This window comes from Malus domestica, chromosome 17 (genome assembly GCF_042453785.1).
Source record: "Malus domestica chromosome 17, GDT2T_hap1".
Classification (NCBI taxonomy): Eukaryota; Viridiplantae; Streptophyta; class Magnoliopsida; order Rosales; family Rosaceae; genus Malus; species Malus domestica.
Genome location: NC_091677.1, coordinates 32,058,556 through 32,111,481, shown reverse-complemented (window position 1 = coordinate 32,111,481; position 52,926 = coordinate 32,058,556). Strand labels below are relative to the sequence as shown.

Below are 52,926 nucleotides of genomic sequence, written 5' to 3'. Positions count from 1 at the left end.
AGTGACAGAAGCATAATTGATTAATTGAGTACCTTATGTCAATAATGCAACAAGAAGTTCTCTTCCCCATTAAGGCAGAAGCTTACCCGGAGAGATTTGCTATATCCTTTCACTCACATCTGTGCCTTCTATTAAATAACAGATTTACAATCACTGGCTAAGCAGACAACTGTGGTGGGGTCATCGAATACCAGTTTGGTAGATTGGTGCATAAGCAGACAACTGTGGTGGGGTCATCGAATACCAGTTTGGTACCATTGTGGGTGCATCCTCACTCCAGTGGTGAGTGCAGATAGCAGAATAACCCAAAATTTTGATCTTTTCCTTATCCAGAACCACAAGTATCAAAATTTTCCCGAAACATTAAAACCCACGAACTGCAAAAACAAAAAATTACCCAACACGTATCCTGTAATGATCTTATCCTAAGCCAATGTTTTCCTAGGACTAAACCAATGTATTGCTCCCCTGATCGTAATTTTTGAGTTAAAGATGATTTTTCGCTTACTAAAAGGACAACGTGCAGTATCAGCTTTTGAATTCTTAACTTCCGTGGCCGGAAGCGCATCTTATTGTATCAGTAGTTGAGTTATTTGCATGGATAAACATCACAAAGGTTTTTGGCACTGTGGAATGGTCCCAGAAAGGATGAGCAAAGGACTGTTGACGGACTAGGACTAGGGCTTGTTGCCCGATTATCGAAACAATTGTAGCGGCTCAAGCTTGTGAGATAAGAGAGCAGAAGAGAAGAGAGAAATTAATATTACTAAGGAAGACTTTTTACCTAAGTTTTTTTGTCAGAATTATAACAAGTTAAAAAAACTTGGCCCCCTAAAATTGACAATTTTTCAAAAAATTTCAATCCAATTAATGCATAAATGATAAAAACGTTACTCTCCCTCCTTTCATGAATCTTCGTTCTTGTATGTTTGTGTGTGGCAATTCCGGGGCCACATGAACTTGTTGTGGTTGCAGTTTCTCTTCTCAATTTGCACGCTACTCTGCCTTCACTGTAGACTGCCTATAAATTTGTACATTGTGGGTAAAGATTGTGAAGAAGAATATATAGTTGCAAGGAGTGAGGATGAAGCTCTTGGGAAAGCTCAAGAGAAGTATGGAAAAGATGCAAAAATATATCAGGAACCGGATGTTCTTGACACATGGTTTTCGAGGTTTGTTGCTTACGGGATTGCCAGTTAATAGTTTTTGTGAAATTTGTTTTCTAGAAACTCTGAAAAGTCCCGCTTTACTTTTACAATATGAAAGCTGCCTAAATTTTGGGTAGGTTATCCAAATATTACCATGTTCTGTGCTATGTAGAATATAAAAGGATGTTAGCTCAAGTGGTGAGTGGAGGTAGGAAAAAGAATTAGAACTAGGAGATGTCATTAAATAGACCTCGTCCAGTCACCAAAGGAAACAACAAAAGATTTTAAATATATCCATTAGAATGCTTATACTCAATCATGCTCCATGAAATCAAGAAGTTCTTGCGCAATAAGTTTCAAATTTGTGTATGTACTTGTGATGGCAATGGGACAATCTATTTTCATCCAGTGTGTCTTATATCATGAAATCCATGTTTAATTGATGCATTATTAATTGGTCTAGCATTTCCGAATTGTTCGTACAAAGTTTCATGCTTTAAAATTAATTTCCATGAAATTTACACACGGAGACTGACATTGTCATTCTTGGTAAGAGGGACTTTACTATTTTCTTTCATAGAATACCTAAAACTTTGAAGACTCTAGCCAACGCTTCCAGGATTTGAGATTTAACATGCCCTATTTTGCAATTTTGTCTTAACCCATGGATACAGTTTTAACGCAGTTGTTTGAAGGGATTATGAGACCAAGATGACTGTTTGTGTAGTTGTAATGGTACTTGTACATGATCTTTCAAACTAAAATACCGAACTAATTTGGTAACTTCTAAACCTAACTAATATCTGATTCATTATGTTTGGATTTGTAAGCAATGAAGCAGCATATTGGTGTATTTAACAAAAGAATGAGCATTGTTTTAGGTACGATAGTTTTTATTAAATTTCTAGTGTTTTCTTTCTGTTACATGTGGAAGCTTTTGATTTCACAATTAATGTATACTTGGTCTTTTTTTTTTTAAATCCACATCAAGGTTTCATATATTTGTGATGTTTTGTAGTTTGACTAAATATATCATATTTTCCTTTTCACAGTGCACTGTGGCCTTTCAGTACTCTTGGATGGCCAGATGAGTCAATTGAGGATTTTAAGCGGTTTTACCCTACAACAATGCTTGAAACTGGGTATGTGCATCCCAAGCTAAGCATTTGCCTGCCATCTGTCTTCGTTTTCCCATGTATGGCTGCATTTAATATTGATTTTTTGGCCTCCGTAAACCTCTCCGTCCATACCTAGCTCCTAGACACCTACTTCCCTCAGGTTCCTGTACTTTCCTCATCTCACAACCAATGGCATAGCCAGAAATTATTCGGTGGGTGGGCTAAGCTAAAATTGTTACTTCAAAATCAAATTTTTAATCCTATGTTGCCTACATAAAGTTATATAATAGTAAAAAATTGAATGTAAGAGCAATTCCACCCCAGTGGAAATTGCCCAGCACCAAGTCCAAAAAACAGCCCAGCCCCTTGTCAAGTTGCTCCAGCCCGCGAAAGAGCCTGGGACACAGCCCAAGCTGGGCAACGGGCCAGCCTATTTCGGACAGACCCAGAGACCGGCCTGTTTAGAAGGCGCGTGCAACACAAGCGCGCAGAAGCGCGAGTAGGGAATCGAGTTGCAAGCGGGGGGGGGCCCGCTTGTCAGCCCACTTGTGGAGAACCCGGAATAGGGCTACGTGGCCCTCCTCAGTGCCGTTGGATTTCCAACGGCTAGTTTTCTAGACCGTTGGATTTCCAACGGTAAAAAAAATTTAAATTTTACTTTTAACATGGACCGTCAGATCAAAAATCAACAGTCCACGTTCTTTTTACAAAAAAGTAAAAAAAAAAAAAAAAAAAAAAAGGCCCCAACGGTCAGAAATATGACCGTTGGCCACGTGGCAAGTCCCTGGCTCTTGGATTTGAATATTTTTCAAATCCAACGGTCCAGATTAATTAACTATATTAAAATTCATTAAAAAATATTAAAAAATACAGAAAAATTATTAAAAAATACAGAAAATTTTAAAAAAATTACAGAAATAATTGAAAAATGTTATTTTTTTTCCTATAAATACCTAACCCTCATCTTTCACCTTTACACCACATTTCAATTATCGAAATCTTGGCTAAATTATTGTACCACGGAAGTGACACGTGGCGTGTCGGGATTGGTTGAAAATAATATCGGAAATCTATTCACAAAATAGTACGTTCAGATAATGACACGTGGCGTGACGAGATTAAAACTATTTTATTTTTTTATTCTTTATTTTAAATGGGTTAAAAATCTTATCCGAAATAAACTTAAAAAAAAAACACACCAAATAAATGCGCTGGGTGCCAGCGCATTTTTTTAGGGGTGGAGATGCCTTGGCCTATTACTGTTCACTCCAGTCTATTACTGTTCATTTGAGTGGATAAATGCGCTGGGTGCTGACGCAAAGTCCACAGGGGTGGAATTGCTCTAATAATTTGAAGCAAGAATTTTATGCTATATTTTCTAGGTTTTTAGCCTTCAAAGCTTTCAAGTGAATAAAATAAGGAACCATTTGTGATATGGAAGTTTTAATTTATTAGTATTAAATATAATATTGGTTAAAGTGATGAGTTTATTTAACATCTATTAGCTGTTATTATTCTTAAAAACAACCTTACTACTAAAAAAAAATTATTTGTTAAGTGGAATATGACAATTAAAAATCACAAACTAACCCAAAAATTAATATTTTTAAGTTTGAAGAACCAAACTCTCCCTATGCTATAGCCTAGGGGAGCCTTGTTCTTGGCTCCGCCCTTACTCACAACAGCAGAAGCAGTTTTTTTTTTCAAAACACAACAATACCAAACCAGCCCTAACCATCTTCTCTTTTAGGGATGCTTCTCCTAGATCTCATAAATTTTAGTATGGCTCTTGGTTTCTTAATGGACATAATTGTTTCTAGATTTGTTCTTCAAGCCCAGTCCATTTCCAATATTTGGGACTGTTGTCCCCTTTGAGCAAGGGGGTGTAGATTTATCACTAATTGCGATAGGTTATTACTAAAATTTGGAAGGTTTGTAAACTTTTTTATTATGGTGATTGGTGATTCTGCTCTCTCTTTTCTTTCCTTTTAGTTTTCTTTTCAGTATGATTGTCTCTTTATTGAAAATATTATTAGCACGGTTATCGGATTGTCCTTCTTGGATTTTTTTAAATATTTTATATTACAGATTGCTTTCAACAAAATTTCTGATAAGATACCATTTGCATTTCACAATTCATGCATGGTTGATTCTTAAATAATTTGTGGGTGAGAATTAACACAAAATGGTGTGGCCTCTGCGTGCCTTGTAGCAGAAAATGGTCATTCGTATAATTGGGCACTTCATTAAGCAAAAGTCAAGAAAAGCGTACCCAACACAAAGGTGAAACGTAGCCGTTTGAATGGAATAATTTGTTGGTTCAAAATGGTCTAGCATAATTAAGCAAAAAGTCAGAAAAGCGTACACAACACAAATGTAAGTGGTGACTCGCACCAGATCTGACGAGAGAGAGAGAGAGAGAGAGAGAAAGAGAGAGGATGGCGTGTTGTCCTAAATGTGAAACGTAGCCGTTTGAATGGATTTCTGTTACTGGAACTCCCAAACGGACATTCTAGCTGAATTGAATGCACAGAAATCTTCTTGGGCCCACAAAAATTTAAAGAACCATTAAAATTAAACCGAAAATCCAATACTATTATTTTGATTATTACAGAAAAAAAAAAAAAAAAACTGAAAGGCTTACGCCTCACCTTGAGACCCTAAACTACTTATACATTCACCTCTGAAAACATTGCTATAAACTACTGTTTACTACATTCTCTAGTTGTACTCTACTCTTATGTGTCTGATATTCAGACATATGAAATAATGCAATGATTATTTCACGGTCGAAAGATGTCGAAAACATTGGGGAATGTAATAGATCCTTTAAATACAATCAAGGAATATGGCACCGATGCTTTTATACAAAATTATTGCTTTTAAAAACAAACATTATTTTACTTTATTGCATTTTCAGTTTGACAAAGCTAGACGCATGGACGGATGGAGCTAAGGCCTCGTGGGGGCACATGCCCCTTTTTATTTTCTTTTTTTCTATTATAAATTACTCAATTAATCATTCTTTTTTTTTTTGTGGGCCATTGGATACACTGAACGGCCCCCTTGTTTTCTGTTTGCGGGCCACGTGTCCTATTGGACAAAGGTGCTGGATCTCGCTTTATTTTTTCTAGGTTTCCTGTCCAAAATAAAAATTGACTGATTAGGAGTGATAATGTTAAATATATTTTTCTCTTATATAAAGTCAATCTCTTGTATATCTTAAAAGATTTTGAACCTCCCCAAAGAAACCTCTGAATCACAAAATACTTTCTGAAACTGGACTCATTTTGGTTTCTGTGGCTGATAACATGCAGATTGATATTATGATATGATTTAGGTATTTTCTAGTATGTTGATGTTTGGCCAATAAAATCTCTAATAGGTCAACTAACCAGCTGGACCAAACTTTATATGTATGCCACTGGAAGGAAATGGAGCTTCAGGATTAGTCTTACCAAAAGCTTTTATCAGAATTGCCAAAAGGAAAAATCCTGGGCAGGGTTTTTTGGTTAGGTTATTTTATTTGTGTCATGAAGTTCAAGCTCCTAATATTTGGAGGAACACGGGATGAGTTGGGTTGTTAGTGGAATGAGTTGGTTTTATGGCTTCCCCTTGGGCTTCAGTATCTTCAGAGTTTACTGTCCAGCTATATTTTATTATGGTTGGAGTGGCTGATGTATTTTGGTATTCATTTTCTTTGCTGCCATGTAATACTATGAGGTACAGCTCTGTTTTGTTTAGCCTAGCTGGACGACTGGAACTTTTCCCCTGTATTAGAGCAATTCCATCCCTAAGGACTTTGCGCCAGCACCCAGCGTATTTATCCACTCAAATGAACAGTAACAGACTCCAATGAACAGTAATAGGCCAAGGCATCTCCACCCCTAAAAAAATGCGCTGGCACAAACGATCTCCATCCTTACAAAATGCGCTGGCACCCAGCCCATTTAAGATATTTTTAAATTTTGTCTAAAAGAATAAAAAAATAAAATAGTTTTAATTTCGGATAGGATTTTTAACCAATCTCGTCACGCCACATGTCATTATCTGAACGTACTATTTTGTGAATAGATTTCCGCTAAGATTTTCAACCAATCTCAACACGCCACGTGTCACTTCCATTTTACAATAATTTAGCCAAGATTTCGATACGATTTTCAACCAATCACGTCATGCCACGTGTCATTATCTGAACGTACTATTTTGTGGATAGATTCCCGATAATATTTTCGACCAATCCCGACATGCCACGTGTCACTTCCGGTTTACAATAATTTAGCCAAGATTTCGATAAGATTTTCAACCAATCACGTAGTGCCACGTGGCATTGTCCAGAACCTCATCCTTTCTTTTTTTGTCCATATAAACCCTACATCCCTACATCCATCCTCACACCAAGCTCAATCATTCTTTTTAGCTCAGAATCCTTGTTCATCGTTTTCAAATCTTAAGTTCTTATTATCGTTTTCAAATCTTAAGTTCTTATTACAATGTCTTCTTCAAGAATGGTGTATAAACAGTTGCAGGAGCAACAACAAAGGTTGTTGGCACAACAGGCAGAATTGGCCAATCTCGAGGAAGGTGGAAGTGGAGGTGGAGATGAGGCTTTCTTCATGGAGGAGGATGAGGATGATCACCATAGAAGGCAGAAGGCCTCACATTCCCGCCTTGTCATGGAAGTCGTGGGTCAGATAGCCAAACCAAGACGTGTTGCAAACCTCGATAGAAAAAGGGAAAAACGAGGTAAAAATCTATTGGAAGATTATTTTATTCCCAATAGCATATTCCCTGATCATATTTTTAGACGGCGTTTTAGAATGCAACGAAATTTGTTCAACAAAATCATGAGTGATATTTGCAACCATGATTCATACTTTGTGCAAAAAGAGGATGCTTTTCATGTTCTAGGTCTTATTCCCGAGCAAAAAATTACGGCATCCTTGCGAATGCTTGCATATGGAGCATCTGCAGATCAAGTGGATGAGATCGCGAGGATGGGAAAAACAACTGTTTTGGAGTCCCTGATGCGTTTTTGCTCTGCAATTGAAGCCCTCTACACCAAAGAGTACCTCCGGACACCCACGCCAAGGGACATGCGAAGGCTTCTGAGGAAGGGTGAGATGCGAGGCTTCCCTGGCATGATTGGAAGCATGGACTGCATGCATTGGACTTGGAAAAACTGTCCAAGTGCGTGGCAAGGAGCATATGGCAACAGAAAAGGAGCCAAAAGCATCATTTTGGAAGCGGTGGCTTCATTTGATACATGGATTTGGCATGCTTTTTTTGGTGTTCCAGGAGCTCAGAATGACTTAAATGTCCTTGCCCAATCCCCATTGTTCGACGAACTGCTGCAAGGAAACTCGCCGAGATGCACATATACCATTAATGGTACCCAATACGAGGGATCATACTACCTTGCAGATGGCATTTACCCAAGGTGGTCAACATTTGTCAAAACAGTGCCACATCCACAGACTGAAAAGGAAAAACACTTTGCAAAATGTCAAGAAGGGTGTAGGAAGGATGTCGAGCGTTGTTTTGGTATCCTACAAGCTCGTTGGGCGATTATCAGGGCTGCAGCTAGAATGTTTGATGTCGAGGCTCTTCGATCCATCATGATGACGTGTATTATTCTCCACAACATGATTGTTGAAGATGAGTATGATTATGATGGCGTCGATGAATATGAGCCGGATCCGATGAACAACTCAAGAACACGTATTTATTGTGCTCATGATGGGACCGAAGATCCAGTGCAACACGAGCCGTTGGAACGCGATGGACGTTACAATGAATTGATCGTTCAACGTTACACTAATGTGCAAGAGCCATACTGGCACGTAACCCGCCAGAATGACTTGATTGAGCACCAGTGGGGATTGCATGAAGGCGAAGATAATTAGAATGAGGCTTGTGGTTGAAGAATAAATTGTATTTTTTTTAAGTTTATGTAATTCTATGTAGTGTGTTTTGTTTTTAAGTTTATTTAGTGAGTTTATGTAATTCTATGTATTTGGTGAGTTTATGTAATTCTATGTAGTGTGTTTTGTTTTTAAGTTTATTTGGTGAGTTTATGTAATTCTATTTATTTGGTGAGTTTGTGTAATTCTATGTAGTGTGTTTTGTTTTTAAATTTATTTGGTGAGTTTATGTAATCTTATTTCATGTGTTTAAATAAAGTACAAAAGAAATAAAGTTTTAAAAATAAATAAAGAATTACATTAAAATTGCATAATAAATTAAATAAAAATAAATAAAGTTTTTAAAATAAATAAGGAATAACATAAAAATTACATAAGAAATTAAATAAAGTTCAAACCTAAAAAAAGAAAAAAACATAAGAAATTAAATAAAGTTCAAAAGAAAAAAGAAAGAAAAAACATAAAAAAAAAATAAAAATTATACAAAGTCTCTCGAGTTAGGATATGTGGTGCGAGGATCTTGGTTGTCACAAAAGTTGCTAGAACCCCCTTGACTTGTTTCCGCATCTCTTGCACGCCTCCTTCGCATGACATCTCTTTTTTCCGAAGTCCAAAAATATTTAGAATTCGGAGACAGTCCTACTAGAGACTTGCTCATAGTGTCACGATCTGCTTGAGCCATCCTTTCTTCTCGAAGCAATTCATTTTCTCGATGAAGTGCTTCTCTAACCAGCTCGCTCTCTCGATTAACTACTTCTCTTTGTCTCTCAGCTGCCGCATCACGGGCCTCAGTAGCTACTAATATTGCTGCCATAGCAGCAACTTTTTCCTCATCTCTAACCTTTTCTCGTGCCATGTTCAGTTCACCTTGGCGAGTAAGTTCCTCCATATATTTAGTGTAGTCATTCTTGGAAGAACTACCTTTTTTCTTTGACGCCTTTTTACCTACGGGCCTGAGGGACTGACGAGTCGGTTGGGTCTCGGGCACTTGTTCAGGCATCCCTTCCGTGTCTTGAAATGTGTCGGCTTCTTGTTCGGCCATGTCTGGTTCTGGAGAACTATGTAGACCCATACCGTGCATGACAACTTCTGGACCAGTTGCCACAATTTTGTATTTAGGACAATCTTTGACAATTTGCCAACATTCCCATCTAGTGAATGATTTGTTCCCGTTCTTTGAATTGTAGAATGCTTGAGCTTGTAGTGTCTATAAAAATGTGGGATAACATAGTGTTAAAAAATGCGGGTGTAACACAAATAAATAAATTCAAAATATTAATACGGGTGGAATGCATATAAATTACATAAAAATGACATAAGAAATTAAATAAAAATGACATAAGAAATTAAATAAAAATTACATAAAAATTACATAAGAAATAAGATAAAAATTACATACGAAAGTAAGTAAATCAAAATATTAATGTGAGTGGAATGCATATAAATTACATAAAAATGACATAAGAAATTAAATAAAAATTACATAAAAATTACATAAGAAATAAGATAAAAATTACATACGAAAGTAAGTAAATCAAAATATTAATGTGAGTGGAATGCATATAAATTACATAAAAATGACATAAGAAATTAAATAAAAATTACATAAAAATTACATAAGAAATAAGATAAAAATTACATACGAAATTAAATAAATCAAAATATTAATGTGAGTGGAATGCATATAAATAAATAAAAATATTGTCACCTGATCCGCTAAACTTGTCCCACTACGGAGGTTACCGGAAGCATGAGAGATGGCGTTTTTCCAACAAGTAAATGATGCGTTGAGTTTTTTCCAACGACCTTGAAGACCTTGACTAGTTCTGGCGTTTTCTCCATGTACATCACAAAACGCTTTCGTAATTTTACTCCACATTTCTCGCTTATCCATCTCATTACCTGTAATCGGATCATGAGTAGTGTGAACCCAACATTCACACAACGTAACATCTTCAATGAGCTTCCATAAAGACATTTTTTTCTCTTAAAGTGTAGAAAATATTGAAATGTAGATAGTATAGAAAGTGTAGAAAATATTGGAATGTGGTGTAAAGGTAGAAGATGAGGGTTAGGTATTTATAGGAAAAAAATTAACATTTTTCAAAATTTTCTGTAATTTTTTTAAAATTTTCTGTATTTTTTAATAATTTTTCTGTATTTTTTAATAATTTTTAATGAATTTTAATATAGTTAATTAATCTGGACCGTTGGATTTGAAAAATATTCAAATCCAAGAGCTAGGGAGTTGCCACGTGGCCAACGGTCATATTTCTGACCGTTGGGCCCTTTTTTTATTTATTTATTTACTTTTTGTGAAAAAAACGTGGACCGTTGATCTTTGATCTGACGGCCTAGTTTAAAAGTAAAATTTAAAATTTTTTTACCGTTGGAAATCCAACGGTCTAGAAAACTAGCCGTTGGAAATCCAACGGCAGAGAGAGAGCCACGTCGCAAACTCGGGGGGTGGAACTGACAGCACCTGCACGCGGGCCCGAGCTCTGAAAGCTTGTTGGGCACTCGCGCCACGGCTGCGTGAAGCGCACGCGCCAGGCTTCCTCCCCGGTTTCTGTCTCAGTCTCTTTTGGGCTGGGCTCTTGCCCAGCTCGGGCTGGGTTCCAGTCAATTTGTTGGGGTGGACTTGATTGACTGAGGCCTGGCTTGGTTTTTGGACTGAAGGCTGGGACATTTGGTCCCCGCTGGAATTGCTCTTAGGTTTTTTATCATTGAAAGTGAGTGTTTCTTACTAAAATAACAGAAAATAAGAATGTTAACCGTTTTCTTTTTCTTTTTTGTTAATATCTTCTGCTGAGCTCAGATGCACTGATTTACACCTTTATCAATTGTCGACTTATTTCACTTATGTAGGTACATCGAGGCCAGTAAAGCTCATCTTTACCACTCTAGTGGTGATTCAGTTGCTTCTGTTACACAGGCAGTTCTATTGTATGTTTTTTAAAACATACTTAAATTACTACACCCCTTCATGCCATTTGTGACCGAGGAACTCTGGCAGGTAAAATTGATTCACTATATTCAGCATTTGAGTTGAATTCAACTTCTCTACTGATAAGGTATTTATTATTTTCTTATGGGGTAATTATTAAATGGAAAAGCTTTTGCTTAGGATTTAGGGTGGACTGCTTGTTCGCTTTCATTGTACTGTTGGCCCCGATAATGTTTCAATTAAAATGAATGATTGCTTTGATACAGGCGCTCCCCTACCGAAAAGAAGCTCTTATTGTATCTCCGTGGCCACTGACTTCACTTCCAAGGAAGAGCAATTCGATTAAAAATTTTGAAAATTTACAGGCTTTGGTGAGTGGATATTCCATCATCCTTCTTGTTTAGTGGTCCATACCCAAATCCAAATGGCACTTTTTGCTATCTTGTATATTTTTCTTGTAGTCAAAAGTGGCTGATTAAATTACTAAGTTTTCTTCTTTGTTATTCTTAGACTAGAGCTATCAGAAATGCTCGAGCAGAATATTCTGTTGAGCCTGTAAAGCGTATATCAGCATCTATAGTTGCAACTGAAGAAGTCACTGAATACATATGGGTACGTATTCATTCTCCAGCAATTATTTTTATTTGGACATAATTATCATTACCACTAACTCGCTTAAATATTTATTTATATTTTGATGCAGAAAGAAAAAGAAGTTTTAGCTCTTCTCTCCAGGCTAGATTTACAAAACATCAATTTCACCGATTCTCCCCCAGGCACGTTTCTTCATCGATTATTTTCCATTTGGCCAAGGCCCGGAAATGTTCATGTTTATTGTCATTTATTTTTATGGCTTTATATGACCTGATGCTGAGGCATATATTTGGCGGATGTCTTTTATTTCAGGGAATGCGGATCAATCTGTCCATCTTGTAGCTGGTGAAGGGCTAGAGGCATATCTCCCTCTTGCTGACATGATTGATATTACTGCCGAAATCCAACGCCTATCTAAGAGACTTTCCAAGATGCAGACAGAATATGATGGACTTAAAGCTCGGCTCAGCTCTCCTAAAGTATGAATATTTTTAACTCATGTTTAAGCGCTTGGCAGTTGGCATTGATCGGAGAAAGTATTTTACATGTATTGTTCCCTAAGGATCCATTGACTGAAATGATTGGATTTCGAACCAAAATTAAATAAAAACCTAAAACATTTGGTAAGATGAGCTTAGAAATTTTGGAAATTTTGCCAACATCAATTCTGCCCGCTTGATACATCCATCATCTGGAGTTTCGTTAAATTTTTTGCATCTCGTGTTAAATGAAAACAAATAAAAGTGAGTTATAGTAATTTCTTGTTATGATGCGTGCATGTTATGTTGAGTCCTTTCTTTCTTTAGCATAGTCGTTCGCATGCTGTGCATGTATGCACACGTATCATACCTCTGACGATATCAGTTTTGCGCATGCAGTTTGTGGAGAAAGCTCCTGAAGATATTGTCCGTGGAGTTCAAGAAAAGGCGGCAGAAACAGAAGAGAAGATTACTCTCACCAAAAACCGATTAGCATTGCTCGAATCAAGTGTTCTGGTCACATAATAAGACCCTCAGTCATCTATGCTCCATCAGCTTAATCGGAAATATCCCACTGCCAGATTGGTACTCACTCGTCCCTGGACTCGACCCCATGGGATTTGCATCTTCTGCATTGTATTTAGGCTATATTATACAAGCCTAATCCACACAACCATAAGGCCCAAGCCTTCAATCCATTTCCAAATGGCTCATATTCTAATTACTAGACTAAAGCACTAAATCTATATAAAGGCCCTTGTGAATCTTGTTTTCCCCAATGTGGGACAAGAGTCTCAAAACTTCCAACAGCTATGAACTCAACCATAGTCTTGGCATCTTGGAAGTCGAACCATGAAACCCGGACAGCTCCGAACCAGACCGCCACTTTCGAGGCAATTTCCGGCCAAACCACGGCGCGTTGGCCACTGTGAAAGGTATAAATCTCTTCGTCTCATCGAGTACTACAACTTTCCTTTTTGATTCACTCAATTTCGTTGAGTATTGAAGAAGTTATACTCATTTGAATCTTACCCAGTTTCCGGCGACCACCGAGGATTTCGAGGCATTTTCCGGCCAAACCACGGCGTTTTAGATGTCGTGTGAGGTATCCTTCTCTTCGTATCTTCGAGGGCTACAACTTTAGTTTTTGAATCACTTGATTTTGTTGAGTTTTGACAAAGTTATGACCGTTTAAAGTTGGATGGTTTTCCAGCCGAATTTCCGGCCTTCTTCTTCGGCAAAACCAGGCCTCTCAGGCCGTTTAGAAAACCCCACAGGCCTTAAGCCCGTTACGCCTCAACCCAAAACCCCAGCCCGTTTCATTTTTATTTTTAGTTATATTGTTTTAAAGACCCAAAGGGCCTTAGGCCGGTTTTTGCTAAAGGGCTCAAGCCCAGCCTTTTTTGGCCTTAAGGCCTTCGGGCCATAGGTTTGTGTGGGTGTGTGAGTGTGCAGCCCGTGTGTGTGTGTGTGTGTGTGTGTGTGTATTTAGGGTATGTGTGCGTGTGTGTATATGCATGTTATGTATGCATGTGCATGTGCATGTGTGTGTGTTTGGGCTTAAGCCCAAACCAGCCCCTGTTCATCCTAACCCCTTTTAACCAAAAACCTTAGGACCCTAAACCCAAAACCCAATAGATCCGAATCCTATTTAACCTAAACCTTAATCCGAATCCAAGCCCATTTGGCCTAGTTGACCGTTGACCCCCGGTCAACGTTGATTTTAGGGTTGACTTTTTGGGTTTTCGTCCGGGACCCTTCTTAGGGTAATTCGACGTTCTAAATCCGTTTCCAATGTCCGTTTTCCCAAATTCAATTGCTATTATATAGTTTTATTTATTGGACTCTTTGTGTGCTTAGGGGCAATTATTGTGACGTTTCCGTCTTCGCTAGTGGCGCAGCTTTTGGCAACTAAGTACTGTGAGTGGACCTCTTTCTAAAATTACATGATTTTATAGTTTAATTGCATAAATGAATAGCATGCCTTACGAGTTTATGATTTGATTTATGATAAGCATGTTTATTGAATATGTTGATTTTCGTTTCGTGTTTTTGGTGAGGAATTAATTGTTGGCCTATATTGAGCTATATTTTGATATATCGTATTTTCTATAAAAACCATGAACTGGTAGACTATCTGATAGATGACGATAGGATGCTAGAACATGTTTTTGAAACCCCTCTTTATAGTATAGACGATGGACGAGATTTATACTATGAAGTAGTTATTTATGAGAGGCGTAACTATTTGTGCGTACTTAGTAGACACTATGCCGCCTAGGGTAAGGATATGGTGTTGGCAATTAGGCCGAGAGAAATAATCCCTAGCAAAAGGCTGAGGGACACGGTGACAGACATTGGGCCGGGAGGGAGTTATCTCTGGCTATGGGCACAGAGACTTAGGTGTGCAAGCATTGGGCCGGGAGTTATATTTATTCAGTGATCTTTCTAGCAGCACATCGCGCTTACGAGACAATTTATGAGACGTTTACTGTTTTGATTTCTGCGATGATATTCCGCTATGTGGCTTTTGAGATATTTTTGGCATGCTAGGATTTTTATTAAATCCATCATTTATTATGCTAGTAGTTTTCATTATATAACTGTGGGGGTTAGTTTCTTGATAACTGTTTTATTATTATGGTATATATGAACTTGGTCCACTCACCTTTGTTTTGCGCCCCCATTCAGGACTTAGATTCAAGGCACCTAATCATGACGTCAAGACACTTCCGCAGTAGCATCTTTGAATCCTCTCGATGTAGGACCTACTTCTTTATTCATTCAATTTTATCTTAATTCTTTTTAGTGATTAGGTTTAGTTGTATGTTTTGAACACGTTCGTAAAAATTTTCATTCATTGTATTTAAATTCATAACCCGTATTTATTTCTTATTCTTAGCTTTTGTATCAATTAATGGCTTTCGTCACCCTCGGGTGTCGGCCAGCACGTGTTTATCCTGGTATTCGGGGAATATCAGGGTCGGGGCGTGTCAGGATTCGAGTTGGGGTGCACCGACGAGCTCAAAATGCATCCAAGAAACCGGAGAAACTGAGAGAAGATGAGAGATACAAGATTATCCCAAGTTTCTAATCGGGACCATCGTTGTAGAAGCAGAAGAACCAAAACATTGAGTCAATGCTTCATATCTGCCCGCTGGCTGGGGATGTAGCAGTAGCAACCACAAAACTTTTGTAGGTTTTGGCGAGTAATGCATGCACTCCTTTTTTTTTTTTTTAATTGAACAGACGATACTGTTTGCAATAAGGAGGTGGGGAAGTGGGCTAAGCTTCACAATAGGCTAGCAATAATGTTCGCACTTCTCTTTTTAATTAGTTCAATTGGTGATAATATTGTAGCGTAAGTACATACGGAGAGGCAAACTAGTACTTAATAGGTAAGAAAATTGAGTACATTTACAATTTCTAACACTTTAAAAATCATGCAACCCTAAGAGTGTGATATTTGCCTTAGGTGAAATTACAATTACCAATCACAAGAAGCAATACTCAATCCTCCGGTGATATTCCGACCGAATTGCATCCAATTACTTATCTAAACATCTTAATAGCAGCTAAGCATTAAGATATAGAGACAGTTTAAACACAGCGATTAATAATTCAAAGTACAAATGCATAATATCATAAGCAATTAAATAAATACTACATATTCATGGTAAGGCTCGTGGCCTCATCTAGCAAACGGAAATTAGTTACGAATAACCATAAAACAAAATGAATTTTTATTGAAATAGAAAAAGGATAAAAAATACATTGAAGAAAAAATACAAATCGTCAAAGCGTAGCTAAGTTCTCCAAATTGATGCGTTCCCCAACCCTAATGGTTAAATAGCCTTATTTATACTAATACAAAATAAAATCCTTCCTAGAAAAGATCTTAGAATAAAACAAGAAAACATAATAGAATAAGATAACTAGAAAATACATCATATTCTAACTTTGAGAAATCTGCCCAGCCACAAAGAATCTCACGTTTCTGGATCTTCATGGCTCTAAAATAGACCCAAAATGACTCAAAATAAAGCTTGAGATCTCCCGAACATAATTGCAAAAGGCCTCAAACCCAAAAGACATCATCTTGGACGCCAAATAAGCCCAAAACGTCACTTTGACAACACTGTACGTTGCTCCTTTATTTCATCGCCATAAATTAATCATTTGGTAGAAAAATATAAAACTTTGATACAATCAAGTAGAAAGACTAACGAACATCCTTCAATTAGAATCACTCCATAATTTGTTTGATCACTTTTTTCTCAAGAGGAATTCGAATGTCCTCCATTGGAAATATAATTCAAAATATCAAAATTCTCACAAAATAACCAATAAATTATAACTAAGAATAGGGTAAAATATACAGTATAATATCAACTCACCAAGATGGTATTGTAATAATATACTTGTATCATGTAAGTCATTGATATTGGTCATCTCGTGATATCGATCAAGTGAGGTTATGGAACGGCTGTGATCATGGTTTCCAAGCATGTAATTATCCAACTCCACCAGTTGTGAGCAAGGGATGATGAGGAGAGGCAGCATCATAGAGGCTTCTGTTAAGTGTAGCAAACATGAGTGCTCTAACCGTTTGACAGGTGTAATAGATTGCAAGTATAAATTGCCATTTATATGTCTCCATCTGACAGCCAAAAGGAAAAGAGTTACAGTAGATGAGCAGACGAGGAGTTACAAACCTTCAATCTCCCCATCTTCCTCTTGTCTCAGAGTAAGAAATACATTCGTCTGAGTTGATTGAGATATGAGTTTTATCTTCTTCTAGCTTGTTTACTTGTGTTAGGTAAACAAGCAACAGGGTCGCTCCACATCTAGCTCTATCAATCAAATTTTTCCTTAGCGTAAGCACTAAGAAAGAAAGGGCTCTTAGACTACAAAAAGGTATACATGAAGGTAGTTTACTTGCTTATTTAGGAAAGGAATAAGCACTCAGAAATACTACTATAATGGACTACTCACTCATAGGGACACAACCGATTTGATATAATGCTTAATAAGTTATCCATATTATAGAAAATACCAGCATGAGGATTTCTTAAAAGGAAGAGGGCAATCAGATGAACAAGGACAATAATGTATGTATATAGGGAGAAGGGATTCGCTCTCTAGGTACTTTTCACAACCCTCAAACTAGGGACCAGTGCATTTGTCTTCCCTTCATCTAGATCCTCAGTTAAGTGTCAAGGTGAGAAAAATTACATATTAGAACCAAATGGACCAGAGGGTAAGAAAATCCCGTGACACTAACTTTCTTACATAATTTATGTTTCTTCACTCATCAAAAGGAGGTACTTAATGAATTTGTGCCTCATTTTTATAATATCTAGGAGATTTTGACAACAAATTATTTCATCTGCTTTCAGAATTTTCCGTATTTATATCTTGAACTATCACTTTTAACTCTTGCCTAATTAGTTTGTTGTTCATGCTCTTTGATTGTGGCATATTTTTAGCATAAGTTTAAAAAAAACTGCCAATTGTTCTCTTTTTTCAACATCTGTTAAAGAACTCGTCTTGTATCCTAGTTCACATATTAGGGATGAAAAAGATGGGGGCACTCCAGTCTTTTCTGAGAGAACTACTCACTCCAATCAGGGTTTAGCTGAAGCTTGCAAATTTGTTTACAATGACGCGAAGTTTGTAAATGAAAGGGCACGCAATGACATTAGTCTGCTTTCTGTTGAAACTAAACTAGGTTTACGTGAAGTTTTATGAATACGAACACAAAGTATTTTGCACTGGATAACTCAGAAGCATTCTTATTAAACTGAAAGACATCAACCAGCTATTAAATAGCCTTACATCAACACGAAAGTGAAATAACAACCCTAGAATCGTGGTAATCGACTAATTCAAAACAGATAACAAACTTGTCCCTCAAGTATAGGAGAGTTATTAGCACGTCCAGGGAATAAACCCTAAAATGAAAGAAACCTATCAACTAGAATCTTTGACAACTTCAACATCCTCCCTTAAACTGAATACTATTGATTCAGTTTATTCCAGGCCATTTGCATACACCCATTAGGTCTCGCAGTTTCTGAAATACTTCAAGTTTCAGTGGCTTCATCATTACGTCTGCAATCTGCTCCTGAGTAGAACACTGCAGCAGCTCCACTACTTCATCCTTGACAAGATCTCGAAGGAAGTGAAACCTTACATCTATATGTTTACTGCGACCATGCATTACTGGATTCTTTGACAGCTTAATGGTTGAGACATTATCACAGTAAACCTTTGTTGGACCAGTTTGCCTCAGAGTCAAGCAACTCAAAATTCTTCTTAACCACACCACTTGACACGCACTTGAAGCAGCCACAATGAATTCTGCTTCGGTAGTAGAGAGAGTGACCACTGGTTATTTCTTCGAGGACCATGATACTGCTCCTGAATTCATTATAAATACTTAACCTGAAGTACTATTTCTGTCATCTTGATCACCAGCATAGTCACTGTCCGTATAGCCAATGAGCTCTTCATCTCCTCCCTTCTTGTAAAGTACCCCAAAATCACCAGTTCCCTTCACGTATCTTAAGATCCTTTTGACTGCCAACAAATGAGTCTCTGTACAATTCTCCATATACCTGCTAATTAGACTTACAACGTACATAAGATCAGGTCGTGTACCTGTTAAATACATAAGACTCCCAACCATTTGCTTATAGTGCGTGCTGTCTACTTTTGCTCCCCCTTCATCACGAGTGAGTTTGAATCCAGGAACCACAGGGTTATGCACTGAGTTGCACTGACCCATGTTGAACCTGTCTAACACTTCCTGTGCATACTTACGCTGACTTATAAAAATGCCATCTGGTTTCTGTATTACTTCAATGCCAATAAAGAATCTCATACTTCCGAGATCAGTCATATCAAATTCTGTCATCATGGATCTCTTAAATTTCTCAAACAACACCCTATCATTTCCAGTGAAAATGAGATCATCAACATATAGGCATACAATCAAAATTTTACCTTCATTGGCTGTCTTGATAAACAATGTGTGCTCAAAAGGACATTTGTTGAATCCCTATTTGATAAAATATGCCTCTATTCGACTGTACCATGCTCGTTGAGCCTGCTTGAGCCCGTATAGTGCCTTCTTGAGAAGATAGACCTTGCCTTCGCTTCCCTTCTGTTCATATCCAGGTGGTTGTTCAACGAAAACCTCTTCATTGATCTCTCCATGCAAGAATGCTGCTTTGACATCGAGTTAGTAAATCTTCCAGCTTCTTTGTGCAGCAATGGATATAACCATTCGAATTGTATCCATTCGTGCCACGGGTGCAAATACTTCAGAAAAATCCACTCTATATCGTTGGCAATATCCATTCGCAACAAGCCGGGCCTTATACTTGTCCACCTCCCCATTTTCATTCAATTTTGTCTTGAAAACCCATTTGACTCAAATAGTTTTTCCCCATGTTGGTAGGTTAGTCAATTCCCACGTATGGTTCTTCTCTATTGCTTCTATCTCTCTATCCATTGCTTGTTTCCACTTCTCATTTTTCACAGCTTCGCAATAGCTAGTAGGATCGCCATTTGTAAACAAGGCTAGATGAGCCAAGTTCATACCTTCTTCATCAGAAAGACCTTCACCAATGTCATAGTCTCTCATCCAACTTGGTGGCCTTCGAGCTCGTCCTTCTTGAGGTGCACTGCCTTCATTTATGGTATCTTTTGATTCAAACGAATTATTGCCATCTGACCCATGAACGTCAGTTTCTTCTTCATTTCCCTCATTTTCTTCTTCATTTCCTTCATCTCCAGTACCTGTTTCTTCATCAAGATCAGCTAAAATATCTTGCTCATGACTGTCATCCCAATTCCATTGTTGATCTTCTTCAAACACTACATCTCGACTTATAATGATTTTACTTGAAATAGGATCAAACAATCTATAAGCTTTGGACTCCTCACTTACCCCCAACAGTATACATTTGAGGCTTTTGTCATCAAGTTTCAATCTCTTGCTATCTAGTACGTGCACATGAGCGATGCAACCAAAAACCCTAAAGTGCTCTACCGAGGGTTTGTGCCCACTCCATGCTTCCTCAGATGTTTTGCTCTTTACTGCAAGGGTCGGACTTCGATTTAGCACATGGACAGCCCAATTCACTGCTTCAGGCCAGAAGGTCTTTGGAATCCGCTTATCTGATAGCATACATCGAACCATATTCATGATAGTTCAATTCTTCCGTTTAGCAACCCCGTTCTGTTGAGGCGTATAGGCAGCTGCCAACTGCCTTTGAACGCCATTCTCATTGCAGAAATCTGAGAATTCATGAGATGTGAACTCACCTCCTCGATCCGTCCTCAAACCTCTTATGAATGATCCAGTTTCCTTCTCCACTTTGGCTTTGTATGTTTTGAACACGGTGAAGGCTTCTGATTTCTCCACCAGAAAATAAACCCAAGTTCTTCTACTATAGTCATCAGTAAAAGTAATGAAATATCTATTCTTACTGTTTGAGATTGGGTTTATGGGACCACAGATGTCAGCGTGTATCAATTGCAGGATCTTTGAGGCTCTCCACACACTTTCCCTAGGAAAAGAGTCACGATGCTGCTTCACTACAAGGCAACCTTCACACACGTTCTGAGAAGCTTTGAGCTTTGGTAGCCCCTTAACCATGTTCTTTTGTTGTAGCACCTTCAGACCACTCCAACTTAAATGTCCATATCGACAATGCCAGCGATCAGCTTGATCTGTGGTTGTCATGGAGAGACAACTTTGTTTCTTTCCTGGACAGCGAGCACCCAAGGCAAACATCCTGTTGTATGTCATCTCAGTTTCAAGAATGAGACCTTTCTCAGGATGAAAGATCTTACACTTTCCATGTTGCATGAGCACTGCGAGTCCCTTCTCTTGCAGTTGACCAATACTCAACAAGTTATTCTTTAATTCAGGTACAAATAAGACGTCTGTAATCACATGCATGATCCCATGCACCTCCATTCGTACTTTGCCCTTGCCTTGCACACTGAGACTGAAGTTGTTTCCCAGCTTGACTGACTTTCGGAAATTTGCATCTATTTCGACAAACGCTTCCTTTCTACCACACATGTGGTTACTACATCCTGAGTCAAGAAACCAAATCTGCTCCGTCTCAGCTTCCTTGGCATCCACCAGCGCCTCCGTCTCAGCTTCCTTGGCATCTACCAACGCCATTAGCAGCATTTCCTCATTTGTTTCTGCAAAGTTAGCCTTGGGGTCCCTAGTCTTCTTAGGACATTCCCACTGAAAGTGCCCTAGTTCGTGACAGTTGTAGCATTCTATGATAGATTTGTCGAACCCAAATCTACCCATTCCTCTACCTCTTCCCCGATAGGAGCCACGGCCACCACTTCGCCCTCCTTGTTGAACTCCAGTGGTAACTTGGAGAGCTTGTTTGTCCATCACATGTTGACCCATCCTTTGTTCATGCACAAGCAAACTGCTCTGAAGTTCATCAATGGATAGAGTATCCAAGTCATTCGACTCCTCAATCGAACAGACCACATAATCAAATTTTGACGTCATAGACCTCAAAACTTTCTCAATGATCACTATATCCTCCATTCTTTCTCCATGCACCCTCATCTTATTAGCTATGGTGAGTGTCCTCCCAAAATATTAATTAACAGTTTCTCCAGCCTTCATATGCAATACTTCGAACTCCTTTCGAAGTGCTTGCAACTGAGCACGCTTCACACGTGCAGTTCCTTGGTACTTCTGCTTCAAGGAATCCCATATGTCTTTCGCCGTGTCCTTCTTCAAGATCGTTTCAAGAATTGAACGATCAATGGCCTGAAACAAGTAGTTCTTGGCCTTCAGGTCTTTCAGCTTCAGCTCCTCCAGTGCCTTCTTCTGTGGATCATTAGAGTCCGCTCCTCCTGCAACTGCAGTGATCCCCGTCTCCACCAGGTTCCAATACTCCTTGGAACGCAGGAAGTTTTCCATAAGCATGCTCTAGTGATCATAGTGCCCATCGAGCCTCGGGATGGCAGGTTGCACAAAACTGTTCTCGGACGTCATATTCTTGTTCTTTCACGCAAGCAACTGTGTTTGCCGGTTTTTGGTCAGGCCCCTGTGATGGGGCTCTGATACCAGATTTTGAAACTGAACTAGGTTTACGTGAAGTTTTATGAATACGAACACAAAGTATTTTGCACTGGATAACTCAGAAGCATTCTTATTAAACTGAAAGACATCAACCAGCTATTAAATAGCCTTACATCAACACGAAAGTGAAATAACAACCCACGATAACAACAACCCTAGAATCGTGGCAATCGACTAATTCAAAACAGATAACAAACTTGTTCCTCAAGTATAGGAGGGTTATTAGCACGTCCAGGGAATAAACCCTAAAATGAAGGAAACCTATCAACTAGAATCTTTGACAACTTCAACACTTTCTCGGTAAGATTCCCTAATCTACGTTTGTTTTTTTTTTTCTTTTCATTTTGAGATGAGATTGCAGTAATTAATTGTAACCCATCTTACTTGGTCTTTATACTTTAGTCTCAGGAACAAGTCATGCAATGTTAAATTACAATTAAGGTTTACAATCTTCAAATTACACAGGACCTGTATGCAAAATTTGCAAGACCATGTTTTTGGCCTTTTCTGTAATTTACACATTATAAAGTCAGGTTGAGCATGGTTTATAAGACATATTCTGAAATCACAACAACAAGACATTAGGATCACGAATAAATCAAATCAATATGAAATAGAGATCGACTAATTATATTGAACTTATCTGTAGAATTCGGAAGACATGGTTATGAAGGTGAAGTCATTGATCCTTGCGAACAAAGTAGAAGTAGTCTTTTACTTCCAGTACCTCTCAACGAACTCTACTATCGAAATAGGATTATAGTTTTCGTGAGTTTCTATCAGTATGGAAGCAAGGACTGCTCCTAGGTTATATAGCTAGGGTTTCAATCAATTCCTCCCTATTATCGGAAAGGATATCAACCCAAATCATATCTCATCAATTATGGTCCCATCATGACTCTTATTCCTTGTATTTACTTAATAAAGGCCCTTAATTGATTGCATGTAATTAGGACTCCAATATGTTTATTTCCTTAAGGCACCGAGTGTCCTAGAGATTTTATTAACTTGAATGCCAAGTCAACTATTCCCTCAATTATTCTCGGCATAATTCATTGCCATTCACAAAATGGTTTTACATTCTCCCACTTGAATGTCAATGAGAATACCTCAACGAGATAAATATATATGGTGATCACTTGAGTCCACTAAAGTATGCAATCATACCTTTCAAGTAACTTGTCACTTTGAGACTAAATGCAGAACCAAGGAAAACAAGGCACACATTGGACAGTTCCTTGCACTCTATGATTACATGCACACTTAACTCAAAGCACTATGTTACTAACAAAGTCATGATATCAAGAGCTAATAGTCAAAACATTAGCTCACAATAGTCGAACTGAAAATATGGAAATATATTTCAGTACAAAAGTAGTTCACAAAAGAACTCAACAAGGTTGGTAACTAAATCCAACTTTTCTGTCAATTTAGAATATAATAAGAGAACAAGTAAAATACGACATACTGTTTACAAAATCAGGACCTCTTATTAAAACTTATGAACAAAATTTAAACAAAATTACTCTTAAAGTATCAGCCACTAACACTTCAAATTTTTAACACAAAAGGTAATCACTTACTCCCACTGATTAAAAGAGACAAAACTATATAAATTATTATTACTCCCACTGATTAAGAGAGTAAAAAACAAAAACTTTGTCAATGTCTACAAAATGAAACAGATACCTTTCAAATACTCCCATTAGCAAAACATTAGTCATGGGATCTAAAACATAAAATTTGTGAGCTCAACATCTTTATTCTAGATATCTGTAGGGAGGTGACTATTGTGACTGAAAAACTATACAAAATCATTTGGTCAGTTTTGTTCATCTAACATATGACAGAAATAGAAAACTTTAACTAAATGTTTTCTAATGCATCAAAAGCATATAATTCTAGAATCATCTTTGGATAGAAACTAATTATATTAGGTTTGCATAGCTAAAACATAAAATACAAGGGTAAACTTATATAGCTTCAACACTTTTGAGCAGATGAAGTATATACCATCTTGTCAATTCCATGCTTCACTATACATTGATTTATAGTTATACTGAATAAGAAAACACTTTTGAGCAGATTAATTATCCATCAAAAACATATAAATCACAAGTCCAATTTCTTGAACAACATACAAGAATTAATAAGCAAAACACTTTTGAGCAGAATATACTCATTAACCCTTCTTGAATTTCCTACAAGATTAATTGCATGTATAACAAATAAAATATAAACAAGTATGATAATGTACGTTTTATCTACCAAAACTATGACCATTAAAAGCATGCAAAAAATGATGAGTGTGAAGCCCATAATACATTATTTCTCCCACTTGGGCAAACACTCAAAATTGCAAGATTAAACACTAGAGAAAGTGGTTTTCATATAACAAAATATAGGCTAGTTGAATCAATAAAGATCAAATACATACATATATATATATATATATATATATTTAAGTAGGTTAGAATTAAAAAGTTCCATAAATAAAAAAAAACTTATGCATTGACTACAAATTTTATTTTAGTGTATGAGAGAAGACTCACATATGCGTTAAAGATTAGGTCATACATTAAAATGAAACCTAATAAGAGAATCCAAATTCAAAATTTATGTTTTAATTCTAAAACAAAGTCGATTAAAATAAACACTTAGATATCTCAATAACATCAATTTTTCAACAATAATTTTAATCCAATTTAGAATTCACAGAAAATTAAGGCAAAAGATTGGCAAATTTACCTACTCATTCTCGATTTTGCAAGATTCATCATGGAAGTAGTCGAGTTGTGGAGGATCGAACCAACTCCAAATTGCATGATTGTTACACCTTTGGGCAGAAACTAATCATGCAAAGAAAATACTTGCATAGAGCCAAAACATAAAATACACAAAATACATATAGGTTCACAGCTTTGGCCAGATGAAAATATGTTAGAAGTACTTTATGAGTTGCTATAATACTAATTTATAATTGATGAGTGATTTCTTGAAATTCCCATTGGGACAAAGTATTTACCATATAAATTAGAATTCTGATTTTTCAAAATAATCTTTTAGAACAGTATTAAATAACCGTTTTGTTGGATATTCAATGATTCTCAAAAGATTCAATCAGACACAAAAGTATGTCATTATTGACATTGAACAATAGAGTTCTCGAAAGAGGAAACATGGTTATTCAATTATTCGATAGGGACCAAAATGATCAATTAGTAAACTGATGCCACTTTCCAATTTTTGTCTCAAAAGACAATGATCATCATAATCAAAATTGATGACCAAACAAAACATTGGTTTGAGCAAAATAAACCAATACACTTTTCAACCAAAATTTAATCAGTGTTGACTAATAAAAGTAATTAGAATTGAGAATTTGCATTGAAAACCAGAACATATTAGAGTAAATAAACATGTCAAACAATTGGTACTATTGGATATGCACAAATTAGTGAAAACAATATTGCATAACATAACTAGTTTTTGAAGTACCAAAAATTCAGCAATACCACTTTAGTTTGCAAATTCACCAAAAACTCAATTCTCTTTAGATTGTCATGAAAATTTTTAGGTATGAACTAGACATATATGACTACTGTTTTGCTAAATTTCATGATTTTTAAAATTTTATAAGCGAGCCAAAATGAATTCGAAAAGAGAGGTGCTGCAGAAACTGCAGAAAATGTTCAGTACAGACCTGAGATTACAAATTCACCAAATATTCATTGTTCATCCGATATGCATGAAAATTTTTAGACAATAAGTAAACATACAAATATGTTAATTCCCAAAATTTCATAATTTTTGAGACTTTACAAGTGTACTAAAAGAAAATACGAAATGGGATGTGCTGCAGAAACGGCAAAAATTCTGCAGGACATATCGGAGACTAAATAATTCACTAAAAAATTCAAATTTTCTCCAATGTGCATGAAAATTTCCATAAATTAAGTAGACATATAAATTTACTGTCAGCCAAAGTTCCATAATTTTTTCAATCTTAAAAGTGGGCTAAAAATAAAATCGAAATGGAATGTGCTATAGAAACTGTGTAAATTCTGCAGTACAGTCCCAAGATTAAAAAAAATCACCAATAATTCATTTTCAAACCAATGCACGTGAAAATTTCCAGACTTGAAATAAACATCTCAATGTATATCATACTAAAAGTTCATGAATTTATGAGTTACATAGATATTTCAAAATATTGTCACAAATTGTCACAAAGAGACTATGGTGCATAATTCCAGCAACATAGTGTCATGCTTAAAATTTAACCATAAACCAATTTCTTGTGCGAAAGACTCTGAAATTTTTTCCATGTACAGAATTCATTATATAACATAACATGACATAATTTCATCAAAATTGGAATTAGGAAAATTTATCAAATTATTGTTCTGGAGCGGTGAGTGAAATTTACAAAATCTTCTAATCAGATCACAATAAAATGAGATACATATGCATTGATGAGAATTTGGCTAAACAATGACCATTCACTATATATTTGCTACACAAAATGCAAATAGGTAACAAAAATTCGTTCTTTTGGCGATTACAACAAACAAGGCATCCCTTTTCACCATAAAAGAAAAAGATTTAGTCATTTAGACAACTTCGCTTAAATTCTACATCAGCAAAATATCCAAATTTGTTAACCATATGAAATTTCAATGCAAAATCCACACTACTATCCTTTAATTCATCATCCCAAAAATTATGGACCGGACTACACTGTTAAATCATGCAATAAATAAGCCAATGTAGTTAAAATATAAGTTTATATAGGCAGAAAATCTCAACACTACCAGTGCAGTTCTCTTCAATACAAGGGTAATAGATTCATGAATAATAATAGAATAAAAGTGAACGGAAGTATGAAAATCCCCCAAAAAAAAAACATGTCAACAAGATGTATATAACTCAAGCTTCTCAAGATCGAGAGATTTGGGACTTGAAAAGTTTTTCTAAACCTTCTAAATTTCTGTAAAATTAGTTCATACATTCAACTAAGATATGAACTTGTGTGCCTGCACACGACATGTTAGTGCCATGGTATCCAAATCCAAATTTTAAAGTATGAAATCATATACTATGGCTCACCCAGGAAACTAGTATCCATAAAGCTAATTTCCATCAACTCAAAATAATGTCACAAGATTGTAATAGACAACTTACCAAATTTAAATTTAAAATTTTAAAACATAAGCAGAAGCATGAACTCTTAACTTAATCGATTTAGTTGGAACCAAAAGCTTAATTTCAATTCAACCAAATGAGATAGAGATTAAATTGCGAAGAGCAATTTCATACCTTTCCGGGGAGAATTTGTAATGAAAAACGCCGAATAGAGTCAAAAGCCGCCGGAAAAATATTTGCGTCTTAAGCTTATGTTAATCAGTTGAACCTCTAACCAAGAACCATTAAGCAAACACTCACATGGTTCATCCAAAATAAAATCAATCATCAATTTATCTGTCAAGTCGTTTAGTGATAGATAAATGATATTGATTCCTAAAGTTTTACTTCATTTGTTGAAGTCTGATACTCCTTCTATTTGATGCCATTCTGATGGAAGCAATTAGCCAATATGCAAAGTACCAGTTTTGATGCGTGCGAAATATGCAGCAAGTTTACAACAAACTCATTCAAGATTGTGGAAGCATTTAACCAAGATCATCCAAGTGTTTTCATTACTCTGAATGGATGTAATTCTCTGCATAAATGTAACAAACACAACTCGAAGAATACCATGTAATTATTCATCATGCAATTGAGTGTAAAAAAAATTGCAGAAGAAATGGTTAGAGTATAGCGGAAGCATTAATTTAACCAGAATCAAATATATACCTCAGTTCCTTTAGTAAAAATAAAGAACCCTAGCCACGTTGGGTGGCTCTGATGGAGTCGCCATGGAACAAACAATTGAATCAGTCTTCTATAAACAAATTTGCTTATACCTTTATATCGGACCCTAAGCTTGTTGTGCGGCTCTGATACCACATATAAGACATATTCTGAAATCACAACAACAAGGCATTAGGATCACGAATAAATCAAATCAATATGAAATAGAGATCGACTAATTATATTGAACTTATCTATAGAATTCGGAAGACATGGTTATGAAGGTGAAGTCATTGATCCTTGCGAACAAAGTAGAAGTAGTCTTCTACTTCCAATACCTCTCAACGAACTCTACTATCAAAATAGGCTTATAGTTTTTGTGAGTTTCTATCGGTATGGAAGCAGGGACTGCTCCTAGGTTATACAGCTAGGGTTTCAATCAATTCCTCCCTATTATCAGAAAGGATATCAACCCAAATCATATCTCATCAATTATAGTCCCATCATGACTCTTATTCCTTGTATTTACTTAATAAAGGCCCTTAATTGATTGCATGTAATTAAGACTCCAATATGTTTATTTCCTTAAGGCACCGAGAGTCCTAGAGATTTCATTAACTTGATTGCCAAGCCAACTATTCCCTCAATTATTCTCGGCATAATTCATTGCCATTCACAAAATGGTTTTACATGGTTTGCAAAAAATGTACAATTGTACTGGCTACCTGCACGTGATAGTTATTATCAATGTATTAAGATAGTCATCCATGATTTTATATGACCTGAAATGTTCATTCTTAGAGCTCATTGCTCATTATTTGCCATTTCTTGTCAGTGGTATAATGAGGTTGAATGCCCGTGTGCGTCAAGACATTGCTATTCTTGGGTTGGGGTTTCTTAAGCTGGATGGTAAAACTCTTATCACCTTTTCAGTGCGCAGATTTTCTTGGGCAGCTTTATAAATTCTATATATCCTTGAATCCACACTTACATGAATTTATTCATATTCGAATAACAAATAATGTGAAATGAATAAGGTGTTTGGTTTCTAGAATGGAATTGGAAATTTGGAATCAAGGAAAGAATCAAACTCTGTTGTTTATTTGGAACTGGTAATCTAGGGTTTGCATCAGGGATTCATCAAGAATATATATGATCGGTTAAAAGATTTTTATCAAAAATTGTCTAAATATATGATTGGTTAAGGCTTATATATGTTAGCTGTAGTCATAAAAGAAATCCTATTCTCATCTTTTCTCTCAGATAGAATTATTAATAGTTAAAAAAATTCAAAATCCATATTCCAGTAATTTAGAAATTTTTTCTTGGTTAACAAGTAATATAATCTAAGCTAAAAGTCGTGTAAAACATTGGTTGGAACCAATCATGAAGTTATATTTCCACTGAAGAATGTGATATCTACGTGGCTGAAGGACTTTGAGTGGAGTTGTACCATTTAGGACTCCTCTAGTACGGTTAATGAGGTATGCAATGGTTAGAATGACCATATGCCATACTCTCAAGAAACAACGAATAAAAGCTGTATAGTCTCCACATTTTGCACTCAGCCACACCATTCTGCTTTGGGGTATAGGGAAGTTTCTGAAACATACCCTTTAGGAAAAGCTATGACTAAAGTTATTTGAACTGTGCGACAGGAGAGAAACAAAGGACGACTAACAACAGATAAAAGGAAAAAAAAAGAGAACATGCTGAGTTCAGATGTCCGATAGGATATAATGTATTCAATTATGTAGGAGAGGAGGTATTCAATTGTGTAAACCCAGGAGGAGGAGGAAGTTCCATAGGTCTGATTCTTGTGAAATGCACATTTCGTCATCCATAGCAAGTTTCTGGATAAAGATTAGCCTGGAAGACAAGGTAAAATCAATTGATTGCAAACAAGAAGAAATTAGCAATGCGATGTTGAGTCCATTGTACACGTTTAACCCAAAATACTCCAAAAGGATTTTGTACGCGTGTGTGTATAGCATAATGCAGTAATTCATCGTTATTAGATTGGAAGATGATAGGATTTTTACTGCTTATGTGAATGCGATAAAAACCTTCTATTTTACTTGCAAGAATCACAAGGTTATTGTAGTATAAACGGATCTCGCAAGGTCATTCTCCACAGGGATTATTAAATAATTCGAAACAAATCAGATTCCAATTAATGATTGTAAAGTAGAAATTTAGATGATTGATTTTATAACCTACTTAAATTAAAAACGAATTTAACTATTAATGATAAGACAATCTGCAATATTAGGACTAGAGAAAAAAACAGTTTTGAGAAAATCAAATTGAGAAGGCACTAGGGTTCCACCATCACCTAGTAATCCTATGAATTTTTACCCATTACTTATGATCTACACATACCACTTTGAAGGTTAGATTTTCCTAATTCATATTCTACTTGGAACCTCCAACGTAGAACGTATATCTAACATGCAACCCGTCCGGACGTTCGGATCAAATATGAACATGAAAGACTCATTATGCTTTATGAAAATCCTTTGAAAAACCATGCAATCCTTAAGACGTGATATTCATCCTAAGAGAAATTACAATTATTAATCACAAGAAGCCAGCGTCAATTTCAGGGAACCTTCCGACCAAAATTGCATCAAATTACTTTTCTAAAGATCCTAATGGTGATCAGGCATTACGACAATTAGATAGTTTTTATCCCGGTGATTAACAATTCAAAGTACGCATGCAATCGATCATAAGCAATTAAATAAAAATCACATATTCATGCTAAGGCTCAAGGCTTCGCCCTAGCAAAAGAAATTAGTTCCGCATATTCATAATTGAAATCATAGAAAATATTCTTAAGAAAAAGATTGAAAACACCTTCAAGTAGAAAATCTTCAAAACCCTAGCACTCCTCTCTGTCTCCAGTATTGCATAAAATAAAGCGTCCCCTAAAACTGTAGACGGCCAAGCAATATATCTGCTAAGCCCCCACAAAAACCCTAGAAAACATAACCCTAAATTAAATGATAAAAATTCGTCTAAAATCTGAACAGCCACGTTTTGGCCCATAAGCTGCTCCAAAACTGGCCCAATATAGCTGGATTTAATGTTTGGACTATTCTGAACACTTTTCCAGAAGGCCACGAACCCATCCGAGGTCATCTTGGGCTCCAAAAACGCAATTTAAGCCCAAAAACGTCACTTTCCAGCACTGCGCACTGCTTCTTTATTTCATCGTCAGAAAATCACCGCTTGGTGGAAAAATCCCAAATTTTGATACGATCAAGCTAAGTGACTCACGAACGTCCTCCAACTGGAATTACTCCAAAATTCGTCCATTTGATCCTGTTTTGCTCCAGAGGAAGCCGAAAGTCCTATATTGAAAATACAATTCAAAGTATCAAAATTCTTCCAAAATATTAACCAAAATATACTAAGATTAGGGTAAAATATATAATATAAAATCTACTCATCAGAAGACCATGGGTCAATCTTTTGACTGGAGATAAACCTGGAACAGGGGTATGGTGATGTAGATGAAGTTAGATAAGGAAGTTAGTGGCTCTGGCAGAGTAGGAGAATATACGGACACCTCATCATGATAAAATGGGAGAATGCTGATTCCACGTTTTGAGGCATTCCTTCGAATGTTCATTCTGGGGAATGAGCACTCAACCAAGGATTTTGTATATGTTCTTGGATGAATATTTTTCTCCTTTTAGAACTTCTGGCTTCTAAATTCTTTTTGTTTATTTAATGGGAGAATGGATTATTTGGTTCTCTTTTTTTCTGGTTGCCTAAACATGCAGTCATCTTTCTCAAGAAACTTATGATGTTGTTATCCTGACCTTCTGCTCTGTAGCACGGGCAAAAGAGGATACTGAGAAAATTGACCGTAATGTGAAGAAGAAAGCCGAGCTCCTTCATCATATTGCTATGGTATGTGTATTATTTAAGGGGGTTTTTAACAGTAAGTCACAAAGCAACACTTGTAATAAACACTTACTTTTGGTGTCTCTATTTTTAAGCCATGAACTATTTTTTAAAAAATATTTAAGCCCAGCCTTTCTGGGATAAATAAATAGGGCCTAAATATAAATAGTTTTTTTTTGGGCAGCTTTTTATTAAAACATTGAATCTTTTTACTAATTTGATAACCAAAAATCCTCTGCAAATCTTAAAAGACAAAGCCGAGTCTAGATTGAAAACCGCTGCAGATAAGCATTGGAGTGACGGAGCCTTAGAGGTACGCGTTTCACAGAAAGAAACTCTTTTTGTTTCATCTGTTGTTTGACATGATGTAGTGTCTCAAAACATGGAAATTTTGAAGGAAACTTTGAAGAAATTGAAATCATTCATTATGCATCAATTAACTATAAGAGCTTCATACAATATGTATTAATGATGAATATGCAACGTATAAGGTGAAAACAGTGTGCCCTGCCGGTATATTTGACTCTAAACTAGGTTACTATAGTTTAATAGTTTACTTCTAATACCCATTAGTGTGTGTAGTTAAACTACGAGAGTGTAAAATAGAAATAAGCGAGCCAGGAAACAATCCAAGAAAATGAAAAAGATGTCAAAGTAGAAAGAAATGCACGTAAATAAGGGCTTGATTGATGCACAAGAGTACAAACAAGAGAGGGTACATGAATCTGCATCCAATGCTTAGAAAACCGTTGCTAGTATTCTAGTATAATTAAAAAACAATTCAAGTTTTTTGAAATTCGATTCTACATTATGTGTATGTATATAAAATATATATTGTAAAAGTGCAGTGTTACTTATGGAAAACAATTTTAGTTGTCTGGAAAATACAATGATGATAATAATGCACTAAATATGCATCTTGGTGCTGTGTTGACTCTCTTAGGCTGATTTGCGCCGTGCTGACCTCCGTGCGAAACAACGTGCAATGGAAGATGCCCTAATGGCTTTGGAGGTAAATTGATTTTGTTTTGCAATACTAATCAAGGATACTTGTAGGAGAATATGTTTCTAGTTTATCATGTCTAGTTATGTTGCTCTGTGTTCTCTGAATTTTTTACATATTATATGCAGTTTGTCAAAAATATTCTTGACAGGATGGTAAACAAATTGTACAATTTGTAAGTTTCTTTTGTGATTGTTAAGTTCCTTCGTAGTTTGATCCCTTCTATCACTTGTGTATTCACCTTTGGAGCATAATATCTCATGTCAACATCCAGTCCTCTGCAAAGCGAAAATGGTGTTATATCAGAAAATGACATACTGGGGCGTATAATGCTTGAAAAGAATGGGAAAAGTCTTGATTTCCCTCCTGGAGAAGTATCTACTGATCGCATTACGGCAATTCAGGTCCCCTTTTCCTGGAATTCTCCAGTTCTCTTTCTTTCTACTTTCTTGAGATTCAGGATATTACAACCATGTGACTGGTTGTGTACAGGAAGCTTACTGGAGTATGGCTTCTGCCTTCTTTGAAGCTGATGGAATTGATTATACCGATCCTGAAGAGGTCCATATCTAAATACGTATTTATGTTCATGATCTGATCTAGCAGTTAATGTTACTATGTTAGACTGCTTGTAGGGTCGCTTATTTAAATTATCTTTTCTATCTGGAGTAGCTCGAGCTGTTAATTGCGACTCTAATTGATCTCGATGCAATGGATGGTAAAAGTAGTGTATCGTTATTGGCGGAGTGTTCAAGTTCTCCTGATGTCAACACCAGGTAAGTTATGCAAGCATTACTTATCTTATAGTGCTCCTTGGACAATCTTAACCCCCTTCAACGTGACAAATGCATACATTTTCCCTCACAAGCTTACAGTTTAGTCTGTATTGTTGTGTTGTGAAACTAAGATTTAAGCATACAAAGCCAATCATGCAATATGCTTTACTTTACTGACGTGCATGGACAAGGCTTCTTGGAATTATTTTGCCTCTCTTTTTGGAAACAATGCTGAGAAAAGTGTCACTTGTGTTTCTTTTAGGAATTTGTTTGTCATTTTATATATTGCGAATTTGTGATCCATTTCACTGTAAAATGCATAATAACCCTAACCTATGAGAAGGCAGTAGATAGCCAAATAGAAGTCTGACGCTGACATTAATTTAAAACAATCGTGCTACTGAATATATTTTTGAGTAATATAACAAATTCCAGCGACAAGGAAGCCTGTTTGAACTTTGATTCCTTAGTTTCTGTCGACTCCTACTTGACTTGTATATCATCCACTCTTACCTGTTTGTTTTCTGTTGTATAGGCAAGCAGTGGCCAATGCTTTGGCTGCAGCTCCATCTATGTGGACTCTTGGTAATGCAGGAATGGGAGCATTACAGGTTTGCTGGAAATTAAATAATTGTATTCATCATTCTTTGCCGTGATGATGCCAGAAACTCATGCCTTTCTTGCAGAGACTCGCAGAAGATAGCAATCCAGCAATTGCTGCCGCAGCCTCTAAAGCAATCTTTGAACTTAAGAAACAATGGAAGATTGAGGAAGGAGATAGCTGGAGGTTTACGATGAACCAAAATACCATTCGAGAAGATGAAAGCCAACAATCCGACGACAATGCAAATACAGATTGACATAGTTATACAACTGTAGAGTAGGTATTCACATGGAGGCTTAAATTCTGTACATAGATAAATTGCTGCATTCTTTTTCTTATCTTATCGAAATATATGTCAAATGATTCACAACGGCTGGGGGATTCAAACTTGGGACGTCTCATTAGCTACAAATCCTATCATGTTAGTAAACTACTTAATTTTGTTCAAATTGCTGTCTAGGGTTTATAGTTCAGAGAGTGTTACAAATTTATATAACGTTCAGTTTTGCAGAACTTTTCACCAAGGGACGTGTCCGCGCACCATTTTTCTCTACACAACATGTTTATTTCTAGCATTTAGATTAAAGAAATCAAACGAATTCAGAGAAAGAAGCGGTGTGTGAAAGGAGAAAAAGAGTCGGGTAATCATAAGGGTTGGAAATCCATGGATTCTATCGTCATGTTCCACAAGTTGGTGGTTTTGCACATGAATTGCGACTTGTGAGGTCTCTAGCCAGTTGTTCAAAATTATGGAGGACATTTGCAATAAAACCTTCGACATGTTTTATTTCAAGAGACAAGAGACCCATATCCCACTATAACATGTGGGTCTACTAGTTTCTTCAGTGTTGTTTGTACTTCTATCTGTTAGGGGTAATTTCATTTTTCTGGTAACAATTCGATGATTCAAGTGTTGGTCGAACTCTAGACCTCTTGATCTTTTGTAATTTATTGTACTACAAAGCCAACAAGTTACTAAAAAAATTAAAAAAAACAGATATTTATTAAGGTGTTAGGTAACTGTCGACTTTTTCGTTTTGCTTTATTTTTTGTTATAGCACATTCGAGAAATAATAATCGCACGCCCTATTATTCCTTGTATATATCTTTGTTTATACTTGGCAGTTTTCTCCTGATTTACTCAATCCAACAGACCTCATTTGTCCTCTTGCACACTCCTATTTATTTTTGTCCATTAATTATCTTTCATTTATTCAATCCAAAAGTAAATAATCGGGAATATAAAAGGACAAAATATGAGTGTGTGAAAATCAGCCCTTTAAACATTTCAAGGAAGCGTTTGGTTGATATTTGTTATGTTTCTGAAACCCAGTAATGAACTTTTTGAAAGATATCCATATATTTATTTTTACCTCTTACATACTTCTTTTTAATTGTTATCTTTTAATCTTCTCCAACTCATTCGATCCAACAGCCGAAAATTCAGAAAGACGTGTGAAAGGTAAAAAATAATGTCTGGTAACACTACTCCTTTTAAAAAAGTTAAAGCAAACATACACAGGCCCAGGAGCAAAAGCAAGATATTATAGAACCAACTTTATTTATACAAAGGCTCTCCAATCACTTCCAAAAACCCCCCAATTAGATCCAGTTCCTTCCCTTTTTTCTTCGACTTTGCTTTTTTTCTTGTTAGCTTTTTTATCATGCCTGCCACTGTTGAGTGTCTGTTGACAAATGACAACCCATGTTTCATCATTCCCTGCCTCTCACTTTAATTCCAAATATAACAAGAATCCCAGGTAGCGTATGCATTTATTTGATTAACAATTAACAAGTACAAATTAATTACATAATACTTGTGCCGATAACTTTTACTTTCTTCTACGGGCGCGGGTTTATAGTTCATAGTCTTTAACGCACATTACAAACCACCTTTCTTTCTAATCGTATTTCCTTTTCCAACGCTGAAGACGGATCCCCGCTCCCCCTTTTTGATAAAATGAAGAAGAAAACATAATTTTTACTGTAAACCAACTTAGAGCTGAAGCATTCCTCTCTCTCTCTCTCTCTCTCTCTCTCCATCCATGGCAGGCAACAAGTTTGCAACCATGTTGCACAGGAACACCCCGAAGTTGATTGTAATTCTAGTCTATGCTGTCCTTGAATGGATTTTGATAGCACTCCTCCTCCTCAACTCTTTGCTCAGTTACTTGATCACCAAATTTGCCGATTACTTTGGTCTCAAACAGCCTTGCCCGTTGTGTACTTGTAGAATCAATCGCGTCTTGGAACAAGGCAACAGCTCAAACAACTCTTACACAGATGTTGTATGTGAGAGCCATGCCACTAAGATATCCAACATGTTTTCCCGTCCTTGTTCTCCACCGTCTGAGCCTTCTTGGGGTTCTTTGGAGTATGCCCGGAAAGGAGATTCAGCTGTAGAGGCTGCGGATGATGGAAACAATGGAGGCGAGTATCAAAGTGCAAACAAACCCGATAGCCTGTCAACTCACAGTGACAATGGCTATGAGTTAGAGACAACGAATGAAGAACATGAGGACGATAGAGTGGCAGACGAGCAACAACTTACTTCGGATGTTTGCAGTTCTAGCTTCAGAGGTGGTGCAGTGGAAGATTGTCTGAGGTCTAGGTCAGTATTGCTATGTCAGAAAAATGATGCAGATGAAGACAACAAAGGAGGTTCTCTTGAAATTGTGCGGTCAGATTCTAACAGCTCGAACCTTGTCCATCAATCCTCCGATGCTAGTGCTACTAGCATTCAGTGTTGCTTTGAAGAAGACTACTCTCTCGAAATCATCCCCCTATCTTCCGAGAATGGTTTGATCGGTGCTCACAATCACCGGTTGATTCCTGTGGAGTTGATTGATTTTTCAACTACAGTAGACCAAGGAATCCGCAATGTAAAAGAGGAAGAGGTGAGAGAGCATGATCATCATGAAGTGAATTTCGCTTCCGACTCAAACATCGGATCTCAACCTCAACTCTCTGGAGAAGCATCATTAGTACTCATGGTAAACGAGAGTGCAGTTAACACAAGTAATGGAGAAGTTGAAAGCTTAGATATGGCGAGGGGTTTTACTGATAACTCTTCTGAGGTAGACGCGGAAGAGGGAAAACAAGATTTGCTTGGCAAGCCATGTGATGAACTTGTCACTGATCCAGGAGCTCAAACATTATTTGTTCGAATTGAAGAACCTGATAACAAAGAACAAAATGATCCACCAGGTACAGAAGAATTGTAGTTATTCACTAAATTTATTCGCTATAAGTTTATTTTGCATTCTGATTCTTAATTCCATGCAGCATCTGAAGAAGAAAGTATTTCTGTTGATCACATTATACCAAGAAATTTGTCAAGCACAGAAGTGGGTGACCGTGAAACTGATCACCCTCGGGCTCAAGAAGGTTCTTCTTCGACGTGCTTTGAAATTGCCAATGTACCTGATACATTCTCGGATCAGAGTGAATACGGTAAATCTCAAAATCATATCATATCTCCACCTATATACAGAAACTGATTTGATGAAAGGCATTTAGCACTACAAGTAGTGTAATTGTTAAAAAAGAAAGAGCTGGTGTTTACGGTAAATTTAATTTTGACAGGTTTAAGGCACACTGAAGAAGGTATACCGAAAGAGGAAACAAGTAAGCTCGAAAATGATCAAGAATCGGAGGAAGAGAAGATTCCGAACTCACCAACATCAGTAAACAGTCTTTGTTCCTTGCACAAGAAACCGGGTGAGAAAAAAGAGCCGGCGGTAGAAGAGTATTTGGATGGAAGTGGGGTCAGTGAGATGGAAGATGGAGATCCTTTTACAACGATTGGACGGCTCAAAGAAGCTCTGACAGCTGAACGTAAAGCTATAAGTTCCTTGTACGCAGAACTAGAGCAAGAGAGGAGTGCGTCTGCAATTGCCGCCAACCAGACTATGGCTATGATAACAAGGCTTCAAGAAGAGAAGGCAGCAATGCAAATGGAGGCATTGCAATACCAGAGGATGATGGAAGAACAATCCGAGTACGATCAGGATGCCTTACAACTTTTGAATGATTTGATGAACAAGAAGGAGAAGGAAAAGCAAGAACTCGAGAGAGAACTGGAAATATATCAAAAGAAAGTCCTAGATTATGAGGAAAAAGAGAAGATAAGGATCATGAGCAGAATTAAATATGGAAGTGTAAAAAGTAGGAATTCCTCTGCTTCTTGCAGCCAGTCGTGGGATAGTGATGCGCTATCGATTGACCTTAATGTTGAAGCCAGGGACGAAGAAAGTGGCTTCGGTGGCCTTCAAGAAAGCAATAACAACAACAATGCTACAGATGATGCAGGTCTGAGTTTGGAAGATTTAGCTCTGGATTGTGTTAAAAATATGAGTGTTCTTGATGAATCGCTAGCAGGGTTTGAGGAAGAGAGGCTGTCCATTTTGGATCAGCTCAAAGCCTTGGAGGAGAAGCTAATCACGTTGGGTGCAAATGAGGAATTGGGCGATGACTTTAAATTAGCTGAGCATTCCCCCGCGTATAGTCTCAAAGACTTCGAAGAGAATCACGATTTTAGCAGTCCAGAAGAAAATGGGACATCAAATGGATTTTCGGAGGATAAACATCATCCCGAGGGAAAGACATTGGGTTCCATGGTAAAAAGACTTCTTCCGCTTTTGGATGCAACTGACAATGAAACCGAAGAAGGGTTAACTCATGAAGAACACATTGATCGATCTGAATCTATTGAAACAATGCGGAACTCAATTACCAATTTTGAGTTGAATGATGGCAAAATAGCCATTGAGGAGGAGGTGGATCATGTTTATGAGAGGCTACAAGCTCTTGAAGCAGACAGGGAGTTTCTAAAGCACTGCATGAGCTCCATAAAGAAGGGAGACAAAGGGGTGGATCTTCTCCAAGAGATTTTACAACATCTAAGGGATCTGAGGGCTGTTGAACTCCGCGTCAAGAACACGAATGATCCCGAGGGCGATGAAGTTGCAGTTGATTGATACAAGGAGAATCTAATTAAGAGGTAATATTCAAACAAGTTTACAACTCAGTTCTCTGACTTCGGAACAACCTTTACAATGCTGTAGACACTCAAACCACTAATACACAACTAAAAAGCATCAGTGGCCACTGATATCTGTGGAACAAGATGATGCGAGTAAAAGGCTTGTTCGTGCAAATCAAATAACACGCATGGTTAACTGTCGCCGTTGACTACTTAGACACGGATAATCTTGTAGGCACGATATCATAACTCAGGATCTTTTTTTTTTTTTTTTTTTCTGACTAGTGCTTTTTCATGTAGTGAGCAGACCAAACTGGTGTTATTTTAGCAGTTACAGTAACACCAACTTACAAGTAACTAACATAAATCAGTTTTGAAATTCACTTTAGTCCGATTTAGGGTTTAGCATAAACATGCACTTGCATGCATTCTGTCACATTACAAAAGTTAAGATGCTAAAAAAATTTAGTTTGATGATTGCAGATTGCTGTAATATTGGTGATCAGGAAGACTACAGAAGCAGATACATATGTGTGATGAAGAACTAATAATCCACATTTTGTTTAAATACTTGTTGTGGACAGAAATTACGGAATTTATCGATCAAGAGGGGGTGATTCCACTTAGTGGGATAACGCTTTGTCGTTGTTGTTGTATCGTTCAAGGGAAGATCTCTTAAGGGAGGGGAGGGATTCCTTGTTGTGTTTGTTCCACTTGGGCTGGGCATGGCACAAATATGCCCTAAATTTTGCAGTGACTCCGCATTACTGCAGAATGCTGATATATGAAGAGGAGCATTATATTTTGAGTTTGTTAAAACAAGTTGCTTCTAATTATTAATAGTCTGTTTATTATTTTTTCTTCTTTTGGATTGTAACTAGATTTTCTTTTCTTTTGTATTTTAGTTTTATTGAAGAGGTGTAATTAGTTCATTACAAAGAAATCTTCCTTTTTCATTTACCCCAAAATGAAAACATCTTTTGATATTTATTTGTAAGTGAGAAATTTCATTAACGAGAAAAACAATGAATATATTATTGATGGAAGTTGCGTTAATGTAGCCTCGTTAAAAACCCCGAGAAAGGAAAAGAGAGTACCATATGCTCGATAAATTTTTAGTTGTGACGGGACCACTGGTGGTACACCACGTATTTTTATGTAAGTGGTGGAAAATTTTATTTTTTAAGTTATTAACTTTTTGACACACATATCCCACCATTTATTTAACGACACGTGGTGTACCACTCTGTGTGATGGTCACACTGAAAAATCTCTCCATATGCTACCTCAGATTAAAAAGAAAAACACACGAAGACTGCAATGCTATCGCAGTACTAAAAAAACATGAAGACTGCAAAAAATTTAAAACCAATATCAAGATCAGGATATTGATTAACCACCATTATTACGAGAAAATCTTTGATTACTTAGGGGTTGTTAGGTATTTAATTTGAAACCAATATATAGTTTTCCAAAATGCTGAATGTAGTTAAATTATTTAATACTCATTAGTTACAAAAATAAAACCGAAAAATCGACCCAAGAAGATACCAAACAAGCTCTAAGCTTCAGTTTGTTTTTTACTTCATCTATTACCACCCCAAACTTTAGTTTGTTTTTTTTTTATACGACGATATTGAGGAGATTGGGCCACACAATGAGTTAGCATGAATTTCATGAGTAATGCTATTCACACATTTTTTTACCATTCACACATTTTTTTACCTTTCACACACTCTTGTTAATTTTTTCCATTAATCTTCTTTAATTCATTCGATCCGACAATCGAAAATTGAGAGGTGTGGGCGAAAGCTAAAAATAGGTGTGTGGATAACAACACCCTAATTTCATATCAAATTCGTCATTCATGAGAGTCAAACCTAAAATCTCACATGTATAAGTTGCGATAAATAGGCAATTATTTTAACTAGAATTTTCATGAAAAATATTGAACACCTAAGTGGATTATGTGAGAAAGTTGAAGATCCACCATAAAACCAATTGGCAATATGAGGAGTAGCCCAATTATTTATAGGCACTGCAATGTCCATTTTTCTCCCGATGTGGGATTTATACCTCAGCAGGCCTTACCACGTGGAGGACACAAATCGGGTGCATGGAGCACATGTGGCCGTTCAGCTTCATGTGTGACAACATGCTCTAATACAATGAAGAAAGTTAAAGTTCAATTATGAAACCAATTGGTAATGTGGGAAGTAGCTCAATGAATGTCTACTCGTTTATGATCACAATCAAAAAAGTTCGCATCATCCTTTTTTCCTCCCTCTTTTTCATGAAGCTTACAAAGCCAAACTATTCGTTTCGTCAAATCACATAAATAACAAAAGAAATGAGCATTTTTAAAAGGCTATTACGGGTGGAAACTCTCATATATTGATTGTGTATTATTATTATTTTTTTGGTGAATAGAGGGGGATGTTTGTATATTATTTTATCATATGACCCGATGTGAGATCCTATACTCTAACACGCCCCTTCACAAGTGGGCCCACACGGGGTCACATAGGAAACCAATTCCCACCTCGAGAATTGGTCAAGTCATTATACCGAAATGAAAGTCAATCTTTTCGACAGCTCGGTCGGTCGATATTCAATTTTTAGAGCCAACGTCAATCTTTTTGAAGACCCAGTCATTCAATTGCCTTAAGTTGGACTTAGTGCAGCTTTTAAAAGCCGAACTTCAAAAAGCATGTTTGAGCCTGGTAACTCAGGCCCATGACATGTCTAGAGAATAGCCTATTATGATACTATGATTAATTTTGTAGGCCCAAGTACGGTCCACCACCAAAAGGCCTCAGTGATATTAAATGTAAAAACTCTGATATATTAGTTGTCATATGACAAATGTGAGATCCTAATCTCTAACATTATGCACAAAATGTTGGAAAAAGCTTAATTAAGCTGGGACTTTTTAGCCAAAATAGTCCCTGAGATTTGCATAACTCCTCACTTTTGTCTCTGAGATTTGAAATCAATATAAGTGGTCACTGAGATTATCCACCATCACTCATTTTAGTCATTAGGTGAAAAATTATGTTTAATAAGGATCAAAATGACAAAATTACCCTCAATTTAATAAACAATAGACTAAAATGATTTGACAAAAATTGAGGATATTTGTGTCATTTTACCCTTATTTTATGGAGATTTTTTATGGAATGACCAAAATGATTGATTGTGGACAAACTCAAAGACCAATTATATCGATTTCAAATCTCAGGGACCAAAGTGAGGAGTTATGCAAATCTCATTGACCATTTTGGCTAAAAAGCCTTAAGCCGGTGTACATGTCAACTGAAATGGTTGTTAAAAATGTTATGCATTCATAACTCTATATGAGAGTCCATGAAACTCTATATACAATACACTTAATTGGAGTGTGGAACTCAGCTTGAAAATTAGACTCAAAATTCACTAGCCGATCACTAACTCTCTCATTTTAGTTATCTAATACCTACACTCAAACATATTCTCCAATTGTAGTTGGACTACCGTTCGCAATGGAGAACTCCACCCTGGCAAAGGAGTTCACGTGTTCGATGAAGTGTTCACATTTTCAGGCATTCTTTTTACCGTTTGTATAGTGCGTTTCGTAATAATATGGCCGTTGCACAAATTTGGCATCTAGTTTTGATTTTAGCAAGATAATAAATTTTCTCATACTGCTAATTACGTTTCACATACACCTATATTTATGTTCATTGATTATTTATTTAATTTTATTCAATTTAAATACTATAAATAAATAAGAGTGTGTAAGAGAAAAAAAAGGGAACTTTAACGAAAAACACATGGTACTGTTCACTTTAATGAAAAACCACATTTTTACATTAAAAAGTCAATCCTGGTACTATTCACTTTACCCTTTATTTTGTCCTTATCATTAAAACTCAAAATTTTCAAGCAATTTCCATTAGTTTTCTTAAAAAAAAATCCACACTAAAATCACTCTTATGAGTATTGGGACTGGGCTCTCCCCTCCCATCACCTATTGTATGCAGAACCTTCCAATCAGAAGTTCCATAACCTGCCACCTCAGCGATCCCCATCTCACCGTCTCTCAACCGTTCCATCGTCAACTCTGAGACTCCCAGCCGTCGATCAAAGAACCAAAATCAAAATAATTATATTATGTTATTTACTTTATCCTTTTGGCTTTAAATCTTGCTCTCAAATCCTCGCAAGCTCAAATCCAACAGCTTTTTTACCACCAGAAAATTGAGGGTTTTCTCCTTGCTGCTGTAGCTGTAGAAGCTGTAGCAGCAGCTGAGTGTTTGTGGGGTTCACTGAGAGGGTTTGAAATTTCAAACAGCTTCGTTTTATTTTCTCTGCAAAGTTGTAATGGCCACTGAAGAGGTTAATAAACCTCCATCACTCCCTCCTTACCCTCAGGTACTTCCTTCTTCTCTCTCCTTCCAAATCTCTCACTAAAATAATTCTCTAAAATTTTTATTTTTATTTTTTTTTCTGTAGTTCAAACCATTATTTCTCACAGTTTTCACAAATAGTGATGTTTTTTTTAATAAAAAAAAATTATGTTTACTTTTCATGGTCTTGGATATTACTATTCTTGTTAATTTTTGGATATTTTACATGTTGTGGAAATGGAAAGGGTAAATTAAGAGGGGTTCCTGAATAATGGCAAAAATAAAAAATATTAAAAATAATTTGAGCGCTTGGTTCCATTTAGTTTTCATATTAATCATAAGAAATGAGCTTTCACTGATCTGAATATCTCTACCTGTTATAGCTTAGATGTATGACAAAAAATAGTTTGGGTATATTTTCGAGAGAAATGAATACTTGGCGCTAATGGAAGACTGGCAAAATCTAGCGTTTAGAATTCATAGGTCAACCTCACTTAGTAGGATAAGTTTCGTTGCTGTTCCTAGTGTATTTTCGAGGAAAAAAGTATTAGGACTACAGTTTTAGGATTCTCCAAAGTTTTAGATCCTTTTTTTACTGATTTGGGTAATTTGAAATACCAGAACTCATATCAGTAAAAAAAAAAAAAAAAGATTTGAAATTTTGCAGAACCCAAATTTGTAAAATATGTATGTGAGTGAGTATATATATTCATATAACTTGAACATTTGTTTGCCGACGAGAAATTTCTGGGTAGAAAGTTTGGATTTTTTGGTAAAAGTTTGAATTGTGGTATTTTCAGATGATTCTGCAGGCAATTGAAGCCTTGAATGACAAGAATGGTTCGAACAAATCCTCCATCTCGAAATATATTGAATCAACCTATGGGGAAGTGCCGGCCGGGCACAGTACTCTCCTCTCTCACCACCTCAGCAAGATGAAAGATAATGGGGAGCTGGTGTTCTGGAAAAACAACTACACGAAGCCAGATCCCAATGCACCTCCGAGGAGGGGGCGTGGCCGGCCGCCAAAGCCCAAGGATCCATTGTCCCCGGACACCACCTTGACCTCACCAAAGGGTAGGGGCCGCCCGCCTAAGGACCCGGAAGCACCCCCAAAGCCTCCCAAGGTTAAGGTGTCTACAGGGAGTGGGAAGCCGAGAGGGCGGCCAAGGAAGATGGCAAAGCCTACCGGAGGTTTGAGTGGCTCGACCGCAGTGGAAGAGACAATGCCGGGGAGGCCAAGGGGTAGGCCTCCAAAGGTGAAGGATACATTGAGTGCTGGAGTTAGTGTTGGGCAATAGAGTTTTATTAGTGCAGTATTGGTAAGTTTAATGTGTCTAGCTCCCCCTCATTGGCAGAATCGAATGTTAATAACTTCGGGATCGGACAAGCAATCGGAACAGGCTCCGCGTTTATTTCGATGGCGATCAAATCCGACGTTATGTGTTGTCAGTTTAGCTGCTGTGTCTATTGTCTCAACTGTTTAGCTTGTACAATGTGTTGCAGTTGTTTGGTTTCTTAGGTTTGAGAGGGGATGTGACTGCTGCTAATTCTGATTGGAATCTCATTTCATTGTTTGCTTAAATTCTTTTTGTTTTTTTGGGTGTGGATTGTTTGCTTAAGGCTAGTGCTACCCGAACACTCATTTTTACTTTTTACACATCTCTTTTAATTTTTGGTCGTCAGATCAAATAAATTGAAGAAAATTAGTTGCAAAAAATTAACAAGGTGTGTAGGAGGTAAAAACAGGTGTGTGAATAATACTATCCTTGCTTAAATGTACTTTCAAAAAGGCTAATTTGGGTTATCCAAGCTTGATTTGAAAGTGGGTTTGCAGTTTGAAATTATATCAAGGAGAGCGGAAATCGAACACATAACTTTGAGTGTAGGTGAATGCTTTTAAATTTTAAATCACTTGAATTACAATTTTTTTTAGATTTAATATAAAGGAAAATTAATGAAAATGGTTTGAAAACTTTGAGTTTTAATGATAAGGACAAAATAAAGGGTAAAATAAATAGTATCATGATTGATTTTTTAGTGTTAAAATATGGTTTTTTGTTAAAGTAAACAATACCAGATGCTTTTCGTTAAAGTTCCCTTAATATAATTCTCCGAATGTTTCTTTATCTAGTTTAGTATTTTTTTTTCCGTTTTCTTCCTCAAATGATGATATCTACTTTAATGGAGGAAGGAAATTCTAAATTGGGTGGAACACATTCCTCAACTAATGTAATTACGCTCACGATTGGGTATACTTGAGTAGTGTAAGCTATTAATAATATAATATTAGTGATGTTTTTCATCACTGAGTGAGAGGTTTAAATCCGACTTTCATACATGGTGAGTTTACTATAAAAGTATTGATCATTTTTTTGGCTTAGACCCTCACTCTCAATATTATTGTATAAAATAAAAAAATTTAATTTAGTGCAAATGGCCAACAAGCAATTTTTCTTTCATGATACATCCCACTAAGTAATCTAGAAATTACTGGCTAAATCTTGAATATAGAAATTTAATCAATCTTTGCAACGGTTAAATCTTTTACCTAAAACCCGTAACACTAAGTGGTACGTATCATTGTAGCCGTACCCATCTAAAAGACTTATTTTTTTAATACATACGACATTATCTATACTAATAAGTGTAAGGTATCAGCTAAGTATTACAATAAGCTAGTCATAGTAATTAGTTTGAATTCACCTTTAAAAAGGAATCGAACCTAACTTCTCACTTACAACTATAAAAAAATATTACTAAACCATAATACTAATAACTACACTACCATACTTTTGTAGAGTGATTGCTATACATTATTTACGGTGTTGTAGTCTCATGGCTCTTTTAACTGTTGGTGATATGTACAATCTGTAGCCAAAACCATCTACGTGACCATACTTTTTTAATACATACAATATTATTTACACTATAGAGTGTAGGTTAAGTTTCATAATGAGTTAGCCATAATAATTTAATTCGAATTCGCCTATACAAAAAGATTTGAACATAATCTCTCATTTACAAATAAAAAATTATTACTAAACCGTAATACTAAATTACTACAATATAATATGATTGTACAAAGTGGTTGCTATACATAAGTTATGGTGTCGTAGTCTCATGACTCTTTATCTGTTGGCGTGTCTCTTTCTTGAAGGTCTTTTGCCCTCAATTGGCTGACTTCATGTGGGGGCTCAAAGTGGAAGGAAGCCTCTCCTCAATTGGCCAAATTTTTTGGCGTTGAATGTGGTTGGTTTCTTTTCTTCACTTTATTCTTGGGTTCAAAATCAATGCAATTAAATCAAATTAATTAAAGGTTTCGTGATGCATATCCTTCTTTAGTGCTCTGCTCATACAGAAAGAATCCAGATTCTCGTCGGATCTTCTTTGTAAGGATTTCGAGAATTCGTGAATCATATATGTTCATCTTACATCATGCGGTCAAAAATCATTTTAAATATTTGTATCTAAAATTAAATACAATCAGTACCTGACAAAAACTGACAACATGATGTACGATAAATAGACACAATTTACGGATCCTCATGATTCTCACCAAAAGGATCCGGAGAGGATCCTGTTGGATATAGAAAGGCTATGCACATATATAAGTTGGTAGTTCAAGTGTTATAATATAAGTGAATATATATATATATATACTACTTAAATTAAAACGTGAAGTATCGATTTGTGTATCAGTGCTTCTTCTGAACTCAACCATCAAGCCACTTGAATTGAGTTAGTCTTTTAGAGTGGTGCTATTCATACACATAATTTAATTTATGTCATGTGATTTTTTTTAATTCATTCGATCTGAGAATTGAAAATTAAGAATGATGTGTTGGAGGTAAAAAGAAATGTTTGAATAACACCGTTCATATTAAATATTGTTGAGTAAGATATATAACTTCAACCACAAATCTTAACTTTTTTTTTGTCACAAAAAGCAATATCTATCAATTTGATTTCCGATTAACCGTGGAGAAAATCGAACTTTGAACAAAGATCAAATTCATAATATTGTGCAAATTGTTGTAAATATGGTGGATGTCCACACTGGCCACTAATCCACTAAGCTACAAGTGGGAATAAAGGTTGTCTTTCTCTGTTTGCCAAAGCTTACTCCCTACGACTCATGTTTGCTATATAAATGCAACACACACCAAACATAGGTGAGTGACTCATGGTAGAGAGAGAGGAAAGAAGAGGAAGAGAGAAAAAGAGAGGAGATAATAGAGAGGGTTATCTTTGTACTCCTATTATTCCAAATTATAATGAAAGCACCACTGCTGCCCCAAGGACGTACTCCAGTCACACTGATTGTAAAGGAACCTCGTAAATTTTGTGTCTTGTTTCTTTTATTCCACTGCACACATTGTCGATTTTACAACACGTTATCAGCATGAGAAGCTCTCATGTCAGTGGAAAGCACAACACCACAAATCATGTTCACCTATGTCGCCTGGAATCTCACAGGAAAATCTTTTCATTTTATCTTAAAATCTTTGTACTACTGATTTTCCTGAAGCAAATATATATATGTTGTTGCATGACTGTATATCATTCTTTGCAGAAGCAAAATAGTACATACTCAAAATTCGTAGAGAATTTGACAGCCATGTAAACAGCCTAGGAACTCCAACTTGCGGACCTCAGATTGAAATTCGTTCTTCTTGAAGTTGTTCATCCGCTCAGTATCTACAACATATCTAAATTTCAGAAAACTTTAACGGTGCGATCGTCACAGATGTTGGAAATACCAAACCAGTTTCCAATTTCCGCAGAAAACTGGACAGCCACATTATGAGTACCAAAACTCCATTTCGGTAGCTTAGATCGAAATTGTTTCTTCACGAAAGTTGTTCGGCATCCTCTTATCCATATCATACTAAAATTTGAGCTAAATCTAACAGTTTAATCTTCTCATAAGTTGCAGACACTCTTGACTCCAAAACTTATGAGAACCGTTTCGACTTTTTCGAAACTCACCGGAGGAGGAACACCAATTAGAACTTATTGTTACTATTATTTACTGAGTAACCACAATGACTTCAGAACTGTGAAATAAAAATAAAAATAAAAGGAATCAAACAAAAGAAGTGTCAGACCAAGAAAAAGAAAAAACAGATGAGGACTTAATCATTGCATTTTCTGTTTTGGCATATTTATGTGCATGATGTTGGTTTAAAGCTCATGTCACAAGTTCTATTTATTTAAAGCAATTTATTTACAATGGGTAAAATTATTACCCTTTGCTTTAAAGCTTTGATATTTATGTGAATCATGCTGAATCAAAGCTCTTGTCACAAGCTTTATTTATTTTAAAGCAATTTATTTACCATGAACGGTTTTATCGCCTATTGCTTTAATTTATTTATTGTACTTATCTTGTGTTACAATGAGTATATATAGGACCTGAAGTTCCTTTATCAGATCAGAACCTGCAGTTTCTTGATCCTCATCATATAAAATGATTGGACCCAAAGTTCCATCACGCAAAAAGATCAAGTATGAAGTCCCTTGATCCTGAAGATCAGGACATGAAATTCCTTGATGAGTATCGTAAGTTTGAAGTGCCGCAGTGCCTCAGCTTAATTGTAATAAAAGTCATAAGAGTCTCAGTCTACAAACTATTAAATAAGGACCAGAAGTTCCTTATGTCCATACTCAAAATGGTTTAACAGAAACATTTATTAAGCGAATGAAATTGATTACCCACGCTCTACTCATGAAAACAAAATTGCAAGTTTTCTACATGTGAACATACCATTTTACATAATTCATTATTAAGTTTGGTTGAGACCAGTTGTCAACCATCAATATTTCTCAGTACAACTCGTGTTTGGGCACCAGCCAAACATTAACATTTACGAGTTTTTGGTTGTGTTATCTATGTGCCTGTAAGACTGCCACAACGTATTAAAATAAGGCATCAATACAAACTGGGAATTTATGTTGAATTCGATCCACCATCTATCATTCAACATTTGGAACCCTTGACTGGGGATATATTTACCGCATGATTTGCGGACTATGATTTTGATAAGATAGTTTTCCCACCATTAGGAGGAGAAATAACATTGTTCCAAAAGAACGATGAGAAAATATCATTCCAGAAGAATGATAAGAAAATACCGTTCCAGAAGAACAAAGAGAATTTGTCTTATTTTGATTCACGAAGCAATCAATGAGAAAATGAAGTAAGAATAATTGAATGATGTTACGAAAGTGATGAAATCATATACACTTGCTGCAAATGTGCCTACAAGAATTGATGTCCCTGTTGGACAAAATATAATAAGGCAGTAAATGATTTATCTGTTGCACGCCTGAAGTGTGGTAGGCCTTAGACTCAAAAGGTTCATTCATTCAAAAGAAGAAGAATATGACACTACTAAACTATTGCATTCCCGAAGCATAACTGTTGCATGCCAGAAGCATGACAGTCGTCGCATGGATATACGTCCCAGAAAGGACAATCCGCGGACATGGGAATGTTGATGTCTCATGCAGGGAGCATGATAGACATATAGGTTCCAATGACTCAACTCCCGGAAGTGGAGATTAAAATCCAAGCTTTATAACGCTCAATAGGAGGTTATGATCTGCATTCTCTAAACTATGACTATCTTGGAATAGATAGTATAATGTCCTTGAAGAGGCAATGGATATCCAAAAGAAATGAAAAGTTTTTATGCATGCGCATGCACTTGAGAATATGGGATCACAGATTGATGATAACCAATGGTAATTTTGGTTTTTATAAGTAGCTATAAAATCATCAATGAGATGTGTTGATATTGAGTCTTGTTCTTTTTCGTCAACAAAATTATTGGCCAAAATGGAGAAAGGCAATTCCATTACAATTTTGTACGAACGTAGAAAAATGGACCTATATATTTGAATATAATACAAATAACCAAAAGATGTTGAACCAAGGAGGTTACATTGGGCATTTGTAATACAGTGAAATACACTCACATGATATAACCTTGAAATTATACTCTTGTAAACAAGTTCATATGAATGGAGAATTATATATAAAGGGTTGTGAGTCGCCCACATCATATCTCCATAAGTAAATCCCTCAAGTATATATGGGAGCAAATTGCTCTGTATAAATTCCAAAGGAAAATGTGTCATGAAGTGTAGAAAATCCCAGAAGGATTCAAATTACTTAAAGTAAGCCCCCAAATGGTAAAACATAAATTATGTACTCAATACCAATGGATGATATAAATTGCCTTAGTGAGTAATATCATTATGATATTGTTGCAACATACTAAAATCTCTTGCAAGAGTCAATGACATTAAATTAGAACTCCTGAAGAGTTGATGATATTAAATTGAGACTCCTGAAGAGTCAAGAAAAATTATATAGTGTTGAGAGAAATATTGTCTCGAGCTACAGATCGAACAATCTACCAACACGAATCTTATCCATGATGTTAAAGAACCATATGGATTGAAGATTATGAGTTGAATACTCAAATGATGTAGACACTAAGAATGATCATTTATCTTCGTGAGGGTAAAGATAAATTGATATTTGGTCCAGAAGTACCACATCTTAGTAAAGTATATGCTTTATTGTATTTAGCACAATACACTGAATGAAATAAAGCTTATCTATTAATATCTCCGAGAAATTACAGATATGTACATACATATGAGTTAAAACAAACAAACAGGATGAAACCTTTACAAAGGTTGCTCATGTGAAGCCTCAGTACTCAGAAGTACCCCAAAGGGGGAGGCACTGGAGATTGATCATGTGGCACCCCAATACTTGGCAAAACACCAGAAGGGGAAGGCATCAATTACTTTCGAAATCTAGCAACGAACCTCTGGTGATCACTTTGAATCCGACTTTCAGATTTTTGCAGCTGGTCGAGCTTTCTTTTCATGCTCGTAGAGTAATTATTTGCAAGCACGTATAACACTCTATTCTCTTACTTGAGCCCTCTGATCTCTTGTTTAAGACTTGCCACCTCAGACATCAATGATTCAACTTGGCGAGTTTGAGCAAGTAGGCGTTGACCCATATTGGATACAAAGCCCACACACTGAACACTGAGAGCCAAAGAGTTTTGAACGGTCGACTCATCAGACCGTTTTGAAAGGATCATGTTATCCTTTGGAGTGAGAAGATTCCTAGCTACCACAGTAGCGGTTATGTTATTCTTCATCACAAAGTCCCTAACCGTAAGAGGACCATTAGAAGATAATAAGGACGGGCGCCATATATTATCCTAACGCTGCTCGTCTGTATCACTCTTAAGACTCAAATCTAAGCAAAGGTTAGATGAGCAAGAAATTTTTCAGAAATGATGAAGGAAAATTAAGGTTAAGTAAAAATTTCAGAAGTGCAAGAATGAGGAAATTTCTACAGGCAACAACTTTCTGAGCATACTCTTAAACACAATTGATGTCTCTATAAAAGAAGAGGCAACATAGCCATTCATTCAGAGATCGAAGAGGCACCGTTCTCCAAATTTCAAAAGGCAGATTTTCCTGAATAAAGTTCGTTGGCATTTTTCAGACATAATCTCAGCTTTTTTGGATATCCCGTGCAACTTTGTCAAAGATCTCTGACAAAGTTGAAAACGCGTAAATCTTACTGTTCTAATTACACCACAGTTGCTTACAAGAGTAAAGGCACAATACCACTACCTGCTATTGAAAAATCTCTATATATGTCGATCTTCGTTCTCCATAACAAGGCAGACCTGCAAGAATACCTAACTCTTCCTCATCTCCAAGAATGCATCTTCAACAAAGCATCTCGAAATACTCAGTTTTCTTCCTCTCCGAGAATACCTCTTCAAAAAAAGTCACACCAGAGCAAGAGTATCTCATATCATGCAATCTCCCTGTCCTTTCCTTTGTCCTTGTTCTTACCTGCAAAGACAAGGATAAAGAAAGCAATATGTCGAAACCTCCACTCAAACTCCCGGTAAAGAATCGACTGCCTGAAACCTTTCCTGATTGCTTACCTTATTGCTCTCAAGTAGCCATCTTCAACTGTTGTTGGAGTTGGGTCTCCAGTCAC

At 36.4% G+C, this 52,926-nt stretch overlaps 5 protein-coding genes and 1 long non-coding RNA gene across 6 annotated transcripts; all 6 read left to right on the top strand.

The window, feature by feature from the left end:
• Positions 1-1,031: 1,031 nt before the first annotated feature.
• Positions 1,032-2,397, top strand: LOC114822499 (uncharacterized). The gene is made up of 2 exons (XR_011578048.1): positions 1,032-1,172; positions 2,201-2,397. It is a non-coding gene; the product is annotated as an uncharacterized lncRNA (long non-coding RNA).
• A 3,392-nt stretch (positions 2,398-5,789) lies between these two features.
• LOC103405988 (valine--tRNA ligase, chloroplastic/mitochondrial 2-like) lies at positions 5,790-12,842 on the top strand. The gene is made up of 7 exons (XM_029096877.2): positions 5,790-5,989; positions 11,059-11,206; positions 11,404-11,508; positions 11,648-11,749; positions 11,841-11,913; positions 12,044-12,210; positions 12,610-12,842. The coding sequence occupies exons 2-7, from the start codon at positions 11,177-11,179 to the stop codon at positions 12,733-12,735; spliced, it is 603 nt and encodes a 200-aa protein (XP_028952710.2). The 5' UTR covers positions 5,790-5,989; positions 11,059-11,176; the 3' UTR covers positions 12,736-12,842.
• LOC139193681 (uncharacterized) lies at positions 6,528-8,402 on the top strand. The gene is made up of 2 exons (XM_070817177.1): positions 6,528-7,012; positions 7,178-8,402. The coding sequence occupies exons 1-2, from the start codon at positions 6,760-6,762 to the stop codon at positions 8,170-8,172; spliced, it is 1,248 nt and encodes a 415-aa protein (XP_070673278.1). The 5' UTR covers positions 6,528-6,759; the 3' UTR covers positions 8,173-8,402.
• A 19,144-nt stretch (positions 12,843-31,986) lies between the features above and the next one.
• On the top strand, positions 31,987-34,869 carry LOC103432295 (senescence-associated protein AAF, chloroplastic-like). The gene is made up of 9 exons (XM_029097778.2): positions 31,987-32,122; positions 32,358-32,429; positions 33,060-33,128; positions 33,248-33,294; positions 33,394-33,523; positions 33,612-33,680; positions 33,792-33,895; positions 34,431-34,506; positions 34,582-34,869. Exons 1-9 carry the CDS (start codon positions 32,120-32,122, stop codon positions 34,753-34,755), a joined length of 744 nt encoding a protein of 247 aa, XP_028953611.2. The 5' UTR covers positions 31,987-32,119; the 3' UTR covers positions 34,756-34,869.
• A 1,405-nt stretch (positions 34,870-36,274) lies between these two features.
• On the top strand, positions 36,275-40,451 carry LOC103432326 (myosin-binding protein 3-like). Its single transcript, XM_008370511.4, has 4 exons — positions 36,275-37,706; positions 37,785-37,952; positions 38,085-39,501; positions 39,967-40,451. The coding sequence occupies exons 1-3, from the start codon at positions 36,545-36,547 to the stop codon at positions 39,476-39,478; spliced, it is 2,724 nt and encodes a 907-aa protein (XP_008368733.2). The 5' UTR covers positions 36,275-36,544; the 3' UTR covers positions 39,479-39,501; positions 39,967-40,451.
• A 3,024-nt stretch (positions 40,452-43,475) lies between these two features.
• On the top strand, positions 43,476-45,456 carry LOC103405821 (HMG-Y-related protein A-like). Its single transcript, XM_008344831.4, has 2 exons — positions 43,476-43,896; positions 44,672-45,456. The coding sequence occupies exons 1-2, from the start codon at positions 43,846-43,848 to the stop codon at positions 45,170-45,172; spliced, it is 552 nt and encodes a 183-aa protein (XP_008343053.1). The 5' UTR covers positions 43,476-43,845; the 3' UTR covers positions 45,173-45,456.
• Positions 45,457-52,926: the final 7,470 nt, after the last annotated feature.

Excerpts from the sequence above, each read along its gene's own strand:
- LOC103432326 (XM_008370511.4), top strand. The coding sequence starts at position 36,545 with ATGGCAGGCAACAAGTTTGCAACCATGTTGCACAGGAACACCCCGAAG. Across the intron at positions 37,707-37,784 it reads AGAACAAAATGATCCACCAG|CATCTGAAGAAGAAAGTATT; the intron begins GTACAGAAGAAT and ends AATTCCATGCAG. Across the intron at positions 37,953-38,084 it reads CTCGGATCAGAGTGAATACG|GTTTAAGGCACACTGAAGAA; the intron begins GTAAATCTCAAA and ends TAATTTTGACAG.
- LOC103405988 (XM_029096877.2), top strand. The coding sequence starts at position 11,177 with ATGCCATTTGTGACCGAGGAACTCTGGCAG. Across the intron at positions 11,750-11,840 it reads AAGTCACTGAATACATATGG|AAAGAAAAAGAAGTTTTAGC; the intron begins GTACGTATTCAT and ends ATTTTGATGCAG. Across the intron at positions 11,914-12,043 it reads TTTCACCGATTCTCCCCCAG|GGAATGCGGATCAATCTGTC; the intron begins GCACGTTTCTTC and ends CTTTTATTTCAG.
- LOC103432295 (XM_029097778.2), top strand. Across the intron at positions 33,681-33,791 it reads ATTATACCGATCCTGAAGAG|CTCGAGCTGTTAATTGCGAC; the intron begins GTCCATATCTAA and ends TATCTGGAGTAG. Across the intron at positions 33,896-34,430 it reads TCTCCTGATGTCAACACCAG|GCAAGCAGTGGCCAATGCTT; the intron begins GTAAGTTATGCA and ends TCTGTTGTATAG.
- LOC103405821 (XM_008344831.4), top strand. The coding sequence starts at position 43,846 with ATGGCCACTGAAGAGGTTAATAAACCTCCATCACTCCCTCCTTACCCT. Across the intron at positions 43,897-44,671 it reads CACTCCCTCCTTACCCTCAG|ATGATTCTGCAGGCAATTGA; the intron begins GTACTTCCTTCT and ends TGGTATTTTCAG.
- LOC139193681 (XM_070817177.1), top strand. The coding sequence starts at position 6,760 with ATGTCTTCTTCAAGAATGGTGTATAAACAGTTGCAGGAGCAACAACAA. Across the intron at positions 7,013-7,177 it reads TAGAAAAAGGGAAAAACGAG|GTCTTATTCCCGAGCAAAAA; the intron begins GTAAAAATCTAT and ends TTCATGTTCTAG.